Raw genomic sequence first — 71,653 nt, 5'->3', positions numbered from 1 at the left:
ATGCACCCAACCAGAATGCGCCTCAATTTATAAGAGAAACTCTAACAGACATGAGCAACTTTATTTCCTTCAGCTCCATAATAGTCAGAGATTTCAACGCTCCTTTGGCAGTGTTGGATAGATCCTCCAATAAGAAGCTGAGCAAAGAAATTTTAGATGTAAACCTAACCATCCAACATTTGGATTTAGCAGACATCTACAGAACATTTCATCCCAACAAAACTGAATACACATACTTCTCATCAGCCCATGGAACATACTCCAAAATTGATCACATCTTTGGTCGCACGTCTAACCTCAGTAAATTTAAAGAAATAGAAATTATTCCTTGCATCTTCTCAGACCACCATGGAATAAAAGTTGAACTCAGTAACAACAGGAATCTGCATACTCATACAAAAACATGGAAGTTAAATAACCTTATGCTGAATGACAGCTGGGTCAGAGATGAGATTAAGAAGGAAATTGCCAAGTTTTTGGAACAAAATGACAATGAAGACACGAATTATCAGAACCTCTGGGATACCGCAAAAGCAGTCCTAAGAGGGAAATTTATAGCACTGCAAGCCTTCCTTAGGAGAATGGAAAGAGAAGAAGTTAACAACTTAATGGGACATCTCAAGCAACTGGAAAAGGAAGAACATTCCAACCCCAAACCAAGAAGAAGAATAGAAATAACGTATATTAGAGAAGAATTAAATGGAATTGAAAACAAAAGAATTATACAACAGATCAATAAATCAAAAAGTTGGTTTTTTGAAAAGGTCAATAAAATAGATAAACCTTTGGCTAACCTAACCAGGAAAAAATGAGTAAAATCTCTAATCTCATCAATCAGAAACAACAAAGACGAAATAACAGCAGACTCATCAGAAATTCAAAAAATCCTTAATATTACAAGAAAATTTATTCTCAGAAATATGAAAATCTGAAGGACATTGACCAATACTTGGAAGCACGTCACCTTCCACGACTTAGCCAGAATCAAGTGGAAATTTTGAACAGCTTATATGAAGTTCTGAAATAGCCACGCAAAATCTCCCTAAAAAGAAAAGCCCAGGACCAGATGGCTTCATGTCAGAATTCTACCAAACCTTTAAAGAGGAACTAGTACCTATATTACTCAACCTGTTCCAAAATGTAGAAAAATAAGGAAGACTACCCAACACGTTCTATGAAGCAAACATCACCCTGATCCCCAAACCAGGAAAAGACCCAACAAGAAAAGAAAATTATAGGCCAATATCATTAATGAATATAGATGCAAAAATATTCAGCAAGATCCTAACAAACAGAATCCGGCAACACATCAAACAAATTATACATCATGACCAAGTCGGTTTTATCCCAGGGTCTCAAGGCTGGTTCAATATCCATAAATCTATAAGTATAATTCAGCACATAAGCAAATTAAAAAACAAAGACCATATGATTCTCTCAATTGATGCAGAAAAAGCTTTTGATAAGATACAGCATCCCTTCATGATCAGAACACTTAAGAAAATTGGTATAGAAGGGACATTTCTTAAACTGATAAAGGCCATCTACAGCAAACCCACAGCCAACATCGTACTGAATGGAGTTAAATTGAAATCATTTCCACTCAGATCAGGAACCAGACAAGGCTGCCCATTGTCTCCACTGCTTTTTAACATTGTAATGGAAGTTTTAGCTATCACAGTTAGGGAAGAGAAGGTGATTAAGGGTATCCATATAGGGTCAGAAGAGATCAAACTTTTGTTCTTCACAGATGATATGATTATATATCTGGAAAACACCAGGGATTCTACTACAAAACTCTTAGAAGTGATCAAGGAATACAGCAGCATCTCAGGTTACAAAATCAACATTCATAAATCGGTAGCCTTTATATATACAAATAATAGTCAAGCTGAAAAAACAGTTAAGGACTCTATTCCATTCACAGTAGTGCCAAAGAAGATGAAATATTTGGGAGTTTATCTAACAAAAGTTGTGAAAGATCTCTATAAAGAGAACTATGAAACTCTAAGAAAAGAAATAGCTGAAAATGTTAACAAATGGAAAAACATACCATGCTCATGGCTGGGAAGAATCAACATTGTTAAAATGTCTATATTATCCAAAGCAATATACAATTTTAATGCAATCCCTATGAAAGCTCCACTGTCATACTTTAAAGATCTTGAAAAAATAATACTTGGTTTTATATGGAATCAGAAAAAACCTCGAATAGCCAAGACATTACTCAGAAATAAAAACAAAGCAGGAGGAATCACACTACCAGACCTCAGACTATACTATAAATCGATAGTGATCAAAACAGCATGGTACTGGCACAAAAACAGAGAATTAGATGTCTGGAACAGAATAGAGAACCAAGAGATGAATCCAGCTACTTACCGTTATTTGATCTTTGACAAGCCAATTAAAAACATTCAGTGGGGAAAAGATTCCCTATTTAACAAATGGTGCTGGGTGAACTGGCTGGCAACCTGCAGAAGACTGAAACTGTACCCACACCTTTCACCATTAACTAAGATAGACTCTCACTGGATAAAAGATTTAAACTTAAGACATGAAACTATAAAAATACTAGAAGAGAGTGCAGGGAAAACCCTTGAAGAAATCGGTCTGGGCGAGTATCTTTTTTTTTTTGGCCGGGGCTGGGTTTGAACCCGCCACCTCCGGCATATGGGACCAGCGCCCTACTCCTTGAGCCACAGGCGCTGCCCATGGGCGAGTATCTTATGACGAGGACCCCCCGGGCAATTGAAGCAGCTTCAAAAATATACTAATGGGACCTGATCAAACTATAAAGCTTTTGCTCAGCCAAGAACACAGTAAGTAAAGCAAGCAAACAGCCCTCAGAATGGGAGAAGATATTTGCAGGTTATGTCTCTGACAAAGGTTTAATAACCAGAATCCACAGAGAACTCAAACGTAGAAGCAAGAAAAGAACAAATGATCTCATCGCAGGCTGGGCAAGGGACTTGAAGAGAAACGTCTCTGAAGAAGACAGGCGCACGGCCTACAGACATATGAAAAAATGCTCATCATCTTTAATCATCAGAGAAATGCAAATCAAAACTACTTTGAGATATCATCTAACTCCAGTAAGATTAGCCCATATCACAAAATCCCAAGACCAGAAATGTTGGCGTGGATGTGGAGAAAAGGGAACACTTTTGCACTGCTGGTGGGAATGCAAATTAATACATTCCTTTTGGAAAGAGATATGGAGAACACTCAGAGATCTAAAAATAGATCTGCCATTCAATCCTGTAATTCCCCTGCTGGGCATATACCCAGAAGACCAAAAAATCACATAATAACAAAGATATTTGTACCAGAATGTTTATTGCAGCCCAATTCATAATTGCTAAGTCATGGAAGAATCCCAGTGCCCATCGATCCACGAATGGATTAATAAATTGTGGTATATGTACACCATGGAATATTATGCAGCCTTAATGAAAGATGGAGACTTTACCTCTTTCATGTTTACATGGATGGAGCTGGAACATATTCTTCTTAGTAAAGTATCTCAAGAATGGATGAGAAAGTATCCAATGTACTCAGCCCTAATATGAAACTAATTTATGGCTTTCATATGAAAGCTATAACCCAGTTATATCCTAAGAATATGGGGAAAGGGCCAAGGAAGGGAAAGGGAGGAGGGAGGTTTTGGTAGAGGGAGGGTAATGGGTGGGGCCACATCTACGGTGCATCTTAGAATGGGTACAGGCGAAACTTACTAAGTGCAGAATACAAATGCCTACATACAGTAACTAAGAAAATGCCATGAAGGCTATGTTGAACAGTTTGATGAGAATATTTCAGATTGTATATGAAACCCACACATTGTACCCCTTGATTGCACTAATGTACGTAGCTATGACTTAACAATAAAAGTAAATAAATTAAAAAAATAAATAAAAAAAAGAAAGAAAGTGGGGCATGGTAGGACAAAGGGGGAACGTGGACAACCATACAATGGGTCTTGTAGGAAGCACTGAATATTTCTGAGTTTTTACCCCATTATTTCTAAAAGCAAAACAAAACATATTACCTATTTCTTTTACAATGACATAAACAAATTAGACATTTTATAAAAGTAAACATACTGTAAATGTTCCAGTCATTTCCATCTTCATTGAATCCAGCACAGCTCATCTTAAGAAAAAAAAAATTGATCCCATCATCTTCCAGATTCTCCTGTAGAGGTAAAATAATAATTTACATAGGTTCTTAGTTGGAATGGACCCTTCTTACAAAAGACAGATGAAGGAGAGAAAAACAAGCAAGACTTCCTTAATCTGTACATCCTATATACACATGGGAGACAGCCAGAATGGGTAGAGTAGCTCTCAAAGAGGCAGACTTTGAATACCAGCCTATAAAGCATCTTTGTCAAAGGACAGTAAACTTTTAGAGAAATAACAAGACAAAGGAAAAGGACTTTGAGTCTCTATGGACAGGCAAATAAATGGCGGACTGAGGCTAGAATGAAGGTAGCATGAAGCGTCTTAATGCAGTTTTTCCTAGTAACATCTCCAGGCAGATGAGGGTCTAATGCTGTCTTGACTGGCGAACTTGGTTCTTCCTTGTAGAGAGGGCAGCAGGACACCCTGGGTCTTGTGACTGTGTGCTGCTTTTAGGACAGTTAGGCTGACATGCTGATTTTGTAAGGACCTTTTCTTTGCTTACCTGTGGTGTTGGATATCATGAAAAGTATGCACGGACCTCTTTTTTGCTAATCAGTTTTCACTAGTGTTTGTGTATTTACTGTGTGGCCCAGGACAACTCTTATGTTCCAATGGGAAAAAAGAGAGAGAGAAAGGTTGGACACCTCTGTTTTAGGCAAACAGCAAGCAGAGAGAGCTTTCCTCCATCTGCTTAACTGTCTTCAGCCGTACAATCCTTTACATTTGAGGAGAGCATCTTCTGGTCCCCCACCCTGCCTTATTTTTCCCCTTTTCTCCACAGCTGACCTCTCACAGGGGTTGGTTGTATTCTCTCCACTTCCTCACCTCCATTCTTTTGCCCTCTGCAGTCTGGCTTCTATCTCTATCACCCCCAAAACTGCTCTTGACAAAGTTGTTGATGACCTATCTTTTGGCAAATCCAACAGACAGGTCTTACCCACTGTCCTCATTCTGCCCTCTCAGAAACAGTTGTGAGCCTCTGTCCCTCTTGCTTCCTCTTAGCTTCTGTGTCCCACAATGTCCTTGTTTTTCCTCCTACCTCTCAGTGTGGTTGGCTCTTCCTCCTCCGTGCAACCTCCAAAGGTATAGACTCTTCTCTCTTTCACTTCTATATCTCTCCACAGATGATTTCACCAATTCTCATGGTTGAACTTATGCATGTGCTGATAATGTCAAAATATCTCTTCCCATTTCAAATCAGTCCTCTCAGATCCAGACATGCTTGTCATCTCCACTTGGATGCATCACAAAATGAAATGTCTGCTCTCTCCACAAAACAACTTAGAGTCCGGCCACCACCAGTCTTACCCATCTTTGTAAATGACACCAGGTTTTTCATCTGTACCAAGCCAGAAACACACCTCAGTTCTTTTCTTTCTCTACCTGCATATCAAGTCCATCAATGAATCCTACAGATTCTACTCCAAAATGTCTCTTAAATCTGCTCAATTGGACAGGTGCAGTGGCTCACATCTGTAATCCTGGCACTCTGGGAGGCCAAGGCAGGAAGTTTGCTTGAGCTCAGGAGCTAGAGACTAGCCTGCCCACGTGTGAGACCCCATCTCTACTAAAAATAGAGAAACTACCTGGGTGTTGTGGTAGGTGCCTTTAGTCCCAGCCACTCCAGAGAATGAGGCAAGAGGATTGCTTAAGCCCAGGAGTTTGAGGTTGCTGTGATCTGTGACACCACAGCACTCTACCCAGGGTGACAGAGTAAGACTCTGTCTCAAAAATAAAATAAAATAAAATAAAAAAAAATAAAATAAAATAGAACTATCTGAGCATTATGGTGGGTGCCTAAAATCACAGCTAATTAGGAGGCAAAGGCAAGAGGATCACGTGAGCCCAAGAGTTTGAGGTTGTTGTGAGCTATGATGCCACAGAACTCAACCCAGGGTGACAGAGTGAGACTCTGTCCCCCCCCACTGAAAAAAAATCTTCTCAGTTATCTCCATTTCACTATTCGCCTCATCCAAGACTGTTCTTCCCATTTCCATCTTTTCTCCAGAGCAAGAATGATTATTATAAATGATTAAAATAAAAGTCAAAGTAAAATAAAAAAAAAATGTGTCAAACGGTCTATAAAACCAGTGTATGGTGCCCCATGATCGCATTAATGTACACAGCTATGATTTAATAAAAAAAATAATAAAAAGTACAGTTCACATTAACAGCAACAAAAAATAAAAAAGAAAGAAAGAAAAGAGGATATAGGGTGAGACTAAAAATAACACACAAAATGCATTCTCCTTGTCCTTCACTGTCAGATCTAAGAGCCCCACCTGGGGACTAGAAAGAACTCTAAAGGCAGCATCGGACATTTGCTGAACATCCCAGCAAGGAGGGAGGGTGCTCTGCCTTCCAGACACTTGTTATCTCATATGATGAGTACAACATCTGATGACAGTAGCGTTAGTCTCTCCATTTTGTGTTCAAGAACCCAAGGCTCATGGAGGTCAAGTGTCTGTTAAAGTTTGGATGTTTGTCCCCCAAATGCCTCTTGTTGAAATTTGATCTCCAGTGTTGGAGGTGGGTTGAGGTGGGAGGTGTTTGGGTCCTGGGGTGGATCCCTCCTGAATGGCTTAGTGTCTTCATCGTGGTCATAAGTGAGTTCTCACTCTACCAGTTCCCTCAAGAGCTGGTTGTGAAAAAGAACCTGGCACTTCCCATCTCTCTGGCTTCCTCTCTGGCTATGTGATCTCTGCACATTGGATCACCTTGCCCTGTCACCATGAGTGGAAACAGCCTGAGGCCCTCCACAGAAGCAGGTGTTGGCACCCCGCTTCCTGTACTGCTTTCAGAGCCATAAGCCAAATGAACCTCTTTTCTTTCTTTCTTTTTTTTTTGTTGTTGAGACAGAGTCTTATTATGTCACCCTTGGTAGAGTGCTGTTGGCATTACAGCTCACAGGAACCTCAAACTCTTGGGCTTAAGCGATTGTCTTGCCTCAGCCTCCCAAGTAGCTGGGACTACAGGCATCCACCACAATGCCTGGCTATTTTTTTGTTGCAGTTGTTTAGCTGGCCTGGGCTGGGTTTGAACCCGCCACCCTCAATGTATGTGGCTGGTGCTATGGGTGCTGAGCCTAAACCTCTTTTCTTTGTAGGTGACCTAGGCTCAGGTGCTGTTAGAGCAACACAGATAAAGCAGGATGGTGTCCAAGGTGAGTCAATGTCCCAAATGAGAATTCTCAGCCAGGTCTGAACTCTGCGGGTGCTTTATCTTCTACTTTGGGTTGTTATTACACAGAGAGTGAGAATCACAGAACCACAGAAAATTGAACCCAAGAGGACTACAGATTTCAGGGAGATTAAGAAACTGAGGGCAGGTGGGGGAGGGGGTGGGAGTGGAAGGAGAGGAGAGAGGTGGTGAAATGAGGCAACCAAGGGCTCACGGCCACTGTGGCCAAGTAGCCTCTGCCTCTAGTGACAGAGCAGACCCAGAGGTTAGAGAAGTGTCCTCTACTCTGTCCCCTGTCTGACTGCTGGGTGAGCAGTGTCAGGACCCGGGATCTTGTATGTCTGACAGTCCTCAGCTGATTCTGACCTACAGCCAGTGTGAGTGCCCCAAACCAGCAGAGAAAAGGTCATTGAAGACTGACAGCAACAGTGAGAATTATTTCTACTATCTCTTAATTAGGTATAAAATAAAATTAGGCATAAACCATTTATGCTTTTAGCTCTTATGCACCTATAAAGCTAAAATAATCTTTATAAATTGAGAGCAAAAGAAAGTACATGGGTAAAATTCTGAATAAACAACATTCTTTCGATGGGATTTATGATGAGGCTGTACTAGAAGTAAATCACTATTGCAGGCTTAATAATGGAAAGATACAGCCTCAGGTCTAGTTCTGTATCTATTTCTGTATTTTGATTTTACTAATACAGAGAAAGACTGTCTCTTCTCATTAGAATGAGGCATAAGTGGTAATATTTAATGTCAAAGCTATATTTGCGAATGGTGGACAATCAGCCACTATATGACCCAAATTTGGCCAATGAACAATTCCCAGATGTTAATTTTAATGAGGTGTTACTTGATAAATCTGTAGATTTATTCATATTCACTTAAAGATATGGTTAGCATTATAGCTGTATTAAAATCTACTTTAATGGGGTTTCTCTTCTCATTATTTTTAGAATGGGAAAAGAAAATATCTTTAAATGTATATTTACTATTCACTACTAATGAACGGCTAGAAACGGTTATGTATAGACAGGACACACATACTGTCTATTTCTGCAGCTAATTGGAGACTAACAACTACTTGCTGGTTGTTTGGAGTCTGTTTTGCTTCTATTGCTTTGTGCTGTGGGTGAACTCAGTTCTCCCCTTGATCCTTCTCTTTAAACTACATTTAAATCTGTGTATGTGAACTGCCTTTATAAAACACAAATGTCGAATCTTGTAATAGGCACTCAAATCTCACAGTAGGTGAGATTTTACAAAGGGGCGGCCAGGTAATGTAAAATAGTAATATTTTAGATTACCAGCAAATTGGAAGTGCAAACAGGCCAGTTGAGGCAGTTCATGCCTCCTTCTTCCTGGGAGGCTGAGGCAGGAGGATTGCTTGAGCCCAGGAGTCTGAGGTTCAGTGAGCTATGATGATGCCACTGCACTGTAGCCTGGACAACAGAGAGAGACCGTGTGTTGTTGAAAGAGAAAAAAGAAAGAAAGGAAGAGAAAGGAAGAAGGAAAATTGAAATAAAAAACCCCTCATACAGAGCTGATAGATCCCTGAGAATATGTCTGTAGACCCCGGTTTGAGAAATACTGGCTAGAAAATGAAACCACATGTCCCCTTAAGGAAGACACAGATGAAGGGAACTCTTTGTCATTTCTCCATATTCCTGAGAGACATGGAAACAGCCCAAGTGTCCATCGACTCGTGAATGGATTAACAAATTGTCGTATATGTACACCATGGAATACTATGCAGCCATGAAAAGGATGGAGACTTCACATATTTTATGTTTACCTGGATGGAGCTGGAACATATTCTTCCTAGTAAAGTATCTTAAGAATGAAAAAAAAAAGTATCCAATGTAATCCATACTACTATGAAATCAATATGTAATCACCTACACACTCATACAAATGGCAAAACATAACTATAGTCTAGAAAGTAGAAGGGAAGAGGAGAGAGAGGGGAGGGAAAGGGGCATATGGGAGGAGGGAAGGTATTTGGGGGGGACCTCATCTAATGTGCACGATGCAATGGTATATTTCTAAACTACTAAGAAATGAGTATAATTGTGGTGGATGTGTTACTTAGTTCAATGTAAACATTTCACAGTGTACATTGAAGCAGTACCCTGAACCCCATAAATGCATCAATGTACAAAGTTATGACTTAATAAAAAATAATTAAAAACAAAAACAAACTAACAAAACCGCCACAAATTCCTGCGAGAGCTCTAAAGGGAGGGGAGCAGCTAGGACCAGGCATTCCAGGCTGTTGGGAACCTGGGTACAGGCCAGCAATTGTTGAGAGACAACTCTGAGCCCATAGGTCAGCTGACATTTCTTTACTTCTTGCCCTAGAGACAAGGTAAAGGAGACAAAGGGAAGGGGACAGAGAGAATCACACACTTGCGTTGACAACAGTTAGATTAGGGGTAATTTTGGTTTTTATTTTTTTTGCAGTTTTTGAACCCGCCACCTCCGGTATATGGGGCTGGTGCCCTACTCCTTGAGCCACAGGTGCCACCCCAGATTAGAGGTAATTTTGGAAAGACCCAGTGTAGCAATTAAGAAGTAAAGAGCAACTAACCCAGTGACCTAAAGACAGAAGTCCTCAACCCAGTTGCCTACTAGAATCACCCAGGGAGCTTTTTACATGATGTAGGGTCCATCAAAGGAGGCCTGAATTAGTTGGTCTGGGTGTGAGCATCAGTGTTTGTAAAAGCCCCCCAGGGGATTCTAATGTGTAGCCAAGGTGGCCCATCACTATCCTAAAGGAAGCCTTCTCTATGGAATAATTACGTTTAAGACCACCTGCATTAATTTATTTAGTGGGGAGAAGGGAACCAACCCTTATTGAATGCACTGTGTTCTTTAAAAAGAAAAAAAATGAATAGGAATGGCAGCTATTGAAACTTTTTATATGGCAGGCCCTATGTTGGCCACTTTACATGTATTTAATTTCACAATATTTTTACAAAATGAATATTTTCTCCACTTTACAAATGAGGAAACAAAGGCTCAGTGAGACCAAGAAACTTGCCTTAAATTGCTCAGTGACAGATAAATATACAGAAAGTAATAACTCACCCAAGGTCAAACAGTGTGGGGATGGAATTTGAACCATGGCCTTCAGTTCCTCTGCTGTCCCTATGCTTCCCGATTAACACATTCAGCGCTACTTACTGAGTATGAGCCATAAGTGCATGCCTGACTCTGGTAGGCACTGGGGACTGAAGGATGATCAAGGCAAGCTTTCTGCTTTCTAATCTTACCAGAAAGACAACTAACTCTCAAACAATGTGATCGTTGCTATTAGGGTTGCCTTCGTTTGCCAAGGATGCTCCTGGTGTTAGCACTGAAAGGTCCCATGTTCTGGACGAACTGGGTAAACTGGGCCAGCTGATTACCTTGACTATCCTAGAGGACTGTGTGTGGGCTGGGGTGAGTCTGCATGGGGGGAGGTGAGAGGAGATCAGGAAAAGCGTTGTGAAGGACCTCAGGTCCTATTTTTAGAATGATTACAAATTCTTTAGTTTAGGCTGGGTGCCGGGGCTCACTAGGGGGCTCCTATAAATCCCAGCACTCTGGGGGCTCAGGTGGGAGGATTGCTTGAGCTCAGGAATTTGAGACCAAGAACCAGACCCCGTCTCTACCAAAAATAGAAAAAAATTAGCTGGGCATTGTGGTAGGGACCTGTAGTCCCATCTACTCAGGAGGCTGAGGCAATAGGATGGTTTGAACCCAGGAGTTTGAGGTTGCTGTGAGCTAGACTGAGGCCAGGGTAATCTAGCCTGTCTCAAGGAAAAAAAAAAAAAAAAAAAGTTCTTTAGGCAAAACGTGGAGGGAGGTGGGTTAGGGAAGAGCCCTGAAGAGCATTGGAAGAAGGGAACAGCTTAGGCAAGGGCTTGGAGGGAAGGGACAGGGAGGAGTTCAGTGAAGTTGGAGTTTGAGGTGCTGGGAGGTGGTGGAAGGTGAAGCTGGGACCATACTAAGGAATTTGGACTCTGGAGGCAAAGACTTTAAACCCCTCAAGGTTTTTAGCAAGGGAGTTGTATGCTTGATTTTGCATTTAAAATGATCACTCTGGTTATGACGGCAGGATGGGAATTCACTTGAGGGGAGGGCTCGGTATCTGGGAGAACAGTTGGATATTACACAGGTGACACATGGGGTCAGGAAAGAGTGTCAGTAATAATTATATCTGGTGTTTGTTGGTTACTTACCAACATGCAGGTGTTTTGTGCTAAGCTTTTACATTAAATTCTGTGAACAAACTCTTGAGTTAGCTGCTGTTTTTTATGTTGATGTTACAGATGAGGAAATTCAGACTTAGGCTAAGTTAATTTAGTTAAAGTTGCACCGAGAGTAAATGGCACAACCAAGATTTCCTCTCTTGCTTTCTAACCCTAAATATGTATGTTTTCTGATGTAAACTATGGCTGAGGGTCTTCATTCATTCAGTTGGGCAACATTAAGGGTTTACTGTGTGCTAGATACATTTCTGGTGGATGAAGGTACAGCAATGAGCAACACAGGTAAAATTCCTATCTTGATGGATATTATATTTGTGTGTGTGTGTATGTTAGGGAGCAAGTCGATACACTTTACTTTTTAGATTTGCACTCCATTTTGAGGGGAGAAGAAAGGGCTTAGTGATGTGGATGTGAAGAGAAAGAGGAGGGGGGGCGACCCTCTGGCTGCTGTTTCCATCAACTGGAGGACGTGGTGGTGGCCAACAGAGCCTGGGATCTTGGAAGGTAGAACAGGTTTGGGGGAGACCCGAGAAGCCCAGTGTTAGGCCTGTTGAGTGCCTGATGATGTGGTTGGGACCCCAGAGAGAGGGGCAGAGTCAGAAAAGGGCTGAGCAGGAAACACCAGAAACAGAGGGCAAAGAGTGAGAGGTGAAGATGGAAAACCTGAAGGGAGCAGAGAGCTCAGTGGCAGGAAGCCCCAGCCTCCTTGGACATCACCTGAAGGTTCAAGGAAAGAGCAGTGAAGAGAGATATTTGGGGGCCAAGCGGGGGATGCAAAGTTGAGGGGATGTTTTTCTCTCTTTTGAAACATTGAAACTCCAGGATGAGAAGTATCTATTAGAGTAGTGTTTCTCAACCTTTTTAAAAATCTCATGGCACAGTTGAACCTATAGTTAAACTTCCATGGCACACTTAAATTATGTTCATCAAAAAAAAAAAAAGTAAAAAAAAAAAGAATATACTTACTGTATTTTATTTTTTATTTTTTATTTATTTATTTATTTTTTATTAAATCATAACTGTATACATTGATATGATCATGGGGCATCATACACTCGCTTCATAAACCATTTGACACATTTTTATCACAGTGGTTAACATAGCCTTTCTGGTGTTATCTCAGTTACTGTGCCAAAACATTTACATTCTACATTTACCAAGTTTCGCAAATACCCCTGTAAGATGCACCACAGGTGTGATCCCACCGATCCCCCTCCCTCTACCCACCCCCCCTTCCCACTTCCCCCTATTGTTAAGTTGTAGCTGGGTTATAGCTTTCATGTGAGAGTCCCAAATTTGTTTCATAGTAGGGCTGTGTACATTGGGTACTTTTTCTTCCATTCTTGGGATACTTTACTAAGAAGAATATGTTCCAGCTCCATCCATGTAAACATGAAAGAGGTAAAGTCTCCACCTTTCTTTAAGGCTGCATAGTATTCCATGGTATACATATACCACAATTTATTAATCCATTCGTGGATAGATGGGCACTTGGGCTTTTTCCATGACTTAGCTATTATGAATTGGGCTGCAATAAACATTCTGGTACAAATATCTTTGTTATGTTGTGATTTTTGGTCTTCTGGGTATATGCCCAGCAGAGGGATTACAGGATTGAATGGCATATCTATTTTTAGATCTCTGAGTGTTCTCCATATATCTTTCCAAAAGGAATGTATTAATTTGCATTCCCACCAGCAGTGCAGAAGTGTTCCCTTTTCTCCGCATCCACGCCAACATCTCTGGTCTTGAGATTTTGTGATATAGGCTAGTCTCATTGAGTTAGATGATATCTCAAAGTAGTTTTGATTTGCATTTCTCTGATGATTAAAGATGATGGGCATTTTTTCATATGTCTGAAGGCCTTGCGCCTATCTTCTTCAGAGAAGTTTCTCTTCAAATCCCTTGCCCAGCCTGCGATGGGATCCCTTGTTTTTTTCTTGCTGATGCGTTTGAGTTCTCTGTGGATTCTGGTTATTAAACCTTTGTCAGAGATATACCCTGCAAATATCTTCTCCTATTCTGAGGGCTGTCTGCTTGCTCTGCTTTGTGCAGAAGCTTTTTAGTTTGATCAAGTCCCAGTAGTGTATTTTTGAAGCTGCTTCAATTGCCCGGGGAGTTCTCCTCATGAAATACTCACCCAGACCAATTTCTTCAAGGGTTTTCCCTGCATTCTCCTCTAGTATTTTTATAGTTTCATGTTTTAAGTTTAAATCTTTAATCCAATGAGAGTCTATCTTAGTTAATGGTGAAAGGTGTGGGTCCAATTTCAGTCTTCTGCAGGTTGCCAGCCAGTTCACCCAGCACCATTTGTTAAATAGGGAATCTTTTCCCCACTGAATGTTTTTAATTGGCTTGTCAAAAATCAAATAGCGGTAAGTAGCTGGATTCATCTCTTGGTTCTCCATTCTGTTCCAGATATCTACTTCTCTGTTTTTGTGCCAATACCATGCTGTTTTGATCACTATCGATTTGTAGTAAAGTCTGAGGTCTGGTAGTGTGATTCCTCCTGTTTTGTTTTTGTTTCTGAGTAATGTCTTGGCTATTTGAGGTTTTTTCTGATTCCATATAAAACGAAGTAATGTTTTTTCAAGATCTTTAAAATATGACAGTGGAGCTTTAATAGGGAGTGCATTGAAATTATATATTGCTTTGGGTAGTATGGACATTTTGATAATGTTGATTCTTCCAAGCCATGAGCATGGTATGTTTTTCCATTTGTTAACATTTTCAGCTATTTCTTTTCTTAGAGTTTCATAGTTCTCTTTATAGAGATCTTTCACGTCTTTTGTTAGGTAAATTCCCAAATATTTCATCTTCTTTGGCACTACTGTGAATGGGATAGAGTCCTTAACTGCTTTTTCAATTTGACTGTTGTTGGTGTATATAAAGGCTACCGATTTATGAATGTTGATTTTGTAACCTGAGACGCTGCTGTATTCCTTGATCACTTCTAGGAGTTTTGTAGTAGAGTCCCTAGTGTTTTCCAGATACACAATCATATCATCTGCGAAGAGCGAGAGTTTGATCTCTTCTGACCCTATATGGATACCCTTGATCGCCTTTTCTTCTTTTAGCCACCCTAATTGCGGTGGCTAAAACTTCCATTACAATGTTGAAAAGCAATGGAGACAATGGGCAGCCTTGTCTGGTTCCTGATCTGAGTGGAAATGATTTCAATTTAACTCCATTCAATATGATATTGGCTGTGGGTTTGCTGTAGATAGCCTCTATCAGTTTAAGAAAAGTCCCTTCTAGGCCAATTTTCTTGAGTGTTCTGATCATGAAGCGATGCTGGATATTATCAAAAGCTTTTTCTGCATCAATTGAGAGAATCATATGGTCTTTGTTTTTTAATTTGTTTATGTGCTGAATTACATTTATAGATTTACGTATATTGAACCAGCCTTGAGACCCTGGGATAAAACCAACTTGGTCATGATGTATAATTTGTTTGATGTGTTGCTGGATTCTGTTTGTTAGGATCTTGTTGAATATTTTTGCATCTATATTCATTAGTGATATTGGTCTATAATTTTCTTTTCTTGTTGGGTCTTTTCCTGGTTTGGGGATCAGGATGATGTTTGCTTCATAGAACGTGTTGGGTAGTCTTCCTTCTTTTTCTACATTTTGGAACAGGTTGAGTAATATAGGTACTAATTCCTCTTTAAAGGTTTGGTAGAATTCTGACGTGAAACCATCTGGTCCCGGGCTTTTCTTTTTAGGGAGGTTTTGTATAGTTGATGCTATTTCTGAACTTAATATGGGTCTATTCAACATTTCCACTTGATTCTGGTTAAGTCTTGGAAGGTGGTGCGCTTCCAAGTATCGGTCTATTTCCTTCAGATTTTCATATTTCTGAGAATAAAGTTTCTTGTAATATTCATTAAGGATTTTTTGGATTTCTGATGAGTCTGTGGTTATTTCGTCTTTGTTGTTTCTGATTGATGATATTAGAGATTTTACTCTTTTTTTCCTGATTAGGTTGGCCAGAGGTTTATCTATTTTATTGACCTTTTCAAAAAACCAGCTTTTTGATTTATTGATCTGTTGTATTATTCTTTTGTTTTCAATTTCATTTAATTCTGCTCTAATTTTGGTTATTTCTTTTCTTCTACTGGGTTTGGGGTTGGAATGTTCTTCCTTTTCCAGTTGCGTGAGATGTCCCATTAAGTTGTTAACTTCCTCTCTTTCTGTTCTCTTGAGGAAGGCTTGCAGTGCTATAAATTTCCCTCTTAGTACTGCCTTTGCAGTGTCCCAGAGGTTCTGATAGTTTGTGTCTTCATTGTCGTTTTGTGCCAAAAAATTGGCGATTTCTTTCTTAATCTCATCTCTGACTGAGCTATCATTCAGCATAAGGTTATTTAACTTCCCTGTTTTTGTATGGGTATGCAGATTCCTGTTGTTACTCAATTCAAGTTTTATTCCATGATGGTCCAAGAAGATGCATGGAATAATTTCTATTCCTTTAAATTTACTGAGGTTAGACTTGTGACCTAAAATGTGGTCAATTTTGGAGTAAGTTCCGTGGGCTGATGAGAAGTATGTGTATTCAGTTTTGTTGGGATGAAATGTTCTGTAGATGTCTGCTAAATCCAAATGTTGGATAGTTAGGTTTAAATCTAAGATTTCTTTGCTCAGCTTCTTTCTGGAGGATTGATCCAACACTGCCAAGGGAGTGTTGAAATCTCCGACGATTATGGAGCTGGAGGAAATCAAGTTGCTCATGTCTGTTAGAGTTTCTCTTATAAATTGAGGTGCATTCTGGTTGGGTGCATAGATATTAATAATTGAGATCTCATCATATTGAGTATTACCCTTAACAAATATGAAGTGACCATTCTTGTCCTTCCTTACTTTTGATGGTTTAAAGCCTACTGTATCTGCAAATAAAATTGCAACACCTGCTTTTTTCTGATTACCATTTGCCTGAAATATGGATGACCATCCTTTCACCCTGAGTCTGTATTTGTCTTTTAAGTTGAGATGTGACTCTTGTATGCAACAAATATCTGGCTTGAGTTTTTGTATCCAGTCAGCTAACCTATGTCTCTTTAGAGGACAGTTTAAGCCATTCACATTGATGGAGAGTATTGATAAGTCTGGTGGAATTTTGGGTATCGAGTTTTTCAAAGGTCCAGTGGACATTTTTAATCCTTTCGCCAGTGTGGAAGTTGGAGTTTGATCCGAAGTTTCTGAGTGAGTTTACTTTTGTGGTATAGGATTGGTTTGGTCATTGTGGAGGATAGGTCTGAGAACATCCTGAAGAGCTGGTTTACTTATGGCAAATTTTTTCAACATATGAATGTCATTGAAGTATTTAATTTCTCCATCATAGATGAAACTCAGTTTAGCTGGATACAAGATCCTGGGTTGAAAGTTTTTTTGCTTTAGGAGATTAAAAGTTGATGACCAGCCTCTTCTGGCTTGAAAAGTTTCAGCAGAGAGATCTGCAGTTATTCTAATATTCTTACCTTTGTACGTTATAGTTTTCTTTCGCCGGGCTGCTTTGAGAATCTTCTCTTTCATGTTAACTTTAGTGAAGCTAATTATGATATGTCTGGGGGATGACTTATTGGGGTTGAATCGTGCTGGGGTTCTGAAGCTGTCTGCTATCTGAATTTCAGATTCTCTAGGCATGTCTGGAAAATTTTCTTTCATAATTTCATGCAGAAGGGCCTCTGTGCCCTTGGAGGCGACTTCATCATTCTCAGAAATTCCTATAATCCTTATGTTGCTTTTTTTCGAATTATCTGAGAGTTCTCTGAGTGAGTGATCCGTTTTTGCTCTCCATTTCTCTTCCTCTTTGAGAGATTGGGAGCGTTCGAAGACTTTATCTTCAATGTCAGAAATCCTTTCTTCTGCTTGCTCCATTCTGTTACTGAGGGATTCTACTGTATTTTTCATATCTTTGAGGGCTGTAAGTTCTTGCTTCAGTGTGTCTAAGTCTTTGGTGGTTTTGTCTTTAAATTCGTTAAATTCTTGAGACAATTTTTGAATTTCTCCTCGAATTCCTAATTCCATTTTATTAATCTTGTCTGCAATCCAAATTCTGAATTCGATTTCTGACATCTCAGCCAGTTGTTTATGAATGGGATCTTCAATCACATCTGCCGTATCTTTTCTTGGGGGGGGTTGATCTATTCTGGTTATTCATGTTACCAGAGTTTTTCCGCTGATTCCGCCCCATGGTTATTTTACTCCCTTTGGTTTTTCCCCTGGGGTTTTATCGAGGGCCCGTACAGTGTTGTGGCCTGAGAAACTGGGGCCCTGTCTGGTGTGGTGGAGCAAAGTGGTTCTGTCTTGCTTTCAGCTGGTTTCTGTTCGATCCTATTGCAACTTCTACTCTGGCTTGAAGTCTCAGCTGTGTGGAAAAATCAGCAATTAAGTCACCCCGCCTGCCCACCTCTGGCCCCAGTTGGAAAAGGAGAATCAAACCTTCCTACAATCGCACACCCAGGGCACCACCTGAAAAGTCCTCAGTCTATTAGCCCAGTTCAAAAGGTCCAAATCAGCTGTCTCAATCGGCACTTGTCTTGGGTGGGAGAGTTGAAGAGGTCTCTGGGAACTGGATCACAGGGGCCTGGTGACTCCTCTGACACGGCTCACCCCAGTGCAGCGTGGAGTCAGGAGGAGCCACCCAGCAAACAGAGCAGTCTTGGAAGGTTGACGTCTCCTTCCCCACTTTGCCCCTCCGTCGGACCCAGTCACTGGTATCTCTGCAGATGGCTAACCCAGTTGCCTGCAGTGAACAGACACTCCAGGGGTTTGCACCTGCCTGAATGGCAAGGAAGTCTGCCAGGCCCCCGCAGACTGCCGCTATCTAGCAGGAGGAGATGGGGCCTGACATCTTTGAGTGTTTGATGCAGGTGATGGGAAGGAGGTGTTCACTCAGGCTTAGCCCCGTCCCTGATGGATGCTGCTAACAGAACAGAACAGAACAGAACAGACAACTTTGCGGGGTTCTGTCTCTGTTCCTGTCGAAATCGCCTGCAGAAGACGGGCTGTTTTGAGTTCAAACGTCTTTGCTGCTGGAGATTTGCGTTCGAACACCTCTCTGGGTCGGCCTCGCCCTGGAAGCTTCCCGGGTTTGTGAGCCGTGTCAGGAAATCCCCTGCTTACCGGTGGCCTCCTCTGGTTGCCCAGGGAGACAGGGGTTGTGGCCTCAGAATATCCAGAAGTGAGCGTTCTTTTGTTTGCGTCCTTGTGATCACAGCTTGCCTCAGCGGTGTTGATGTACGTTCTTCAACCTTCTCTCTTGGTGAGGCTCAAGTCCACCAGGACACCTACTAAATTTCTGTCCCTTAACTCTCCTTCTGGATGGGAGCCTCTGTTGAAAGCTGGCTTCAGTCCGCCATCTTGTCTCCCTCCCGTGTCTACTTACTGTATTTTGAACATCTTTTGAAAGTAATTTAATGATCTTCAAAAATTTTCGTGGCACAACTAAGATCCTCTCCTGGCACATCAGTTGAAAGTCACTGTATCAGAGGGGTGAAGATACAGCAGAAGGTGGAGGCAAGGTGTGGAGCAAAGCCTTTGAGGAGCTGGAGCAGGGGTGAACCCAAGAGTGACGGTGGGGCTGCTGGAAAGCATGCGCTTGGGACCTGCTGGGAGAGGGCAAGAAAAATGAATAGGAACACAGAGCAACTTCTTGGGAAGCTGTAAGAAGGGTCACCAGATAACAGTCACCTGTAAGGTGGGGGTTGGGCCAGGCTGCATCAGCAGAGGGGTGAAGGTTTAGGATCCACGGTGGGGACTAGGAGGAGCCACCCACCAGGGTCATCTTGAAGCTTATCTTTCCTGTGTCCTGATCCCTCAAAGTCCCCCTGTCCCCCTGGGAACTAAAACATGAATTGGTGCAAATGTGAGATGTCTTGTTCAGGCTTTCACTACGAAGCTGATGGCGTCACTTGTGGGAACCATGGTGAGAACAGGTATTGGTGGGGTGTTTCTGGACTTAGAGGTGACTCCCACTCAGAACTGTGAGCAGAGGCAACAGCTGGTGTGATTTTCAAACAGGTCTCCGTCCATCTCACCATCCTATGACGCAAGCAGCCATTGGGAGGGTGAACCTCACCCTCAGATTGTCCGGGGAGGGACATCAGTTCTGCCCAGCCTGGTCTTTGCCTCTCGACTGGAAGCCCTTTTGATGTGGGTGAGAAAAAATTCAGTGCTGCAAAAGGAGCTGTGGACAGATGGTTCACCCTTCGCTCAGAGTAGGGGGAGTCCTCCCCATGCAGGCACTTCAGGACTTTGTGTCCTATTGCAATCCCATAAAAAGTTTCTCCGTGGGTGGCACTGCCTGCTCCAGCACGGATTGGTGGGGAGGGCTCCATCAGCCAGCACTACGTCGTCACTGGCTGCCTGCGGGCCCTCCTAGGGGACACTTGAGAAACTTCCACAGAAATATTTCTCTTTGGCAACAGCCTGCCGTTTCCATGGTTTGACAATACTAACCAGACATAAAGTAGCCCAGCAAGGGACAGGCCAGCCCTGGGGGTCAAAGGCCCCATCTCACTCTCACGTTCAACCTTGGACAAGTTAGATAATCTCATTAGGTCTCCATTTCCTGATCTTCAAAGTGGAGCAACAATGTGAACCTCAGTTATCTTCTGGGATTGTGAGAACGGGTGTTAAAGAACTGTGCAAATTTTTGAGTTCTTTTGGTGAATAATTGTAAAGTCTTTTGGAAGATCTATTTTAGAAACGAATAATAAAACAGACCCTAAAATGTTCTGATATTAATTTTGCATAGGTTGAGCAAACTATTGTATACCATTCTTAGAGAACTATTACTAACCTGAATAAATAGTTCTCTTACCTGCTATTGACAGAACATTTTAAATCTATTTTTTTGAACAGGTAATAAACTCACATAGTTCAATATTCCAAATGCACAGCGTAGAGTTTCCATTTTCTTTCCTGCCCCTGCTCAGTGATCCAGTCTTTTTGCCTAGATAGACTAGTCCTGGTTTGTCTGGGACTTTATTGTTTACTACTGAAATTGCCTTGTCTCAAGAAATACCTCAGGCCCCAGCAAACTGGGATGGTTGGGAGTTTGTTAAGTGCTCCGAGATATTTGACAAGAGCTGAGGTGTGTTTTAAAAATCATCAGATTTAAAGAAATAAAGATCTTTCTCATAAAAACTAATGCATGGTATTGGGGGGAAAGAGGGAACTTATAATAAAATGGAAGCCCAAATATTATCTTCTAACATGATTGTTTTTCCATAATAATTCTCATCATTGTAATTTCCAGCTCCCCAACTGCGATCCCTATGCGAAGGAGAACTCTCCTTCAGGCTTGGCAAAAAGACTCCTGTAAACGTTAACAATCTGTGGCTCCGTTTGTCACAGCGAAAGTTGGCCATAAACTCCATTATCCCTTTGTTTATAATTTATGTTTGTGGAGCTAAAGAAAGCATTTGTGTACTTGGGTTTGGACTTCATAAATAAGCTTGTTTGCCAAGTTATCTTTTAGATTCCCCTGTGTGGATATAACTGATTTGGGAAAGCCCCATTTCAGAGAAAGCATAACATGGCCCTTATCGTGCATGAACTGAAAAAGAGATCGGAAGGCCTTTTCCAGGCTAAAAATAAACCTAGAACGAGGTGTATTTTAGCTTCAGGACTTTCACAAACTGTCTGGCAAACTAGCACGTTATTGTTTTATGAATAAGATGCTGACGTTCTTTTTAAATGGTCTGCCTTCAGGCTATTTCACTTTTGTGCAAAAAAGGATGAATTATTTATAAAAATAGGCATGAATATCATATGATAATACCCTCATTTCTGGCAGGGAGAAAAATGAGCTGCAGCTGGTTCTGTGTCAGCTCCACAGGCAAGGTGGCTGAGAGCAAGTGAGGGATGAGCCTCTGTCCTTTGATCCTTCTCGTGGGGCTGATTTCTGAGGAGCAGCACGTTCTCCTCCTGGGAGGAGGACAGGAGGATGTTCACTTCTCCTCTTCTCCCCATCCCTCACTCACTCATTCTCTCTCTCATCCTTCCTTTCTTTCCTCCTCCTCCTACTTTTTTTTTTTTGCAGTTTTTGGCCGGGGCTGGGTTTGAACCTGCCACCTCCGGTATATGGGGCCAGCGCCCTACTCCTTTGAGCCACAGGCGCTGCCCTCCTCCTCCTTCTTTTTTTGAGACAGGGTCTTTCTCTGTCACTGGGGCTAGAGTGTTGTAACGTCATCATAGCTCATAGCAACCTCAAATTCCAGGCTCCAGCGATCTTTCTGCTTCAGCCTCCCAAGTACCTGAAACTACAGGTTTGAGCCACCATGCCCAGCTAATTTTTCTATTTTTTGTAAAGACAGGTTTTTGCTTTTGCTCAGGCTGGTCTCCAACTCCTGAGCTCAAGAGCTCCTCCTGCCTTGGCCTCCCAGAGTGCTAAGAGTCCGGGTGAGAGCCTCCATGCTGGCCAGTCTAGACATTGTTTACTAGTTTTGCTCCTCAGCTACTGCCTTCTGGAAGTGTCTCAGACACAATAGCAGAAACTCCCTCCCTCAGCTGTTGGTGCCCCTTGAAGGTTGGAGAAATATGTTGCAGTTAAGTGTTTTCTGTCATTTCAATGATCCTTCTTCATTGCTCTGAGATCTTTTTAATAATTAACATTTCCTGAGCACTTGCCATTTCTTAGACATTTTGCTTAACATGTATTAAGTATTAACTCATTTAGTCCTGAAATACTCTCATGGGATGGGTCCTCTTATTATCCCTATTTTACAGAAGAGGAAACTGAGGCATAATAAGGTTTAAGCAAGGTTACACAGCAAATATACTGGAATTAAGTCACCTCCTTTGTATTTATCATACATATAAAACATATACATTATATATACGTGTGTACAATATGTATAAAATACATGTACATCTCTCTCTACTATCTACCTGTGTATCTATTGATCATCTGTTTCCTTCTACCACTTACCTCTAGTGTCTATCTTTATATCAATCCCTTTTTTTTGATTGGTTTGTTCCTTTTTTTAAAATTAAATCATAGCTGTGTACATTGATATGATCATGGGGCATCATTCACTAGCTTCACAGACCATTTACCAAGTTTCACATATACCCTTGTAAGATGCACCACTGGTATAATCCCACCAATCCCCTTCCCTCTACCCACATAACCCCTCCCTCCCCTCCCTTTCCCCCTTCCCCCAATTCTTAGGTTGTAACTTGGGCTATAGCTTTCACGTGAAAACCCTAAATTAGTTTCATAGTAGGGCTGAGTACATTGGGTACTTTTTCTTCCATTCTTGAGATACTTTACTAAGAAGACTATGTTCCAGCTCCATCCATGTAAACATAAAGGAGGTAAAGTCTCCATCTTTCTTTAAGGCTGCATAATATTCCACGGTGTACATATACCACAATATATTAATCCATTCGTGGATTGATGGGCACTTGGGCTTCTTCCATGACTTAGCAATTATGAATCGGGCTGCAATAAACATTCTGGTACAAATATCTTTGTTATGATGTGATTTTTGGTCTTCTGGGTATATGCCCAGTAGAGGGATTACAGGATTGAATGGCAGATCTATTTTTAGATCTCTAAGTGTTCTCCATATCTCTTTCCAAAAGGAATGTATTAATTTGCATTCCCACCAGCAGTGCAAAAGTGTTCCCTTTTCTCCACATCCGCGCCAACATCTCTGGTCTTGGGATTTTGTGATATAGGCTAGTCTCACTGGAGTTAGATGGTATCTCAAAGTAGTTTTGATTTGCATTTTTCTGATGATTGAAGATGATGAGCATTTTTTCATATGTCTGAAGTCCACGTGCCTGTCTTCTTCAGAGAAGTTTCTCTTCAAATCCCTTGCCCAGCCTGCGATGAGATCCCTTGTTCTATTCTTGCTAATGCGTTTGAGTTCTCTGTGGATTCTGGTTATTAAACCTTTGTCGGAGACATAACCTGCAAATATCTTCTCCCATTCTGAGGGCTGTTTGCTTGCTTTACTTACTGTGTTCTTGGCTGTACAGAAGCTTTTTAGTTTGATCAAGTCCCAGTAGTTTATTTTTGAAGCTGCTTCAATTGCCCGGGGGTCCTCCTCATAAAATACTCGCCCACACCGATTTCTTCCAGGGTTTTCCCTGCACTCTCCTCTAGTATTTTTATAGTTTCATGTCTTAAGTTTAAATCTTTGATCCAGTGAGAGTCTATCTTAGTTAATGGTGAAAGGTGTGGGTCCAGTTTCAGTCTTCTACAGGTTGCCAGCCAGTTCACCCAGCACCATTTGTTAAATAGGGAATCTTTTCCCCACTGAATGTTTTTAATTAGCTTGTCAAAGATTAAATAACGGTAAGTGGTTTGTTCTTTAGTATTGCTATGTAGTGTTCCATCAATCATATGCTATGATATATTTCCTCATTCTCCTGTTGTATCCATCCCTTTTTGATCAATATCTATCGATCCTTTTTGATCTGAATTATTTCTGAAGACTTTTTACATGTTTTTGAAGTAGCTATTTGCTATTTTTGGCCACCACACATCCAAATGTCCTTTTTATATCAGTGGACACCCCAGTGGTGTGAGCCTTGGTGCAGGAGGACTCCAGCTCCCCCATATGGAAGAAGCTATGCCCTCTCCCCATCCTGGAACGGATTGGATAATGCTAAGATTGACTCAGTCCAGACTATCAGAAGCTGCAGCCTAAGATTTTTAATTTCAAGTGAGCAGCACAATTCACAGGTAGTTCAAAGTCTCTCTTCCAGTGGCAGTGATGGTGATGATACTTATTGTCCAGTGGCAGAAGAGGCAGTGGTCACAAGGTGGTGGAGCCTCCAGAACATCAGCTGGACAGTGCTGCTTCCTCACCAGATCCTTTCTGGGGTCTGATTTTGGTTTGGTTCTGCAAGTGCAGCCAGACTCAGTTCCTTGTTTCCTGCCTGTGGGAATAGGAGTTATAGGACTACGGCCCCTGTGTCTTCCCCTTCCTTCTTTCCAACAGAACCTTCTCTTTCTTTTCAATTTTCCTCAGAGATCTGCCCTAATCCTAGTTTCAGAGCATGATATTCCCTTGCAGGGCTATAAATCAAGATGGACCAATCAGACTAAGGAGGGTTTCTACTCCACAGTTGGAAAAAAGCTTTTCTCTTGCCTGTTGCACGTGAACAAGAAGGCAAGCCATGCTGATTGCCACTGCAGCCACCTTGCGACTAGGAGGCCGCCCTTCAAAGGTTAAAGCAAGCACTGTGAGTAGAAGAGTGGACAGATGGAAAGATCCACCATACTAGACCTTGGGTACAACTGCTCAGTCAACCAGCCTGAAACCCCCTACCGGGGTGCTTCCTTTATGTGAGAGTTCATTCAAGTTGAGTGTTCTGTTTCTTACATCAGAAGAGTATCCTAAATCACATGCTTGTTTCTGCCTCCCCTCCATGTCCTGCTGGCTCCACCTCCCCACCTGTTTTTCTAAGGTCAACATCTCTCTCTCTCTCTCTCTCTTTTTTCCTTCCCATGAGATACTACATTAGTCCAAGGTGAGCATTTCTCAAATAGCTTTTGATCTTAGGAATCTTTTCCATTCTCAATTCATATTGAAGACCCCAAAGAGCTTTTGTTTATATGGGCTATACATAATGACATTTACTGCATTAGAAATTAAAGCGGACAAGTCTTGAAAATATTTTTAAATTTATTTAAAAATAAAAACAATGAATACTTTAACATGTTAACAACAATAACATATTTTTGTGAAAAGCAACTAATTTTCCAAAACAACAACAACAAAATTAGATAGAAACATGGCTTTGTTAACATTTTTTGTAACTCTCTTTAATGTTTGGCTTAATAGAAAACAGCTGGATTCTCTATCTATTTTTGTATTTTAATCTGGTGCAATTAGTTGTTTTGGTTGAAGAATATGCAGAAAATCTAGCCTCATCCAGATATCAGAAAAAGGAGGAAAATTTTAATAGCTTTCCCAGATAATTGTGGACATTCTTTTTTGATATTACACCAAAACTTTCAATAGTATTTTCTTAAAGATTAGTTACAAGGTGAAATATGAAACCATAGCAATTAATGTTTTATACTTCACTTCATCAAAATCTATTGGTCTATTCTGTATTTCGGGTAGATCTTTTACTTACATATTATTTCATAACATTGTACATTGGTTATGTGGCAAAACTTATGCAGATCTTCCAAATTTTGACATATTTCATCCTATAATATAAAAATCCCATATACTTGTTAATATTACCACCACACTCATCAGAAAAGTTTTGAGGTAGGGGAAGCTGTTAAGGTCATGGCAAAAAAGATCCTAATTGACAAGTTTTCTTAACAGTGCTGATTTTTGCTTGAAGGTTTGAATTTTGTCATTGACTACAATACTGTCAATTAGCATCCTTGACCTGACAGGCTCATTTGTTCATTTTTCAGAAAATGCTTGCCAAAGACCAAGTCTGAAGTTTGTCAGTCACTCTTTTGATTACAAACGGCTTTCTATGAAAAAAGTGGCTACCTCAGTTTGCAACTCTAAGAATTGCACAATTTGGTTCTGTGTGCAGAAGTGGTTTATTTATACTTCCCATTTCATCCCCATGATATTAAAAGAGTCAAGATTTAATAATTTCATAGTGAGGGCTGGGTGAGGTGGCTCATGCCTGTAATCCTAGCACTGTGGGAGGCTGAGGTGGGTGGATCACTTGAGTTCAGGAGTTTAAGACCAGCCTGAGTGAGAGCAAGACCCTGTCTCTACTAAAAATAGAAAAACCAGCCGGGCATTGTGGTGGGAGCCGTTAGTCCTCTCTACTCAGGAGGCAGAGGCAAGGGGATCCCTTGAGCCCAAGAGTTTGAGGTTGCTGTGAGCTGTGACACTGTGGCACTGTACCCAGGGCACAGCATGAGGCTCTGTCTCAAAAAAAGAAAATAAATTTCATGGCTAACCACAAGGGCATTCTAAAGTGAAACTGACTTTTCCCCCTATAATGCATGGTTGTGAAAACACAAATACTAGGAGTATATATTGCCCCGATTCCTGCTAAGGCACTATTAATGTGTACTATTGTTTTTGTACTATGCTTTTATCACTATTGCTTTTAGACTATGAGTGAAAACATCAACATAGTGAAAAAGGTAAATAACATTTACCTTAGGGTCATTATGGAATTAGTTTTCTTTTTCTTTTTTTTTTGTAGAGACAGAGTCTCACTTTACTGCCCTTCGTAGAGTGCCGTGGCATCGCACAGCTCACAGCAATCTCCAGCTCCTGGGCTTACATGATTCTCTTGCCTCAGCCTCCCAAGCAGCTGGGACTACAGGCACCCGCCACAATGCCCAGCTATTTTTTTTGTTGCAGTTTGGCCGGGGCTGGGCTTGAACCCGCCACCCTCGGCATATGGGACCGGTGCCCTACTCACTGAGCCACAGGCGCCGCCCGGAATTAGTTTTCTTTTTGAAGATTCCCTTAGGGAATCTCAGGGATCCCAGGGGCCCATAGACTATATTGTCAGAATTGCTTTAGCTTACCATTGATTCTGGAAGCAACCCAACATGCTCTCAATAAACTCCCCTTTCCCAAAATCAACCATAGTTGGTTTAGTTGCCTGTCACCAGTGTTCTATGTGAAATAGGTCATTGTTTATGGTTAATTGAATGAAAATGTTTAAGGAACTCTAGGTGAGGGCCATGTATAAGTAAGCAAATAACCAGAAAGAATTAAATATTACGAAGTTTCACTTTACTATAAAATTTTTCATTTGTGCTTTCTACATTCTTTTTTTTTGTAGAGACAGAGTCTCACTCTATCGCCCTGGATAGAGTGCCATGGCATCACACAACTCATAGCAACCTCCAACTCCTGGGCTTAGGTGACTCTCTTGCCTCAGCCTCCCAAGTAGCTGGGACTACAGGCACCCGCCACAACGCCCGGCTATTTTTTTGTTGCAGTTTGGCTGGGGCTGGGTTTGAACCTGCCACCCTTGGTATATGGGGCCAGTGCCCTACTCACTGAGCCACAGGTGCCACCCCGCTTTCTACATTCTTGATGTTAAGTCAATGTTAAACAATCAAACAAATCCACACCAGCCCATGAACTGTGGCAAGAGGAGTAAAAGGGCACTAATATTTTTTATCATGAATGTTCCTGGTGACCTGACTGAGCTTGGTATTATTGTCCTTATTTTAAATATTGAAAAACTGATATTCAGTGGTTAAGTCCTTGGCCAAGGCCACTTAGTGGTCAAATTTTTCATCTTGGCCAAGAGGCTCAAAACCCAGGACCTCTTTACTCCATCTTTACACAGGAATTCCTGCAAGTAATCTTACAAAAATAAGAGGTTTTGACTTCTAAGGTTTATGTCTTAGAGAACAGTGCTCCAAAATTGTGGACATCAGAGGTGGTTCTTTAAAAAATTTCTCTTATGTATTCTATCATAATGATATGATAATGCTGACTGTCTACTAAGGCAACATTTTTAAGACACCATGAGATGATATTTCAGAGTTTTAAGAGAACTAAATCATGTGACCTATCCATACCTCTCATCACTGGGGATGCTTGCATATTCAAAATGCATTTCAAATAGTTACCTTCTATGTGATGACTTCTGATAATCTGAGTGTTGTTTATCTCCCGCAAATCAAAATGTATCACATTGTGTGTAGCCGGCAGCTTCTAAGTAGCCCCCAAAGATACCTGCTTCCTGATGTTCACACCATTGTGTTATTTCATCCCCTTGTGTGTGGAGTAGGCTTGTGACTTGCTTCTAACCAATAGAATATGGCAAAAGCATGGGAATGTCACTTCTGTGATTAGATTTCATGGATAGTGACTTCTGTCTTGCTAACAGAATCTACCACCATCTTGACTTGCACACTTTGATGAATCAAATCCCTAAGTTGGAAAGGCCCACTTTCCCTAAGTGGCAAGGAACTTAGGGAACCCTCTGGCCAACTGCCACTGGGGACTTGAGGCTCCAGACTAACAGCCAGTATGGAAGCAGATCCTTCCCCAGAGGAGCTTGGTTGTGTCTTTGTGAGAGATCCCCAAAGCAGGGGACCCAGCTGAACTGGGCTCAGCTTCTGGACCCATAGACTATGAAATAACAAATGTGTGTTGTTAGGGCAGCGCCTGTGGCTCAAAGGGATAGGGCACCAGTCCCATATGCTGGAGGTAGTGGGTTCAAACCCAGCCTCGGCCAAAAACCACAGAAAACAAAAACAAATGTGTGTTGTTTTAAGCTGCTACATTTGGGGGGTAATTTGTTATGAAAAAATAGACAACTAATACACTGTATTATATTTATCTTTTTCTCTAGCAGGACGAGAAGTGAGCTGGTTAAGGTCACTGGGTCCTTGTAATGTGCGTTTATCTGTTTATCTACCAGTAGGAGAGCTTCCTGCCAGGATCCATCCTCAGGGTAAGAGGGGAACCCAGAGGCCCCAGGGGAAGCTCTAGTGCTCCATTAATTCCCACCTCTTGGCCTCCAATTAGAATCTCCATAATTTTCTTTTTCCACTTGAGGATCATTTAACTTACAAACCAGGGGCAGTAAGCCAGTTACTCCCTAGGGTCTGAAACTTCAGTCTGGCAGGGAGACACAACAGGTGCCCTTCCACAGCAAAGGTATGACTGCAGAAATTCACATCCCAATGCAGTTCATAAGCAGAGATGCAAAATGGGAAATTTGAAGCCATACGATAAGAAACTCCTTTTGAGAGAAGGAAACTGGGGTAACACAAACAATGCATAGATGTGAGGCAAGCACTTCAATCCGGAGGCTTCAGTTTTCCCATCTGTAAAGTGGGAATTTACCTCCAGATCCCATAGTCTTCGATTCTTGGACACAATCTGGGTTGCTGTGAGCTAGCTCTCCGGGTGCTAAATCAACTATGCAATGATAACACCTGTCTACAAAGGCGCTCGTAGAATTGAATGAAACAAATGTGTGACTTGTGCAGCACAGCGCCTGCCCAAGGGTGATCCTACTAGTTATTACTTGTACAGCGGGTCCCAGGGAACCGAGGCCACAGCGGGCGGAGCACAGCCCCGACCCGGGCCCGGTGGCCTGCCCCGCCCACGTGGGGCCGGGGCCCGTCGAATGACTCGGTGCAACGTGTTGGTGGCGGTGGCGCGGGCTCTTCCGGGCGCCGCAGCTTCCTGCCAAGCACCGCGCAGCCGCCTCTGCGGCACAGCCCCGGGTGCAGGCCTCCGCGCTGGTGCGGAACCCGGGGCTCAGCCGCGCGCTCCCTGCCCACCCCGCGCCATGCGTGCCGCGCCGCCGCCCGCGCCGCTCCTGCCTCTGCTGCTGCTCGCGCTCCTGGCCGCGCCCGCCGCCCGCGCCCGCACAGCCGAGTCCGCGCCAGCGCCGCAGCTCAAACCCGAGCGCGAGTCGCGGCCGCCACCTGGCCCGGGGCCCGGAAACTCCACCCGGACTGAGTCTGGGGCAGCGGGCGGTGGTGGAGGCAGCTCCAACAGCAGCGGGGACGCCTTGGTGACACGCATCTCCACCCTGCTCCGCGACCTGCCTACCCTGAAGGCGGCGGTGATCGTGGCTTGCGCCTTCAGCGCCCTCCTCATCGGCTGCCTGCTGCTGCGCGTCTTCAGGTGTGTCCCCTCTCCCGGCCTCTGCCTTCCCGTGCGGGCCGAGCGCACGGCTTCGCCAACCTGCTGTCACAGCGCGCCCAGCCCACCTGCGCGCACAGATGCTCTGGGTGCGGGGCTCTGCAGCAGCCTCGGCGCCTCGGTGCTCTCCAGCCAGCCCTGCCCGGGAGGGTGGCAGGGGCCCGCCGTGCGCTAGTCTGTTTTTTCCTGGTGTACTTAGGAATTTTCTCCCCTTTCTTTAACGATATGTATCATAAATACTTGATTTCATTTGTTAACTTTCTGCTAATGCTTAACACTAACAATAGCTCTGCGAATTCTTGAGGTCTTCCACAGAATTTATTTTTATAATCATTTCACAATGAGGAAAACATTTCAGAGAGGCAGGGTGGCCCCTTATCTAAGTAAACTAAGTGGTGGAGATAAGATTTGAACCCACCTCCATCTGACTTAAATCTTGTTACCTCTTTTCTGCTCTTTCATATGCAGCTCCCTCACACCTCACCTACTTTTTCCCCCCTGCTATTGAAAGAAGTTTCTAGCATGGAGGATGAGGGGATACCCCCAGGACAACTGCTGGAGCCATGCATTGCACCATATGTTAGATATGGGCTCTCCCAAGCTTGGTGACTCTGGGTGGCCTCTGTGACTTTTTATTAGTGGGGAAATGAAGATGGCTCTCCTAGGCTTCTGCCTAAGCTGCCCCAGTAAAAGTTTGCAGGGGCATGACCGATCTTGGAGAGATTTTTGTAGGTTGCTCAAGTTCAGGGAGAAAGTGTGTGGGAAATTAGGACGGATGCCTCAGGTCACTGGAGTGTTGAGGTGGACAGGCCTACAGGGTATGCGAGGATGTTTTCCCCAGTGCCTGGGAAATCCTGTTTTCGCAGGAAATGAACTCAACTTGCCCTGTTACTCAGCCCCACCAGCCTGCAGATCCAGGTGTGCGCTGGCTGCTCACTGCCCATTCCCCTGGCTTGCAAGTGTACACATGGTGCTTTGGTGTTTGCTCCTGAAGGCTGGGGCCAGGGTAGCATTTTTGGTGCAGGATCAGAAACTAGACCTGGGAAAGGCAGGGTTGGGAGCTATCTATGGAGATTTGCTGTTGTTTTGTGTGGCTTTGGGTTCAGGTGTTTCCTTCTGGGTTTGTAGGATTAGATGCTGGCGATCTGTGAAAATTGGGAAGGGGGAACTGTGGCCCCCACCGTCACTTTATCATTCCTCCCTGCCTTGGCTCAGGGCACATCATTTCTTACTCTGCTGGTCTCCTTCATGTTCTCCGGGTTGAAGTGTCCTCTGTTCACCCCACCCTTCACACTGCCCTCAATCCTCTGCTTACAAACTCCAGTGGCTGCTTGTGGCCACTATGGAGGCATGGTACCACCTAGATGTAGCATTGGGGGGTCTTTGCAAACTGGCCACAACCCACCTTGCAGCCACCAAGTAGCCCTCTGAGTCTTGAGTCTTGTCTCCACTCTTTCCCTATGGTCCGTGGTGCTGGCTTGTGCTTTCCTGCATCCGCTTCTGTTCTAGTTCCACATCTTTCCATACTGCTGCGGCCACCAAGGCCCAGCTCCCTCCTCCTGCCTCATTTGAATGAGGCCATCACTTTGCTTTCCCGGCCCCCCAGCCCTCTCCTAGTACAACCTTATCGCGCCAGGCTGGGTTGCCATGTTGAGTCTCCAGCTCTCCTATTCAGCAGAGTGGAGGGCAGGGATCATTCTTGGTGTTTCTGTACCCATTGTGGGCCTGGCTCCTGCAGAAGTGCCATCTTTATTTACTGACTGACTTCCGGATTGTTCAGTCGGAATGAACTTTAATTCCTAGAGCAGCTCTGAGCCTGGAGGTTTGAGACATTTAGCTCAAAATAGGCCATGGAGCCCACAGGCTGTGTACTTTATAAGAAGGTATTTGAACTATTTTGCCAGTCTGTTCTTTATTACCCAAGAGTGGAGGAGAAGAGAAAGCAGCATGCGGCCAGATGTGAGGGGTCTGAGCCTGTGTTTGAGTGGGTGAGCTGGTGCTGTGGCCTGGAAGGATGGGTCCTTGGTGCCTTGGGTATGGAGTGTTGAAAGACTGTGATGACTTCATAGGAGAAGCCGGTTATGGACATGATCTGCCCCCTCTTCTCAGGAAGGCAGTCTCTTTAGGGTGTGTCTCCAGGTGGACAGCTGCCACCCCAGGATCTGATAGAGATAGGACCTTGTAGCATTTTACATCCAGGAAGGGCCTTGATGGTACATATAGTCCTTTGCAGATGAGAAAGTTGCACCCCAGAGAGTGGATTAAGTCATTACTGATAGATTCTAGAACACTCTACAAGTCTGTGTGGCTAAGGCAGGGCTAGCACCCTATCTTGGCTGTTCTGTGGTTAGGACCATGGGCCTTCCTCCTTTCCATGTTTCCTTGGTTCATCAGGATGGCCGAACGCCTGCCATGCTGGCTGGGTATCCTTTCCTGCTCCCTCTAGCTCCTTAGTATGCAGGCACAAGTTCTGGCCATTCCATCACCTGGGTTTCCTGGAGATTGTCTTACCTCTGCCCATGCCACCTCCCTCCAGTGAAGCTTCCCCACCTGCCACTGTTTCTGCCTGCGTTACCTTGTCACTCCTGAATTGCAGTGCCATCTTTTAGGTTAAGGTTTCTACTCTCAGCCTCATCCCTGTCCAACCCGTCCTCCCTCTTCCGCTGGAATGCTGGTCTCATCCTCTCTCTCCCCTCCTTGCCAGTCCTCCTGTGTACAAGCTCCTTAGCATGTGGGCAAGCCTGGCTTTCCATGGCCAAAGCCCTGTTTCCCTTCTGAGTTCCCGTCTTGGCTTTGCCCGGTGCCCCTCTGCCTGCAGCTCCAGCCCTGCTGGACTTCCCAGGGGTCCTCCAGAGGTATTGTGTGGCCTGAGTGTCTTGTGCCACTCTGATCCTCTGCTCAGAGTCCCCTTGCCACCAAGACTACGTGGCTACATCATTGCTGCTTGAGCTCTTGGTACTACCTTCTCTGAGCCGCCTCCGTAGCCAGGCTTCTTATTCTCCCTAGAGCATGCTCCATTTTTGAATTTCCTCTTCAGAGTCAAGTGCAGCTGAACTTCTCCTTCTGCCTTAGGCTGAGGGCTCTCAAGAGTAGGGCTGGGCATTAATCTTATAAGTCTTGCTAACATCTAGTGTGGTTTCAGGCACAAGCTGGCATTTTAATAAAGATATTTTTAGCAAAAGAATGTTGAACTCCCAAATATTTTACATGCTGATGTCTCTTAAAGTGTACTCTGAGATGAGAAGCATGGCTGATGCTGGATACCTGTGAAGTAGGAATTTAGGTAATGGCCCTTCGTTTTCTTAATAATGTAGTAGAAAGAGTGAGGAGTTCTGAGTATTATTGCTCATAAAACAGCAGTCCTAGCCTATTTGTCTGTTTTCCCTGAAAGTGTCACCTTGCCAGAGAACAGAAAAAATATGGACCCAAGGAAACTGTTATAATTAGAAGCAAAGAATATAGTGAAAAATATGCATACCTTTAATGAAGCAATTCCATTCCTAAGGTGTACACATTTTTCTCTGCAATATATATTCTTTGCTTCTAATATTAATGATCAGGAGAAGAAGCCAAGAGGTGTGTACAGTGATATTCAGAGACATTCTGTTTGCTAGTAAAAAGTCTTAAATAAGCTAAGTATCCAACAACTGAGCATTGGTTAAATAAAATATGGTAATTCTTACAGTGAAATACTGTGCAGCTATTACAAATGGTGATGTTGATACAATACTTGCTATCTGTTGTTGAGTGGAACAGGTTACAAAACAGCATGTATAGTATAAGCTCATATAAGTTGTAAAAATGTAAATATAAATGTGCAAGTAAATCTATGTGTATGTGTGCATGTGTGAGAATGTGGGTGATTATAATTTATTTATTACTCACAGTATGTTTCCTTGTTGTCTGAATTCCTTTACGATCTAGCAATCTGTATTCATGATTTTTCTCCCTGTGTGTACACTCAGCTCCTCGCTACATCCTTGGATGTGTTTTCCTGAGGACCGCATGAGAGTATCTGGGGTGCACACCTATGTGTGGGATTTCTGGGTCGCAGGAGTGCTCATACTTGACCGGTGTAGTCATCCATCTGTATGATCTGAGGGGTCTCAGATCCTCACATCATAGCCAACACTTAGTATTATCCGACTTTCTAATGCTTTTCAATCAGATGGATATTATTTGATATCTCATTTCTTTGTTTTGCATTTCTTCATTTTTTTCTGAGGTTGAAATTTCCCCATCTGCAGAATCATTTCTGCTTCTTTCATGTATTTTATCATCAAGGAAAATCATTTTCAGATGAGAGACAAAATTGGAAGGAGGGAAAGGTGGGTTGGAGCAGGATGGGTACCCCGAAGTAGTGTGCGTGAGCCGTCATGCTGGCACACCCAGATATGGACCCTGTGTGTCTGCTGCTTGGCAGGTTTGCCAGTGCTGGAAGGGAATCAACATATAGGCTGTGTCTAGGAGGTAGAAAACTATGACTTCTGATTTTTGGATATTGGGCTATTGATAGGGTTGCATGGAGTCAAGGAAAACATGCATAAGCCCGTGACTGCTGGTATCACACTTTCACTTAGAATCCTTTACTCTTTTAGTTCTTGGAAGGAATCTGACTTTCTAATGTCTTATGAATAGGGTGGGGGAAAGTCAGGAAAACGCTAACACCTCCAAACCATGATGTTCCTTTCCTCCTGGGGCTCCTTCCCCAGTCTTGGCAAATCTCCCAGTTCTGTGACACTGACTCCACTTCTCCTAGGTTTGTGTTGGCTGCATGCCCAGCCACTTCTTATTTCAAAATCTCTGTAAAATCCTCTTACCTAAAAGGAGGGTCTGTTTTGGTGCTTCCCAAGAGATTGAGAAGATGATTTCTGGGTGACCTGATGTTGCCCAGCTGTCAGTGGAAAAGGCACACACCCTGAGGATGGGTGGAACCACAAAATCATGGTTGATTTTACTGAGCCAGGTCTTTGAAAAGGAACTGAAAGATTCCTACTTATCTTGGATTTCCCAAATTTTCTATAGTGTGTGTATTCACGTTTGTAATAAAAAAGTTATCTAAAAGAAAATACAGAGAACAATGGAGTTTTGGGTGGAGTCATGATTAGAAGGTCTAGTCCCTTTTTAAGGCTTTGAGAGAGGACGTAGGACTTCTTTACATCAGTAGGTCATTTCTGATTGTTTGGCTGAGGCTTTTATTGAGGGAGTAAACTATAGAAGTGACTTGTTTGATTTTACATGCCATGGTGAAGAATTGATAAACAAAGCTGATATAGCAAAAAAAAAAAAAAAAAAAAAATCCAGATATTTTTTAAAGAGAGCAGAGAGAATGTCCTTGATTCAATTCTCCAGAACATCATGGGATAGGAAAAGAATATGTTCCCTGATATGGTTCTTCACGGGGGAGGATTTTGCACCTTGGTGTCATCTGGAGACAGTTTTTTTTTTTTTGAGACAGAGTACTTTGTCACCCTCGGTCGAGTGCCGTGGTATCATAGCTCACAGCATCCTCAAACTCTTGGGCTGAAGTGATTCTCTTGCGTCAGCCTCCCGAGTAACTGGGACTACAGGCGGCTACCACAATGCCCTGCTATTTTTTTGTTGTAGTTGTCATTGTTTAGTAGGCCCCGGGCTAGGTTTGCACCTGCCAGCTATGTTGTATATGATCAGCGCTCCAACCACTGAGCTATGGGTGCTGAGTCTGGAGACTGTTTTGATTGTTAAGACCAGGAGGTGGAGGTTGGGGAGGTTGCTACTGACATTTAGTGAGTAGAAGCCAAGAGGCTGCTAAACATCCTACAATGCACAGAACGACCTTCCCACCCCCAGATTATCCATCCCCTAATGTCACGGGTACCAGGGTTGAGAAACTCTGAGAACCTTGGCTTTGAGGCCTGCTGGTTGTCTGATGGGAGCAGTTTACTGGACCTTTCTGGGTTTCTGTTTCCCATCATTAATTAGAGTACATGCTTCCAAGGGCTGCTGGGATGTTTAGAATGAGACTGTGTCAACTGAGTCCTTGGCTCCCCTTTAAAAGCAGCCAAGTGTCCTATTGTATTGAAAAATATGATCCTGAAAACTGGTGTAATTTACACCCAGTCTTTTGGTCTTGCTTCTGCCCATAAACGAGGATGCAGCCACAGGGCCAAAATAATCAGGCAGGTGCATCTGCTTCTGAGCCTCTTTCAGATGAAATTGCTGACCCTTTAGCCCAAGTGAGCCTGCCCAGTCCCCTGATGAAGGAGGCACTTCATGACTGCCCTTTTTAACAGGCCTGTGAAGACCTGGCACCTGTGACTAATTCCTTCCGTCAAATTGAAAAGGGAGGAAAATCCCTCTTTAATTTAACCCTGAGTCCTCTGAATTGTATGGCATTCTCCATAGACTCTCTTGCCCATGCCCCTTTTGTGTCTGGGGGCCTTTGCAAGTGCGGTTCATTTTTGAGACTCCAGGCACATCTAGGGGCAAACAGTGGGGTTGGGGACATCCAGTGTCAGGGTCTGCAGAGCATCCTGTAGGGAGAGTGTCAGGGGGAGGAAAACCCTCCCAAATTTAAGCCGAGATGTCTTCATGGCTTGTGTTGGGTACTTGTTTTATGGCTGATGTTTCGGGTGTAACAATGTTCTAGGGGAAGTTCTGGGACCATGAATTTAGGATTATGTTGTTCTGACTTCATTAAATAAATCTATACTTCATCTAAGGGTGAGCTTCCAAGAATCCAGACTTGGTATTTATTTATTTTCCTGGAGGTGCAGAGAGGAGTAAACGCATTCCCATTGGTAGGTGAGGTGTGGGGAGAGGGGTGAGGGCTATGGCAAAGAGCTCGGGCAGGGCTCTTCCAGAACTTGGAGTTCATGGTATCCTGTAGCCTCTCAGGCGTGGGGTTTCTTTGCAGTCAGAGCTCCTCTGACCTGCCTCCCCCAACTTTTTGTACCAATGAGGAAACTGAGGCCCAGAAGTGAGGAGGATTTCTTAAGGCCACTAAGTGAGTTTGCAGAGAAGGTGGGTCTCTAGCCCAGTTTGTTTGGATACTCAGTTTCGCCCCTCCTGAGCTTTCCAGAGGTGGTGGGCTGAGCTTTGGTGCTGTGCAGCTGGGTCTCCGCAACACCCTGCCCAGCACCCAGGAGGACATACCACTGAGTAGATAAGAGGGTTCTTTCTGTTGTGTTTAATGAGCACCAACTGTGAACATAGGGGTATTAGGGGACACACCAGAAGCCAAGGAGCAGCCAGGTCATCTAGTGAGATAGTCATGCAGTCCAACAGGGGAGCTAGAGGTTAAAAGCAACACTTGAGAGACTGAGAAAGGATGGGCACAGTGGCTTTGGTTGGGGACAGAATGGCCGGGAGGCGTTGTACTGGCAGAATGGGAGAAAGAAGAGTTTCTTCCAGGGTTGGATTGGTGAATCAGGTTTTGCTGTGGATAGGGGTTTGTGGAAATGATCACTTGGAAATTGTGATGGCTATAGTCATGATAGAAACTGACGTTTATTGAACCCTTACTGGGTACCAGGCTCCCTGATTAAGCATTTTATGTTTCCTCACTCCTATGAGCAGTGCACTATTGTGGGTCCCCATTTTACAGATGAGCAAACTGAGGCACAGAGTGATGAAGTGTCTTGCTTAAGGCCATGCTGCTGGGAAAGGGGCAGCGTCTCTTCCTAAGTGGCAGTGGGATTTTGGAAGACAGCTGTTCCAGCTGGAGCAGTGTGGGATTTGTTGTCAGAGGAGCAAATGGAGGATGCGAACACAGGAGTGAAATATTAATAATACAAGGGCTGCTTGAGAAATGCTGGCCCTCAGTAGTTGCCAAGTGAATAGATGAATAGTGAAGTGGCTGGAAAGGGGGCCCAGGATGGCAGGGAGACCTGCGGAAGGTACTGGAAGGATCATTTGGGAAGGCTGGAGGCCTGAGAGGATAAGAGGAAGAGGACAGTGTCAGGATGTCCCAGAGAAGGGGGGCTTGGTGAAGGGTCTGCCAGGCAGGGGCAGGGAGAAGCCTTGATGAGGAAGAGGAGGACGCACAGGTGAAACTTGGGTGGAGGGCTGGGAACGTCTGCTGAGAAGTAGCATTCCCGGAAGTTGGTGGTGATGAAGGCTGACATTCTCACGCCTCCTCAACCACGTGGCAGGGACAAGTGGACGCTAGAAGGACGACTTATGACATGTGTCCCAACGCACTGCGACCTCAGCGTTTCCAGGCTGTGGTTGGATCCCCTGGGTCCACCACAGAGTCCGCTTGGTCATCATGCTGCTGCCCTAGACCCAGAAAGCTGCTGCTGGCGGCTGCCTTCTCTGCTTGAAACCTCACTAAACCCTCCCCTGCCACCTATTAAGAAAACAAAGGGGACCCAACCCTTTGCAAACACTGCTGAGACCTGGAGGAACAGGTCTTGGGGCATTTGCTTTTGCTGTTTTTCATTTTGCTGTTCAAACAGGTACCACTGGGGTGTGCTGAGAGGAGAGAGAAACAGGGTGAGGAACAGACGGAGGCGAAACACTCTGCTGTTAGGAAGAAAAGCCCTAAGACTTGTCACTGAGCTCTTTGGGGTTGTCTGGCCCATGGTGGATAGTCCTCTCTGAAGTGTAAGTCCTTAGGGGTGTGCCGTACAGTGTGCTGGTGCCCGGGGCCAGTGTTGGGGGCCATGAGCAGCAGTCACTAAGGAGATGGTGCCCAGGTAGGGAGGGGACTTGGAGCAGCCAGATTATGCAAATAACAGCCAAGAGCCCTTCCCTGTGGCCAAACTGCTGGTGAACAGAGATGAGGAAGACCTGGCTGAATGTGCATATCATTACATCTCTCTCTCTGGGCTCATGATTTTCATGCTTCGTGCTTATGACCTCAAAAAGCACGGCCAGGGCACTAAGTTAGAGATTGCAAACTGATGGCCCTGGGGCCCAAAAATCTGGCTCACAGACACATTTTTTTTTTTTTTTTTAGACAAAGTCTCAAGCTGTCACCTTGGGTGGAGTGCTATGGCATCACTGCTCACAGCAACCTCCAACTTCTGGGCTTAAGTGATTCTCTTGCCTCAGCTCCCAAGTCGCTGGGACTACAGGTGCCCGCCACTAAGCCCGGCTGTTTTTTTGATTGTAGTTGTCATTGTGGTTTGGCAGGCCCGGCCCGAATGTGAACCTGCCAGCTTTGGTGTATGTGGCTGGAGTCTTAGCTACTTGAGCTACAGACACATTTTTTTGTTTGTTTATTTATTTGAGACAGAGTTTCACTCTGTTGTCCCAGGCCAGAGTGCTGTGGTGTTAGCTCACTGCAACCTGGATCCTCTTGCGTCAGCCTCCCAAGTAGGACTAGAGGCACCCACCACAATGCCTGGCTAATTTTTCTGTTTTTAAAATAGAGATGGGGGTCTCACTCTTGCTCATGCTAGTCTTGAACTCCTGAGCTCAAGGGATCCTCCTGCCTTTGCCTCCCAGAGTGCTAGGATTATAGGCATGAGCCACTGTGCCTGGTCTATTTATTTTTTTATTTGCCCAGTGTTTTTAAAAACTAAAATAGTCTCCGCGCCTATAGCTCAAGTGGCTAGTGAGCCAGTCACATACACCAGAGCTGGCGGGTTCAAATCCAGCCCCGGCCCGCCAAACAACAATGGCAACTGCAACAAAAAATAGCCAGGCATTCTGGCGGGTACTTGTAGTCCCAGCTACTTGGGAGCTGAGGCAAGAGAATCGCTTAAGCCCAGAAGTTGGAGGTTGCTGTGATCTGTAAAGCCATGGTACTCTACCCAGGGTGACAGCTTGAGACTCTGTCTCAAAAAACAAAAACAAAAAAACCAAACAAACCCTAAAGTAGTTGAGAATAAAGAACCTCTGTAGTTGACCACGTCTTCAAGTTGATTTAATTTTCGTAGGCTGGACATGCATGTATCAGTATAGCAGGCCTACTTCCTTATGTTGACCATCTCCATATGCTAACCAGTATGTTACAGTCCCTTAGGTGGTCAACTTACAGAGGTTCTACTGTACTTAAAAATTGGGAGACTTTGTGGGATGGTGCCTGTGGCTCAAGTAGTAGGGCACCGGCCTCATATACCAGAGGTGGCAGGTTCAAACCTGGCCCTGGCCAAAAACTGCAAACAATAAAATAAAAAAATTGGGAGACTTTGCATAAAAATCCAGATGTCATGTTTCTTGTGGCAAATTGCGTATTCCTAGAAGTGCAGGGCCTCTGTTCCAAGGGATAGTCAGGCAGGAGCTGGGCAGCTGCTGCCCCTTCTAGGGTGGCCGGGGCACTCTTTGTGTCTCTTTGCCTTGCAGACAGACTGTTGTCCACCATTTGTCATTGTCATTATTTCCCATGTTTATCTCAGGCAGGCATGCTGTACTGGTTTTCTGTGTCTACAGTAGGGCCCTGGGGCATTTGAGCTATTTACTGGGTGCATTGAGCCATTGTGCTTGACCGAGCACTGGGTGCTGGAACAGAGGGGCTGCGGTGGGGTGGGGCAGGATGAAAGGCTTGCCCAGAGGCACATAGACCAGGGAAACAGCAGTTGAGATCTGATTGCCAAACCCAAAGCTGAACCAGCCTGTCAGGGTTTAGTTATGTTTGTCTTTGTGGGGGAGGGGCCTAGTCCTGTCCTGCTGGCCTGGTGAGCTCTGGTGCTTGCTCTCCCAGTCCCATTGTTTAGATACATGGTGCCACAGCTGGGAAACCCGTTTCTGACCAGCTATGGAAAAGTCCTTTTGAGTAAACAAACCCTCTGGCTTCAGGATTATATTTCAGAGTAAAGTAATTTTTTTTTAATAATATTTTTATTTTTTATTAAATTATAGCTGTGTACATTGATATGATCATGGGGCATCATATACTAGTTTCATAGACTGGTTGACACATTTTCTTTTTTTATTGTCGGGGATTCATTGAGGGTACAATAAGCCAAGTTACACTGATTGCAATTGTTAGGTAAAGTCCCTCTTGCAATCATGTCTTGCCCCCATAAAGTGTGACACACACCAAGGCCCCACCCACCTCCCTCCTTCCCGCTTTCTGTTCCCCCCCCATAACCACAATTGTCATTAATTGTCCTCATATCAAAATTGAGTACATAGGATTCATACTTCTCCATTCTTGTGATGCTTTACTAAGAATAATGTCTTCCACGTCCATCCAGGTTAATACGAAGGATGTAAAGTCTCCATTTTTTTTAATGGCTGAATAGTATTCCATGGTATACATATACCACAGCTTGTTAATCCATTCCTGGGTTGGTGGGCATTTAGGCTGTTTCCACATTTTGGCGATTGTAAATTGAGCTGCAATAAACAGTCTAGTACAAGTGTCCTTATGATAAAAGGATTTCTTTCCTTCTGGGTAGATGCCCAGTAATGGGATTGCAGGATCAAATGGGAGGTCTAGCTTGAGTGCTTTGAGGTTTCTCCATACTTCCTTCCAGAAAGGTTGTACTAGTTTGCAGTCCCACCAGCAGTGTAAAGTATTCCCTTCTCTCCACATCCACGCCAGCATCTGCAGTTTTGAGATTTTGTGATGTGGGCCATTCTCACTGGGGTTAGATGCTATCTCAGGGTTGTTTTGATTTGCATTTCTCTAATATATAGAGATGATGAACATTTTTTCATGTGTTTGTTAGCCATTCGTCTGTCGTCTTTAGAGAAAGTTCTATTCATGTCTCTTGCCCATTGATATAAGGGATTGTTGGCTTTTTTCATGTGGACTAATTTGAGTTCTCTATAGATCCTAGTTATAAAGCTTTTGTCTGATTGAAAATATGCAAATATCCTTTCCCATTGTGTAGGTTGTCTCTTTGCTTTGGTTATTGTCTCCTTGGCTGTACAGAAGCTTTTCAGTTTAATGAAGTCCCATTTGTTTATTTTTGTTGTTGTTGCAATTGCCATGGCAGTCTTCTTCATGAAGTCTTTCCCCAGACCAATATCTTCCAGTGTTTTTCCTATGCTTTCTTTGAGGATTTTTATTGTTTCATGCCTTAAATTTAAGTCCTTTATCCATCTTGAATCAATTTTTGTGAGTGGGGAAAGGTGTGGGTCCAGTTTCAGTCTTTTACATGTAGACACCCAGTTCTCCCAACACCATTTATTGAATAGGGAGTCTTTCCCCCAAGGTATGTTCTTGTTTGGTTTATCAAAGATTAGGTAGTTGTAAAATGTTAGTTTCATTTCTTGGTTTTCAATTCGATTCCAAGTGTCTATGTCTCTGTTTTTGTGCCAGTACCATGCTGTCTTGAGCACTATGGCTTTGTAGTACAGACTAAAATCTGGTATGCTGATGCCCCCAGCTTTATTTTTGTTACAGAGAACTGCCTTAGCTATACAGGGTTTTTTCCGGTTCCATACAAAATGCAGAATCATTTTTTCCAAATCTTGAAAGTACGATGTTGGTATTTTGATAGGAATGGCATTGAATAGGTAGATTGCTTTTGGAAGTATAGACATTTTAACAATGTTGATTCTTCCCATCCATGAGCATGGTATGTTCCTCCATTTGTTAATATCCTCTGCTATTTCCTTTCTGAGGATTTCATAGTTTTCTTTACAGAGGTCCTTCACCTCCTTCGTTAGGTATACTCCTAGGTATTTCATTTTCTTTGAAAATGAAATGGTGAAGGGAGTTGTGTCCTTAATTAGCTTCTCATCTTGACTGTTATTGGTGTACACAAAGGCTACTGACTTGTGGACATTGATTTTATATCCTGAAATATTACTGTATTTTTTGATGACTTCTAGGAGTCTTGTGGTTGAGTCTTTGGGGTTCTCTAAGTATAAGATCATGTTGTCAGCAAAGAGGGAGAGTTTGACCTCCTCTGCTCCCATTTGGATTCCCTTTATTTCCTTGTCTTGCCTAATTGTATTGGCTAGGACTTCCAGCACTATGTTGAATAGTAAAGGTGACAGAGGACTACCTTGTCTGGTTCCAGTTCTAAGAGGAAAAGCTTTGAGTTTTACTCCATTCAGTAAAATATTGGCTGTGGGTTTGTCATAGATAGCTTCAATCAGTTTTAGAAATGTGCCACCTATGCCTATACTCTTCAGTGTTCTAATTAGAAAAGGATGCTGGATTTTATCAAATGCTTTTTCTGCATCTATTGAGAGGATCATGTGATCTTTATTTTTGCCTCTGTTAATATGGTGGATAACATTTATAGACTTGCGTATGTTAAACCAGCCTTGTATCCCTGGGATGAAGCCTACTTGATCATGATGAATGACTTTTTTGATGATAAGCTGTAATCTATTGGCTAGGATTTTGTTGAGAATTTTTGCGTCTATATTCATGAGTGAGATTGGTCTGAAATTCTCCTTTTTGTTTGGGTCTTTTCCTGGTTTTGGTATCAGGGTGATGTTTGCTTCATAGAATGTGTTGGGAAAGATTCCTTCTTCCTCAATTTTTTGGAATAATTTCTGCAGTACAGGAATAAGCTCTTCCTTGAAGGTTTGATAGAATTCTGGAGTGAAGCCATCTGGACCAGGGCATTTTTTGGTTGGAAGATTTTTTTTGTTTCTTTGATCTCAGTGCTTGAAATTGGTCTGTTCAGGAGCTCTATTTCTTCCTGGCTGAGTCTAGGGAGAGGGTGTAATTCCAAATATTGATCCATTTCTTTCACATTGTCAAATTTCTGGGCATAGAGTTTCTGGTAGTATTCAGAGATGATCTCTTGTATCTCTGTGGGATCAGTTGTTATTTCCCCTTTATCATTTCTGATTGAGGTTACTAGAGATTTTACTTTTCTATTCCTCATTAGTCTGGCCAATGGTTTATCTATTTTATTTATTTTTTCAAAAAACCAACTCCTTGTTTCATTAATTTTCTGAATGATTCTTTTGTTTTCAATTTCATTGAGCTCTGATTTGATTTTGGAGATTTCTTTTCTTCTACTGAGTTTAGGCTTAGATTGTTCTTCTTTTTCCAGTTGCATAAGATCTCTTGTGAGATTGTTGATGTGCTCTCTTTGTGTTTTTCGAATGTAGGCATCTAAAGCGATGAATTTTCCTCTCAAAACTGCTTTTGCAGTATCCCACAGGTTTTGGTAGCCTGTGTCTTCATTGTTGTTATGCTCAAGGAAGTTAATGATTTCCTGTTTTATTTCTTCCTGCACCCATCTGTTATTCAACAGAAGATTGTTTAATTTCCATGCCTTTGTGTTCGGTCGAGCATTTTTGTTAGAGTTGAGTTCCACCTTTAGTGCCTTATGGTCTGAGAAGATACAAGGTAAAATTTCAATTCTTTTGATTCTGTTGATATTAGTTTTGTGTCCCAGGATATGATCAATTTTGGAGAATGTTCCATGGGGTGATGAGAAGAATGTATATTCTTTATCTTTGGGATGGAGTGTTCTATATGCGTCTATCAAGCACAGTTGTTCTAGGGTCTCATTTAAATCTCTTATATCCTTGTTTAATTTCTGTTTAGAGGATCTGTCTAGCTCTGTAAGAGGAGTGTTAAGGTCCCCTGTTATTATGGTATTATCAGATATCATATTGCTCAGACTGAGTAAGGTTTGTTTCAAGAATCTGGGAGCATTTAAATTGGGTGCATAAATATTTAGAATTGAAATGTCTTCTTGTTGTATTTTTTCCTTGACCAATATAAAGTGACCATCTTTGTCTTTTTTTGACTTTAGTTGCTTTAAATCCACATGTATCTGAAAATAAGATTGCAACTCCTCTTTTCTTCTGAAATTCCATTTGCCTGAAAAATTGTCTTCCAACCCTTGACTCGGAGCTTTAATTTGTCTTTTGAAGCCAGGTGTGTTTCTTGCAGACAGCAGATGGATGGCTTGTGTTTTTTAATCCAGTCAACCAATCTATGTCTCTTCAGTGGGGAATTCAAGCTATTAACATTTATTGAGATAATTGATAAGTGTGGTAGTATTCTATTCGTCTTATTTGGTGAGAGTCCATTGCTTAGTTTTATCTTTTGCATCAGTGTGGAGGTTAGGTTCTGTCCTTTAATTTCTGAGTTCTTACTTTGCTGCTGATCCATTGTGGTGGTCAGTGTGCAGAACAGGTTGCAGTATTTCCTGTAGAGCTGGTCTTGTTGTGGCAAATTTCCTCAATGTTTGTATATCCGTAAATGATTTGATTTCTCCGTCAATTTTGAAGCTTAGCTTAGCAGGGTACAGGCTGGAAATTGTTCTGTTTAAGTAGATTAAAGGTAGATGACCATTGTCTTCTTGCTTGGAAAGTTTCATTAGAGAAGTCTGCGGTCACTCTGATGGATTTGCCCCTGTAGGTCAACTGGCGCTTACTCCTGGCAGCTTTCAGAATCTTTTCTTTTGTCTTGACTTTGGACAGGTTCATCACAATGTGTCTTGGAGAAGCTCGGTTAGAGTTGAGGTGACCTGGGGTCCGATAGCCCTCTGAAAGCAGTGTTTTCACTGGGAAATTTTCTTTTATAATATTCTCTAGTATGGCTTCCATTCCTCTGGGGCATTCTTCTTCCCCTTTCTGGAATTCCTATAACTCGTATGTTGGAACGCTTCATAAAGTCCCATAATTCCGACAGTGAACATTCTGCTTTCTCTCTCTTCTTTTCTGCCTCTTTTACTATCTGAGTTATCTCAAAAACTTAGTCTTCTACCTCTGAAATTCTTTCTTCTGCATGGTCTAACCTGTTGCTGATACTTTCCATTGCATCTTTAAGTTCCCTGATTGACTGTTTCATTTCCTTCAGCTCTGCTATGTCCTTTTTATATTCTTCATATCGTTCATCTCTTATTTGATTCTGTTTTTGAATTTCCTTTTGGTTAGTTTCCACTTTATTAGCAGTTTCCTTCATTGTTTCCATCATTTCTTTCATTGTTTTCAACATGTGTATTCTAAATTCCCTTTCTGTCATTCCTAACATTTCTGTACTGGTGGAATCCTCTGCAGTAGCTACCTCATGGTCCCTTGGTGGGGTTGTTCTAGACTGGTTCTTCATGTTGCCTGGAGTTTTCTGCTGATTCTTCCTCATGAGTGATTTCTTTTATCTGTTTCCTTGCCCTAATTTTCCTTTCACTTCCTCTTGCTCTTTAAGTTCTCGTGCCTGTGGACTAAGGGTTACAGGACCAGAAGGGTGAGAAGGTTGAAGAGCAAAAAAGGGGATGAAAGAAAGGAGGACCAAGTGATAAGAAAAAAAAAAAAGAAAAATAGAGAAAGGAGAGGGGGTGGGTAAAAGGAATATTGACAAAAAGAAGAGAGGCACAGAAAGAGGGAGACAGAGCAATATAGGTGTACAGTAGGGTACTTTGATACAACCTTAAAAAACAAACCACCTTCTGGGGGTGCCCAGTTGGGTGGTTCCCTTGAGGTCAGCAGCTCTTTGCTAACCTGATCAGACACAGTACCCCACCTCCACCAAGTAGAGAGGAAAGACAAAAATGCTATAAATCAAACCAAAACAAGCAAACAGAAAACTTTACGGGATAAAATTGGCTGGAAAAACCAAATAATCGCAGTAGAAACACTAACAAAAATGAAGTTCTAATTATTGAAATAGGCAGCAATGGGAAATTATAATTAAACTAGAAAAATTAAGAAAGAAAAAGGATCTGTATGGAAAAGGTTGAACTTACAAAACAAAACAACAATCAACAAGATCAAAATAAACAAAAAAAACAACCAAACCAAAAAAAAAACAAAACACACAACCAAAAACAAAACGGTATGTATATGTTATTGAATATTGTCTGGGCAACCCGTGGTCTTCTGGGGTATGAGATGTTAATCACAGTTCTGATATGACTAGAGGCTGCTAGTTTCTCAAACTCCAGCAGGTAGACACCCTAAATCTCTCTTCAGCCCACTTAAAAGGCACTTTGAGCTTGTTCACTTGCTGAGCAGAAGCTTTCTCAGGGAAGTGCTTGTCGCTGGAATCACTGCTGAAGTGGCTATCCACTTACCCTGTGTGCCAAAACTGGTCTCCCTCTGCCCCCGAGGGTTAGGGCTGCAAGGCGGCTCAGACCCTGCCCTGAGACTACTTGGTCGCTGGGTTACCAGCTCCCACCCAATTCCAGCTCTGCGACCCTGAGGGCGGAGCTTGCCGGGGCAGATCGCTCACAATTGCTGCCTGTGACCCAGAGCCAAACACTATTAGCTCCGTCTGGCTCAGCGGCTCAGACTGGGGCCCTAGACAAAGGCCAGAGTTCTCCGCACTCCCGCTCAGGCTCTCCCCAAGGCAGTTCAGCTGAGTGCCAAGTCCAAAGACACCAAAACAGTTCACAGGTAAGGCCTTTCTGGTTTGCAGTCTCGCTGCTACTGAACTTACAGTTGCGGGTGGGTTTAGACGGCTTGAACACACGCGACCACTTGCCGGTTTTCCACTGTTTTAGTCCTCCTCTTGGGGTCCAGAAGTCTCTCGCTGACTCCCTGTATCCTCTCAGGGGTGATGATAGGCAGATCCCACCAGCCAGAGATGCCTGGAGTCCTATCTTCCCAGACTCACGGTGCCCAGATGCAAGGAAGCTGTTACTCGGCTGCCATCTTGCTCCGCCTCCGAGAAGAAAATATCTTCCAAAAGTGGTCTGTTATTATCTTTCTGGCCAGTTGCTTCTTTTGGCCAGATTATTAGCATCTTCTCAGATCAAAGAAGGAAAAAGCTGGTTGACACATTTTCATCACACTGTTTAAGATAGCCTTCCCGGCAATTTCTTAGTTATTGTGCTAAGACATTTACATTCCACATTTACTAAGTTTCACATATACCCTTGTAAGATGCACCGCAAGTGTATTCTCACCAATCCCCCTCCTCCCTCCCCTCCCTTCCCCCTTTCCCCCTATTCTTAGGTTGTAGCTGGGTTATAGCTTTCATGTGAAAACCCTAAATTAGTTTCATAGTAGGGCTGAGTATATTGGATACTTTTTCATCCATTCTTGAGATACTTTACTAAGAAGAATATGTTCCAGCTCCATCCATGTAAACATGAAAGAGGTAAAGTCTCCATCTTTCTTTAAGGCTGCATAATATTCCATGGTGTACATATAACACAATTTATTAATCCATTCGTGGATCAATGGGCACTTGGGCTTCTTCCATGACTTAGCAATTATGAATTGGGCTGCAATAAACATTCTGGTACAAATATCTTTGTTATGATGTGATTTTTGTTCTTCTGGGTATATGCCCAGTAGAGGGATTACAGGATTGAATGGCAGATCTATTTTTAGATCTCTAAGTGTTCTCCATATCTCTTTCCAAAAGGAATGAATTAATTTGCATTCCCACCAGCAGTGCAAAAGTGTTCCCTTTTCTCCACATCCGCGCCAACATCTCTGGTCTTGGGATTTTGTGATATAGGCTAGTCTCACTGGAATTAGATGATATCTCAAAGTAGTTTTGATTTGCATTTCTCTGGTGATTAAAGATGATGAGCATTTTTTCATATGTTTGAAGGCCGCGCGCCTGTCTTCTTCAGAGAAGTTTCTCTTCAAATCCCTTGCTCAGCCTGCGATGGGATCCCTTATTCTTTTCTTGCTAATGCATTTGAGTTCTCTGTGGATTCTGGTTATTAAACCTTGGTCAGAGACATAATCTGCAAATATATTCTCTAAGATAGACTCTTACTGGATTAAAGATTTAAACTTAAGACATGAAACTATAAAAATACTAGAGGAGAGTGCAGGAAGAACCCTTGAAGAAATCGGTCTGGGCAAGTATTTTATGAGGAGGACTGCCCAGGCAATTGAAACAGCTTCAAAAATACACTACTGGGACTTGGTCAAACTGAAAAGCTTCTGCACAGCCAAGAACACAGTAAGTAAAGCAAGCAGACAGAGTGAAGTAATTTTGAGCAACTCTCTCTCTCTCAGTCATTAGAAATGTGTGTTTTGGTTTGAATGGAAAGGTGCTTTGTCCCTTCTAGAAATTTCTCTGGCCTTGCCTATCCTGTGGAGACAATGTGGGCATTCACTTAAAAGTGCCCTTTGCCGTCTCTTGGTTGAGGCTACCTGGTTTGTGGTTCTCTATTCCAGAAAAGGAAAGTCTGAGCACGGTGGCCGTGCTGTGTTTTTTCCTTTCTTAGTTTCCCGATTCTCCTTCTTGGACCGGAAGTGCTACACTTGATGGTTGTTGCGGGCTCCTTGCTTCCCTGTCTCCCCACACCATCCCCACATGCAGTTGAGGGGACAACTGTGTAGGCAGGAATGCTGGCTTGTGAACCCGGGTCTAACTCCAGACCTAGGCTTTTTCTAGAACCAGGTATATTGCCCTCAAGGCATATAAGGTGAGGGCTCTGTCCATAGGGCTGACAACTGCCCATAAGGAGACTCAGGTGACATCAGATTCCCCATGGTAGTGTGTTCTGTTTGCTTTTTCCTCAGGCCCCATGCTCAGAAGCAGTCTTGTGTGGTGGGGTCTTGGCAAGCCTGCTCACAGGCTTAGGTAGCCCTAAGCAAAAGATCTCATGCTCCTGGCACTGAGGCATTTTATACATGCGGTTCTTTGAGGCTAAGAGTCCTAGGGAGCTCTAGGGAAGACACACAAAGGACTGATACTTCAGTTTGAGTCCAAAGGCAGGAAAAAACCTCACGTCCCAGCCTGAAGGCAATTAGACAGAAAGAGTTCTCCCTTTTCCTTAAGGGAGGCTCAGGCTTCTTGGTCCATTGGCTGAAGCCTACCCACGTTAGGGAGAGTCATCTACTTGACTCACAGTCCTCACATTCAACTGTTAATCTCATCCATATACACCCTCACAGAGTAAGGTGAGATCCAGTCAAGTTGACCCATAATGTTGACCGTCACACCATTGGTGTAGTTGTGTGGTTTAAATTCAATTCCTGAGGTTGTGTGGTTGGAGAGGTTGGTATGAAAGTGTTTAAGGCCATAGTGTTCTTGGGTTAGGTGTTTAAGGGCCTTATGTTAGTCCAATAGGCTAGTTTTCTCATCATAAGACTCTATAAACAATCTATAAGATTACAGAGAAGGAAGGAAATAGGTAATGGGCTTCCACTCCCATGAGTGGAATGAGCTTCAGCCAGAGCTCTGGAGCCTTCTCCCAGGGTCGGCAGGCCAGTGCTGCCCTGGAGCCAATAACTAACAAAGTATCAAGTTAGTCAAGGGTGCTATGAGGTTTGCAAATCAGATATTACATTTTCTAGGCTTCAAGATACCTGAAAAAGAGTCACCACCAGGTCTGTGATTCCTCAGCCTGGAACCCTCTGGGTGTCAGTCTTTCTGAGGGCCCGGAGGGGCCTTTCCCAGGCCCTCAGGTTCACAGGACATCTCCTTTTCTAACATTTGGGTGTGTGTTGGAAATGGACAGCCTAGTTGTGTCCCTTTGTAAAGCCAGGAGTTCCCTCCAAATAGCTGCGAATCATCTGGCTGGAGATTTAGGGGTGTCTTCCTGGGAGAGGTGTGGTGTGTGGCTCTGTGTAGATTGGGGTTCAACCTTCATCTCAGAGGCTTGAGGATGGGTGTTTTTTCTTGTGGCTTTGTCTTGGATTGCTTGTGGCATTTGGAACCATTTCTGGTCTTGAATTTCCCCCATCTGGTACTACAGATGGAACCGGTCAGGGATTAGAAATCATCTAGGGCAGAATGCAGGGATTTACTTTACTTCTTTAGGGGGAGGTGGGAAGAAGATTCGGTTGATGGAGAGAATGTGGGACCAACAGTATTTATAAGGTGAGCATTTATAGTCCCACACAAAGCCTGCTTCCAAAATACCCTAGTTCCAGGGCTGCTGTGGGGTGACTGGTCATGCCCCTTTGTTTTGCCCTCTGACCACCAGGTTTGGCATCTGCACCATGCTTCCTCCAGAATCCAGCCTCTGTGTGCGTGCGTGCGTGAGTGTGTGTGTATGTGTATGTGTGTGTATGTACCTGTGATGAAAGCAGGGAGGAAAATTTGCTTTGTGATAAGGCTTGGAGATCATCAGACTTTATATCTGTTTTCTCATTCTCTCCTCATCTTTTACCTCTTTTCTCTGCCCGAGGAACCACAAGGAATAGTACTGTGGGTCAAATAAGTTGTTTTTAGTATAAACGATCTGACACTATGGTAAGTCATATTTTTGGTAAATCATACTAGGTAAGACAAGAGCAAATTATGATGGCTAAGACATGTTTAGAAAGCCCGAAAGTGAAGTTCTGTTTTCATTCATTGTGCAAACTTACTAAAGAGTTTCTTGGGGCTGAGGACAGAGATCTCATGGTGTCTTTGATGTAGTCTCCATTTGAGATCAGCTTACTGTCTGTAGGAAGAATGTGTGGAGAATTTGACTCTTCAATGCCCCATTTATGACTTTTTGGGTTGGCTGGTTTCCCAAAGACAGTATCAAATATTCTTTAAAAGGAGGGACACCAGAGAATACAAAGCAATTAGGAAAACGTTCAAGACAGTGGAGGAAGAGAAGCAAAGAGCATCAGTCATTATCGTAACAGTGTTATTCCCTAGTGGCGTCATAAACTTTCCAGCCTTGTCCTGCTCAGTATCACAGCCCTCACACAGTCTTATGCTGGAGAGGGAGTGGCCTGTCTCAGCATTTTTTCTGTGGGCCATGGTGATTCTCCACTACCCCAGAGGCAAAAATGTAGTGTTCTGACCATTTTCCTCATCACAGAAACAAAACTGACTCATTTTCACGAGGTCTTGTCATGGGAGAAAGGATGTAGTATGTTGAACATCTATTTATTATCACTACTAACAGCAGCATCTGCCGAGAGCCTCCTGTGTGCAAGCTCGTTAGGTCCATCGCCTCACGTATCTTCCCTACCTGTGAGCAAGGCTTTTCCTGTCCACTTTCATTTAGGAGGAGGCAGAGGCTCAGGGAGATTAACCGACCTTCCCCTGATCACACACGTAGAAAGTGCCCAGGCTCTGACCCAGATGCCCCTTGGATGCCCCATAGGGTGGTGCTTTCACCTGCTGGGCTGTGATACATCTGTCTTCATTGAACATCTGGATCTTTTGTTCCTTGTGGATTTTATTTTTCGTAGGAATTTTGCCTTTTAAAAATATTGGTATTGGCTGGGTGTGGTAGCTCACATCTATAATTCTAGCACTTTGGGAGGCCCAGGTGGGTGGATTGCTTAGGAGTTCAAGACCAGCCTGAGCAAGAGTGAGACCTCATCTCTATTAAGAATAGAAAAACTAGCTGGGTGTAGTGGTGGGTGCCTGTCGTCCCAGCTACTTAAGAGGCAGGAGGATTTCTCAGGAGTTCAAGACTAACCTGAGCAAGAGCGAGACCCCATCATCACTAAGAATAGAAAACTAGCCAGGTGTTGTGGTGGGCTTTTGTAGGCCTAGCTACTTGGGAGGCTGAGGCAGGAGGATCGCTTGAGCCCAAGAGTTTGAATTGCTGTGAGCTATGACGCTCTGCGACACTCTACCCAGTGTGACAGAGTAAGACTGTCTGAAAAAGAAAAAAAAAGAATATTGCTGTCATGTATTGTTTATCTTGATTATCGAGTTTTTGTTGGTGCTCAGAGCAGGTACCTCTGTTTTATGAATGAGGACTGTAAGGGGTGAGCAAGGACTTGGCTGTAAGTGGGACAGCCAGGGTATTTACCAGGTCTCCTGGGAGCAGCCAGGCTGGAGGCAGCAGTGTGGTTTCCTTCCATGAGGATCACTGTGCTCTTAGATGGGAGGGGAGGAGAGTGATCTCACTGAGCCTCAGCCACCAAGCAGTACCGGGTCCTCTGAGTCTTCTTTCTCTTTCTCTTCAAACTGTGTTCTCATGACTGTGCTCCTCCTCTTCCAGGTCTGGAAAGAGGCTAAAGAAGACCCGCAAGTATGACATCATCACCACCCCAGCCGAGAGGGTGGAAATGGCCCCGCTGAATGAAGAGGACGATGAGGATGAGGACTCCACAGTGTTTGATATCAAATACAGGTGCGGGGTGCACGCAGAGGCTTCCTCCTGGTTTCCGGACCTTGGGTTGGTGGGAGGGTTTGTTCACTTTTGGAAGCGCCTCTATGCCAGGTGTGGAGTCCTTGTGTTCTTGGTCTTTGGTTTCGTGTTGGGCCTTGGGGCATTCTGCATATGGAGGGACCTGCTCTGAGCCCTTTACAGAACACATAGCACCTGGAAATCTGGCAGAGAAATGCTGGCAGAGACATGTATGTTCTCTACTTTTCTCAGATGAGAAGAGGGGTGTTGAACTTCAGAAAATGAGCCAGTCATTTGCAGGCTTTGGGGGGTCTGCCTGGCGCAGCAGCAAGCGCACACATACTGTGCACCCAAAAGAAACTTCTCTTTCAGCCTCATTTATATACACAGCCAAGGACCTGGGTGGGTGGGGTTCCTGCTTGGATGCAATTGCCCATTAGCTCTGAAGACAGGTGTGTTTCCTAAAGGTGGTCTCTAGGAAAGTCAGAGTGACTTTGTGACTTCGGGAGTTGTAGTGTGTGTGGGTCTTCAGATCCTTTTGGGATGGACTTTGAAAATGTGAGATTCTCAGAGGAAGAGCTGGAGTGAGCATAGCTTTGAGATGAGGGCTTGAAGGCTGAGGCAGAGGGGAGTCTCTTGGCTAAGGTCCTGGTAGCAGTGAAAGTGAAACCAAAACGAGGACCCCAGTCTGAGTTCCCGTTGTTTTGTGGCTAAGCTCGTGCATGGCTGGGAAGGCATGCCTTCTCCACTTGCCCTGATGGATTCTGCAGCACAGCTGGGGCTGGCCTTGCCCTTGGGTCCTTCCGCATACATCAGTTTTCACAATTAACAAAACAACATTTGGGATTTTGATTGGAACCACATTGCCTCGTAGATCAGTTCTTTCTTTCTTTCTTTCTTTTTTTTTTTTTTGTTTGTTTGAGGCAGAGTCTCACTCTGTAACCCTGAGTAGAGTGCTGTGGGGTCACATAGCTCGCAGCAAACCTCAAACTCTTGGGCTCAAGCAATCCACTTGCCCCAGCCTCCTAAGTAGTTGGGACGATAGGCACCTGCCTCTACACCTGGCTAGTGTTTCTATTCTTTGTAGAGATAGGGTTTCACTCTGGCTCAGGCTGGTCTCAAACTCCTGAGTTCAAGCAGTCTCCCCACCTCCGCCTCCCAGAATGCTAGGATTACAGGTGTGAGCCACTGCACCCAGCCTGTAGATCAATTCTTAATACTGATTATTTTTGCTTTTTCTACCTTTTCTTGATCAGTCTTCCTGGGAGTTTATCAGCACACTTGGAGAACCAACTCTTGGCTTATTTGATCCTGTCTGTTATTATTTTCAGTTTTTACTTGATTTCTGCTTCCCCTCCTTAAGCTTTGTTTGGGCATGTTTTGTTCTTTCTGTCTAAACTTCCTCCATCGAATAGTTTGCTGATTCATTTTCAGCCTTCCCTTTATAAACATTTATCTGCCTCCCACAGACTTTCACTGTCATTGTTGGGCACTGCCCTGTCTCCCTGTGTATTCTGGGGAGCTGAACTTCAAGGAGCTCCCTTTAGAAGCGTGTGCTGTTTTATGATGGAAATAAAATCAGATGTGTGTGAACACAGGGAGAGTCACTGACATAAGGCGTCTCCCTTCCTCGGGGCCTAAAGGCAGCCGACCCCTTAGGAAAATTGAGTAGGAATAGCTCTCCTTGTGACAGATGTAATGTGTGTTATGGAAATCAGATAAGAAGCAGGAAGAGTGGCCTATTATCTTGCTACTAAACATCAACCACTAGAGTGTGTGTGAGTATGTATCTGTGGAACTTTCATTTTATAGCAGTGGGGGCTGTGTTACACATGCTGGTTTGGAATGTGTTCCCTCCAGAACAATGTCTGACCTTGACCTTTTCAGGTCAATAAGTATGAAAGAACCAAAAACTTAAGACCAATTTTATGTTCTGTTTAGTGTTCTTGTGAACTTCTCCATCTCCACATTGCTCATTTGTTCACAGGTATTTGTCTTTTCTATTTGAACATAACACGACCCAATTTTTTTGATCTGTTTTAGAAAACAGACTACATTTAAATCGGATGAGGCTGAGTCATGACTTTGGGTTATTTTATGATTGAGTGGAAAGAGGAAAATCATGTTTTTGGTGCCAGGGCTGTAAGGCGGTAACCTGCCTGTTATTATTACACATGTAAGTCTCTGATAACATCTTGTGACTTCCAGCCTGTACCTATCAGCCAGGTAGGAAACGCTGAGGAGGAAGGCAGGCAGGGTAGCAGATAGGGCCTCTAGGCCAGTGGGGAGAGGGACAGGGGAGTCTGTAGAAATGAGTTTCCAATTCTAATTCTGTTTTTAAAAAGGCTAATTAGAAGGGAGAAAGGATTGCTAAATGGAGCACAGAGAACCCTGGGGTTTTGAAGTAGTTCCATCTTTCAAGAGGTGTTTGGATTCGTTTGTGTGTGCTGTGAGCTTGGTTGGCCTAATGTGCGACTGCATGGATGCTCTGGGCCTCTGCGCGTCCCTGGTTTACTATAGGAGACTTTGTTCCACACTCTAGGTGTCCCCTGGGATGAGGCAGATGCTGGCACCTCCTCCAGCTTGTGTGGCAGGTGGCCGGCAGCTGTGATAAGCACAGCCCAAAGGGGAGAAGATGCTGCTGCTCCTGCCAGCCCTGCTTCCTTGCCAAAGGGGAAGGCCTCTGCGCCCCACTTCTTATGCGTGGAGAAGATGTGGCCCCAAAGGGGTGTGGCCATGCATTCTGGAAACACCTGCCTCCCGCCCTCTTGTGGATAGGACTTCCTGCGGGAATGTAATTAAAAACTGATGAGGTTTCCACTGCAGCACTCAGCCCTGTGCCTGGCATCTTGTCTTGGGGACAAAGGGCATTCTATGTAGGTTGTAGTAAGAGGCACCGGCGGCGCCCTCTTGGCATTTGCTAAGTGCACTCAGGGCAGTAACTTCTTGGGGTTGCTTCTATTTACTAAGCACCCCTGAATGGCTGGGCTCAGAAGGCTCTTACCTCCCCTCTATACTTCCTCTAGCAAGTGGACAGTTGTGGGGTGAGTGTGGGAATGTAAACGATAGGTGCCGTGAGCTTCTGAGGCTGGAAGAAACCAGAACAGAGCTGGTGACCTGCAGGCTTCCCCATGAGTGTCAGGGCACCTGCTTGGACCGGACCCGGCATCAGAAGCCATCCCCATGCCAGTTCGACTATAGATGTGCCAGCTGTCTTCCTTGTGGAGTGCAGAGCTCATGTCAAACATGGGCATCTCATGGCGCATTTTGTTCCTTTGGAAAGCAGTATTGGCAGTCAGTGGGCAGTCGTCAGGCAAGGTGTCGTGCTCCAAGCCTGGGCGCCTTGACACCCGCCGGGTTTTAAGTCTGTCAGGATGGAGCCTACCTATGTGCCATTGCTGTGGGAATTTGTGTGGCAACGAAAATTTCCTTCTAAGTGAATCTGACTTACTTAGTTTCCAGTGTAAGGCACAAACAAACAAAACGCCTCACTTCAAAAAAAAAAAAAGAAAGAACCCCCCCCACACAAATAATCCTAAGTGTCAGCACTTTTGCAAAAGCGAGGCACATTTCTTCCTATATTCTTTTCCTGTGTGTCCTGGGATGTAAGGAGTAGAGCTGGTGGGGGCTCTCCTGACATGTGCTGGGGGGGTCCTCATGCCTGTCCGTCTCAGGTGTACTCACAGATGGAGCCTGGCTTCTTCCCTCTGGCTTCTCTGTCATTCATTCCTGAGGTCGCTGTGCCCTCTTCCTGGGGTGTCCTTGCCTGCTGCACTGAGAGGTCAGTTCCTGCGGTGCTGGACGCCACTGACAGATGCCGAGGCAGGTGCTCCTGTGTTGAGGACTGTTTCACCTGCCAGGCAAGCTTCTTATAAAACGCAGGACTGGTAGCAGTTGGGGCGTGTTGGTCCCCTTCTCTTACAACCCAGCAATCTTTGTGTGTGACAGTTGGAAATCTGGACGAGCCTAGGTCATGGCAGGCAGATACGTCTTCAGTTCTTCCGGAGATTTGACAGGGGAGTGGGAACGGTCAGCACTGATGGTCTTTATGGCCGTTGGGGGATGTGTAGGGGCCTGATAGAGGCCTCTCAGAGTCGCGGCTCACCACTCTTGCCATATGTCTAGCTTGCGCACCTGTGTCCAGAGCAGGAGATGGCCAGGAACTCGGCCACTTCTAGGACTACCTGGCAAGGGCCCTAACAGAGGGAAGAACAGGATGCTGTGGGCAGCCAGGTGGGGGCAGGAAGTTCTTCCCAGCGTAAGTGAAGTTTGAGAGGACCAGGAAGTGAGCCCCAGGTGTCTTGGTGGTCAGAGAGGCATGAGGGTGTTTCAGGGAGTTTCAGGGAGAAGTCATAGCAGACATGGGAAGCTTCACCCAGGTAGCAATACTGGGTGGGCTGCAGCCTCGAGCTTCTGCCCCCCCAGGATCATTCTGGGGACCCAAAGCTTCAGGCCTCGAAGTGGCCTCAGGAAACAGTCAGGTGACATTGAGAGAGCCAGGACCTCAGAGCTAGCCTCTACTACAGAAGCCTGTCCCCATGTCATTGTTCCTGGGTACCAGTCACCCCATGGAGCCTGTAGACCCAACTAGTGACACCAAGACCGCTCAGACTTGGGATGTGGCCAAACAGAGAGCCCGGGGCCCTGGGCCTGAACTCAGTGGATGCTGTTTGTGTATGTGTGTGTGTGTGCACGTGTGCAGACTGCTCCCCACGGAGGTGTGTGAAAGATCTGTCATTTCCATTCTCCCAGTAGCAGCCTTGGAGAGATAGTGCCCCTGCAGAAGGGGCCTGGGGCATTACGAGGTGCTCAGCGGGGCTCCCTCTGTGCCCCATTGTTTTCCATCCCCTGTGTGCACACACACGAGTGTTTCTTCTTAAAAGCACAGGGTTGTAAATGGCGACCCACGGGATGGGACAAGGGTAGAGAGCCAGGTAAGTGATCCTCCAGAAGATGCAGTGTCACCAGAGGTGAATTTTCCATGAACTCGTGGGACAGGCCTTATATCTCTGCTGATGCTGTGGGCAGCTCCTTGCCAACTCTGCAGGTCTGTGTCTTCCTGTTCTGTTCTGGTGTAGCTGCACATCAGGTCTCTTCCCTATAGTCTGGTTCTTGGTTTGGACTTTGAAAGCTTCACCACTCCTTCCTCGTCCCCTTCCCCTTACCTTCATCCTTGGCGTTGAACTTGTAGCGGGATGCGCGGGGCAGCCTGATGGAGTCTTAACATTTGGGGTCCCTGCCCCTCTGTCAGTGTGGTGGGGGAAAATGCTCAGACTCCCAGATGATGGCCAGCGGTGGGTGACTAGCCTCACCCCCTCTTTCAGAAGTGGGGCTGTGGGTGCTGTGAGGAAGCCATCGTGTACAACCTGGCTGCTGGTGAGTTATTCTTTCCTTCCTTTAGAATGTCGAATAGGGGACCTTAGTGCCTAATATGAGGATAGCCTTATTGATTTTTCTTTAAACAACTATTTGGGAAAAAGTTTCAATCAGTGTGAAAATACAAATAGTGCAGGGAACACCCTCGTACCCGTTTACCCAGATTTTCCTGTTGACATTTTGCTCCACTCGCCTTAGGGTTGCTGTGTGTGTGTCTGTGTGTGCTGATTCTTTTTGAGCCATTGGAGGGCAAGTTACATATATCATGGCCTAAAAGTCTTAAGTATCTATTTCTTAAAAATAGGATGTTTACATCTTTTAGTAAATAGCTACCAGATATAATATTTATATTTGGGGTCATGTAATATTATGAAAAAAAGTTACTTAGTTCTATTCAAACCTCATTATTTTCCCATTTATGATTATAACATGTCCATAACTGAACATGAATAGACAACAGTGGCAGCTTTAACTGGCCAGATTTTCCTTCCTTTGCCAAGTCGCTTCTGGGGTGTCTAACTTGTGTGGGCTGCATGCTGATTTTGTGAGGACTTGTTCTGTTTATCTGTGGTGTCAGATATCATGAAAAGTATGCATGAACCTTTTGTTTTTTTGCTCATTAGCTTTTGTTAGTGCTTGTGTATTTAATGTGTGGCCCGAGACAACTCTTACTCTTTCAATGTGCTGCAGAGAAATAAAATGGACACCTCTTCACGATGCCTTGCATAGAATCAGTTTTTAAACTTTCATGCATTGCACGCATACTTCTCATCCCCCTGCTGGCGTTTAAAGGTGAGCAAGCTCAGACGTGGATTTTCCCTGCCTGAGCTCCCAGCCTGAGCAAGAGAGACAGACACTAATTGCATAAGCCGGGGGTCAGCAAACTATGACCTGTGGGCCAAATCTAGCCCACTGCATGTTTTCAGATGGCTCATTAGGCGCCAGGAATGATTTTTACATTTTAATGGTTGAAAAAGAATAGACAGAAGAATGCAATTTTATGGTGTGAAAAAGACATATGCAATTCACATTTCAGTGTCCACAAATAAAGTTTTATTGGAAAGCGGCCACACTCAAGCATTTCTGTACTGTCTGTGGCTGCTTCTCCACCGTGACAGCAGGATTGAGGAGTTGCCACGGAGACGGCAGGACCTGCAAAGTTTAAAATAGTTACTTCTGGACGTTTATAAGAAAGCTTTTCTGATCACCTGGTGTAAACACCTGTACTAGTGCTGAGAAGGGGATATATAAAGAGAAAATAGGCTGTGTATGAGGGGGTCGCGGTGGGGGGCTGGGGGAAGCAAGGGCTCATTCGGAAGAGTGGGGTGTGGTTTCTAAACGGCATGCTCAAAGGTCCTGTGACTGGGCCATGCTGGGTTTTCAAGGGCTGAAAAGACCAGCGATGGAGATGTTAGATGGGGCCCTGACGGAAGGCGCTGACTCCTGTTCTTCCCTTCCTTTTAGGTAAAACCTGCCTTCCAGCGTGTTGGCATCCTGTGGAAAGTTGGCCAGCTGCAGCCTGGGGTGTGAAGGATCTGGAAGCTCTCTCACATCCGAGGTGTTGAAACCAAAACACACGTTATTTATACAACTCTGGCTCCATGCTGCGTGTTGGACATCTGGTCAGAATGTCACCATCAAGCTTGTTTCCAAATCACTACATGAGAGTCATTTCTGTCCACCCTGGGGGTGCCCCTTTAAAGTGTCACCCTTTCTTCTTCCCCTGTTGACAGGTTTTCTTGTCTTGCTAAGCAGTGAAGGGTAGACACCTGTTGATTTAAGACAAAATGTTTTTAATGCAACTGCTGACAGTAGTAAGAGAGAGCAGGAGGAACAAGAATTTAAAAACGCCTGAAGGATCTCCAGCCGTGCCTTTAAGGTTTCTGAAATTCTTCCTCCTGGATCTATGTGTTAGAGCTCGTCTGTCCCCGTTATGTCTTTTTAGCCTGGCTAGGTCCTCCTGGTCTTATTTTGGTGATGTCCGTGTTAAAGTTCAAAGTCGAAGTTCTCAGAGCTAGTCAGCCCCTTCCAGAACTGGACAAGGTATGGATCCTTTTCGTTCCTTTTTTTTTTTCCCCCTTTGTAAAGGGTTCAGCAGAAATAGGCATGGCTAGTTCACAAAGAATTTCCAGTATCAGGGAAAAACGTGTGTGTGACTGTGTGTGTGTGTCCCGGTGTGCATGCATAAGCGTGTGTACCTAGGAAATAGTTTCTCCTTCTCTGAAGGGAAAGGAAAGCTCCAGGCAGCTTTTGGTCAGTAACATCATCCTTTGTGCTTTTTTGGTGTTTCTCTGCTCTGTCGAAGTTCTGTATTATTTGTTCTAGAAATTTAATTTAAAACAACAAAAACCGTGATAATTTAAATGAGTGATGATTTGGTTGGCTGAAAAAAAAAAAAAAAGCACACAATCAGAAACAGTATTTAAAGTTAGTCAAGGCTGGGCCCAGGGGGCCTCTACAGGAACGCTCCTCCCATGGGTGTGGGGTCGGGGTCCGGGCACACAGTGCTCTCTCTTACTAGCTGCCCATCTCTGAGAAGTGAGGGCTCATCTATGGTGTTACCCAGAGGTCCTTTGGCTTCTGGAAACTTCTCAGGTTGATAGAGGCCTCCCGTTCAGCTGTGCTCCCAGGGCTGAGATTATTTGCTGTAATGAAAATGCATGCCTGTGCTTCTGCTGAAGTTTATTAGCAGTGCCTTTGACCCTGGGAGTCTCTTTTCTAGCAAGGTGTCTTTTATTTTTTTATCCTCCCCCTTTCCTTTCTGACATTGCTCCGGGGGTTGTGTATCTGCCTGTTTGCCAGCCTGCTCTGTGGTTTTGGATGAAAACTCCAGCCTTTCCAGACTTACCTCCATTTTCTGGTTCTTTAGTTTCCCGAGAATAGTAGGGATGTATGAAGAGGCTGCCTGGGTGGCAGGGCTCCCCTGGTTTCCAAGACTTTCCTGGGCATGGGTGCTCTGTGGCCCTCGCCTGTGAGGAAGGCAGCTAGCGTCTGCAGGACAGAGGGAACTCTTGGGAAGGCCGCCGCAGGCAGCAGTGTGCAGCCCTGTCACGGGGCCGCAGGGAGCGCTGGCTGCCCCTCTGCTGCCCTGTGCTTCACCTTCTCTGATGACATTCTCCGTTTCCCCCTTCCGTTTGCCAGAGGGCTGGGAATGGAAACAGAACTGCAGCTCCGGCTGCTGTAATTCCCCACCTCTAAGCCCTCTCGGCCACAGTGGTGACTCAGGGCAGCCTGGCCACCCAGCAGCTGTGCGCCCTCTCAACCTTTGAACTGGAACTGCTGGCTTGTGCTTGTTTTGTGACAACTGCAGCTGAGTCCTAGAGAAAAGCCGGATTCTTCTGCCTGCTGTGTAAATACCGGGGCTCTGCCTGCTAGGTGCTCACTGGCCACCGGTCCTGGCAGAAGCAGCCACCGCTGAGAACGACCTCCCATATCCTTGGAAGAACTTCGGTTCTACAGCCTCTCCAATAAAAACCTTTTAGACCCAAACCACACGTGTGCACTGGGTGTGGATGTTTTCTGTTGTGGAGGCAGCCAGGTGCCTTTGTGATGCTGTCAGCAACATGGGCACAGGCTGTGGAGGATGGTGGGAGACCCATGGGGGGTGTGAGGGTCCTGCTGATTCAGAAAAAGGCTTGAAAATGAGATGGTGGTGGTGGTGGGGGAATGCTATTTTTACAAATGCATTTGTAGGCTCACTTATGTCCTGAAGCTGGCTCTTGGATTAGGAGATACTGAGCCCCAGTTGTTTTTGGAGAACCTTGGGGGCATCTCCAGAGAACACTGAACCAATCATGTCAAAAATGGCCGTGTTGTGTCCCATCTGGCCTGGTTTACCCTTTCTATGAGTGCCAGCACCAAAGAGGCTTCCTGTCCTCTTAGTCCTCTCAGAAGGTGTGTCATCCACCTGCCGCCATCCTGTCAGGTTGGTCTATTCAGATGAGCCACCCGAGGGGCTCCTCGTGGAAGACGGTCTTGTGACTTGTCTTTCACCTGTGAGGATTTCATTGGGCTCCATCCCCACCAGGCCCCCTACTGTGCAGAGGAAGCCTGTCTTCCCCGGTGTGCTACAGGGCAGTTGCAGGAGGCCACCACGTGAAGGATGGTCTGTACTCTCAGGGCCCTTCCCTTTGCTGCATGCATTCATTATTTTAAAAGCACCAATTATGTGGTTAGTTTCAGACTATGTGGGGGTGGGGGAGGGACCAGGTGTCACTGCAAAATGCTTTGTAAGGCTATGGGCACGTTATCCCCAAAGGGGCACTGATGAAGCCATAAGTTTAGCTCTTGTCCCATAGCTGTCCCCTTCAGCGAGATTCTTTGGTTTGGGTATCATTTTAATAACCCCCAAGGGCAGGTTCCAGAGGGAAGGGAGAGCATGGGATGCACCAGTGCCCCAAATGTGCTGCTGAGACCTGGCAGCTGAAGGCATTTAAAGAGATTGCCCCTTGGCGTTGCCACTTCCTGAAGAGGGGGAGAAGGGGGACAGTGACTGCCAGCTCCCCAGCTGCCCGGCACCCCCTGCACCCTCCTCCTGTAGCAGCACCCTACATTTGCAGGTCCAGAGGTTCATCATAGTTGCCCTGGGCTTCTAAGCATGCTTAGGTGAGGTCTTTTCTTCTGCAAATAAAAAGTCTAACCTTTTGAGGGTAAGGGGTGATTTCCAGGGACCTGGCGGCAACTGTCCTAGCACCATCAGTGCAGGAGAGGGGTCTGCTTCATGAGGCCCCGGGCTGCCCCTGTTGACAGGTGGGGCTGTTATTCACCTTCAGCCTGGCAGTGGCAGAATTTCTTGTGGTTTTTATTGACCAGAGCATTTAAGAACACTTGATTTGGACTCAGTGTACACAGCATACAACTTGAGAAAACAGCATTTGTTTTCCATTTCCATCATTGATGGGAACCAAATAGACGCAACCGTTCTGGGTGGTTGTCATGAGTTTTTGGTTCAGAAAGTACCTGGGTGTGACTCTCCTGGTAAAGTGCCTCAAAATTTGCAGTCATTTCTTGTTAACTTTAGTTAGTTGGCCCACCAGCAAGCTCTGTGTTTCCAGATATAGATTTTTTTGATGAGCTAAGTTGATGGGAATGCAACAACTCTTGTGTGCCTGTTGGCAAAGCAGGTGGCCCAGGGTCTTCGGTTTCAGGAGTTCAGTGGTGATCCACTGAACTGGGGTGTTGTGAGCAGGTGTTCTGCTGTGAGTAGCTAAGCATGCTGTGAATGGACTATCTCAGAGTTTGCAAGAAAACCAGCAGGGCGGTGCTGAGTGTGGTGGGACGAAGGATTGGAATGCAGACAGACCCACTTGCCATTCCTGGCCTTGTTGCTTGTTCACAAGCCATGTGACCTTGGCCTCGTTTTCTCCATCTGTACTGGGGGGGAGAGCACACTTACTTCTTTGGTTATTGTGATCACTAAAAGTACACAATTTAGCAAAGTACTTGCTACAGGTACCTGGTACAGGGGGCACCAGGAATGGTCACCTGTCACCACCATCGCCTCCATCGTTAATCTTGGAGTTTTTCCTGTGTGTCCGGCGACTTTGCACACCCTTTCTTGCTCAATCCTTAGGAGTGTCTTTTAGGGAGGATTGATTCCTAAATGGACTTGGGAGTTCTGTGGTCAATTCTACAGGTCCAGGGCCATTCCCACTCCCTGGCTCTCCATAGGAAAACAGATATCCTATCTCCTCTAAACACTTTAATCTCCTCTGAGCCCCTCCAACAATGTGGTAAGGTTGGTCATGGTTGTTATTTTGTACACACAGGAATGGGTCTAAGGTCAGTCACTGCAGTGGGGCACATGGTTTATAAAGAGGTTGGTCTTGGTCCACCAGTCTCTTGCCCTCTTCAGCACTGTTCCATGAAAGGAAGCAGTAGAGGACCAAAAGAGACAAAAAGAGCTCACACTTGGTATAACATAAAAAGTGTGAGCTCTGAACCAAAGAGACTTAAGGTCCTATGTTCCAAGAGGCAGCCACTCTGGCCATGGCCCTTCTGATGGGGAAAGGAGTCTGCAGGGCAAAGGGGATGTGCCCCCTGGATCCCGGGCGCTTACCTTTCTAGAATTCTCTATCCAGATGCCCCTTAGCTGGCTTCCAGGACCTGTGCTGGATTTATCTTCCCATCTGCCCCAGGACCACTTGTGTGCCCATGCCTAGGCTTGGACTGGGACGCATGGATGGAGCTCAGATATGCAGGTGGGGGTGTCCACATACAGGCAGGAGCCCCTCATAATGCAGACCAGGTGGGGATGGCAGAGAAGTGAAATGGGCTCTAGTCTGGGGGCCTCCATGGAATCTTGACCTGGGCCCAGCAGATGATGGCAGCAGATCAGTTAACTGGGGCCTGACTTGCACTGTGCATTTGGGTTCCATTTTTAGCTCTGATCTCATCACCGTAGAGCCCAATCTTGGTGGCTGTGATGATATGACTGACCATTCACTGACTTGGAGTCTGGTTCGGGGGGGATTTTCCATGTCTCCTCTTTTTCCTTATCAAGATGTAGAGAGATGTGTGGAGGTTGCCATTATTCCAAGATCACATTATTTTACTTTGTAGTGATTCTGTTCCCCACACTGTAAGATTTCGAGACTGTTTCCTGATTCAGCTGGCCTTGACAAACCGATGTTCTCTCTTTCTCTCTTAATTCCCTCAAGGTCTTGGTAAATGTCGGTGTACTTTTCTCTCCTTTAGTTTGAATCACCATCCATGGAAAATAATTACTGGAAATGTTCTGGAATAGAAGATGAAGAACAATGGAGTCATGTATGCAGCACATAAAGTAACTAATGACATGGAATGAATAATCTCCTTTTCATTGGAAATCCACCCCAGGGGCACGCTGGCCTGCCTGGTGAATCAGTCTTCCCTTGCCCACTGTTCACCCTACACTGGTGGGGGGAGTTCCTTTTGCCCAGATACTGAAATTCTCAGCTTCCCATCGGGTGAGAAGTGCAGGTGTTCAGGGAGCTACAAGGTGCGATGCTGAGCCTGCACAGGTGGGTGAGACAGGCAGGCTCCTGACTTGCAGGCTGTTAAGAGCAGCAGGGAGATGAGGTTTGCACACAGAGCTGCATTGTTGCTGCCATCTGCCTTACAAAAGCATCTGCATCCCAGCATCCAAGAGCATCAGCTACTATTTATCAAGCTTTTAATACGTTGCTGGCATTGTGTTAAGTAGTTTATGTGCACTGTAAAGAGACTCATTTATGATGTAAAGATGAACTTAGCCTCTGAAGCCGGACTTCCCTGGGCTCAGAATCCTGGTTCTGACATTTACCACTTGTATAACCTCGGGCGCATCTGTGATTCCCTCTCCTTATCTGCAAGAGGAGAATAGATGCAGTACCCACCTCTTCAGGGTATTGTGAATTTACAGCAACACCAGGCATGCACATAGCATTAATGTGGTTAATGTGTCAGGCAACACTACCAGGTAGGTTCTGTGTTATCATTTCTTCTTTCAAAGTAGGGCACTAAGGCTCGGGTAATGAACTTGCCCAGATTTATTGCTAGATGTAGTCTGCCTGCTACCAGAGGCCTGGGTGCTGTACACAGTGCTGAGTTGCTACCCAGTGCTGGGACTGAGTCCAAGGTCAGGGCCAGGTCTGCAGATGGGCAGGTGCTGATTCCATCCAGGTCTCTCTGGCTCTGGGCCCTGCTTAAGCTGCAGAGTGCTGTGGTTCTCCAGAGGTGCAGAGAGTGGTGCTGGGCAGTAGGGGTTCCTTGAGGCTATAATCTTTCCTTGGGGCAAGAACTTGGTAATGACTGGTCTTGTGTGGAGTCCATGGATGTGGTCCCTGAACAGGAAGAGGGGCATATGGAGGTGGAGAGGCGGTTCCAGTAAGGTCTTCTGCTTTGCTGATAATCCAGCTCCTCCTTTTTTTCTTTATTGTTGAGGATTCATTGAGGGTACAGAGAACCAGGTTACACTGATTGCATTTGTTAGGTAAAGTCCCTCTTATAATTGTGCCCTGCCTCCAAGAGGTGTGTCACACACCGTGACCTCCCACCTCCCCCCTTCTTCCCTCTCTCCGTTCCTCCCTTCCCCCCCCAGCATATACTAGGTCATCAATTGTCCTCACATTAGAATTGAGTACATTGGATTCCTGCTTCTCCATTCTTGTGATGCTTTACTAAGAAGAATGTGTTTCAACTCCATCCAGGTTAATACAAAAGATGTAAAGCCTCCACCTTTTTTAGTGGCTGAATAGTATTCTATGGTATACATATACCACAGCTTGTTAATCCATTCCACAGTTTGACGATCGTAAATTGAGCTGGGATGAACAGTCTAATGCAAATATCCTTAGGATAAAATGATTTTTTTTTCTTCTGGGTAGATGCCCAATAATGGGATTGCAGGATCAAATGGGAGGTCTAGCTTGAGTTCTTTGAGGTTTCTCCATACTTCCTTCCAAAAAGGTTGTATTAGTTTGCAGTCCCACCAGCAGTGTAAAAGTGTTTCCTTCTTTCCTTAAAAAAACTCAAATTAATCAACATAAAACAAGCCAACAATCCCTTATATCAATGGGCAAGAGAGACAAATAGAACTTTCTCTAAAGAAGACAGACGAATGGCAAACAAACATATGAAAAAATGCTCATTGTCCCTAATTATCAGAGAAATGCAAATCAAAACCACCCTGAGATATCACCTGACTCCAGCAAGAATGGCCCACATCACAAAATCTCAAAGCTGCAGATGCTGGCATGGATGTGGAATATCCATTTCTTAAAGCAGAATGAGTTCAGCATGACGAAGCCAAATCTAGCTGGAAGGAATATTGTACCCAGGCAGGGCGTCTTTCTTCCTCGGTCATTCCCCTCTTTTCATCCTTATATGGGCACTTTTGAGGGGCTAAATTTCTGTCGTCCTGAGGTTCACCATCTATGCCCCAGTGTTACTGGTCCTTTTCCCTAAGTGGAGCACTTGTTCCTTAAATGTGGGGGTCTTGCTTAGATTTGTGGGGTACCCTGATTCTAAATACTTCCACCTTTAGAAGCATTTAGGAACTTGCCCGATCACGTATCCCTGGGCTGGTTCTAGAAGACTTGACCATTAGCACAGGCGTAATCTACCTCCAGAGTCTTCTTGATTCAGTAGTCAAAAACCAGACTTGAAATTACAAGAAAACATTCACACTGACAAAACTTTGATAAATAATTTATTATAAAAGTAGTCTTTTTACTGGTGAAATTTTGGAAGTCACATAAAAATACGAAATAAGTTGGATAGTAAGAACCCTTACTAGTGTTTTGGTGTGTTTCCCTTTGAGCTCCCTCCCTCCCTCCTCCGCTCCCTCTCCTTCCTGTCCATCCCTCCATTCACTCATCATTTGTAAACATGTATTGAACACCCACTTGTGCCAGGCGTTGTGCTAGTTAGAAGGCTAAGAACTTGAGTCTGGGGGAGGACCAGACACATCACTGCCAGGGATGACAGAGAATAATGTGCTGTGGCAGGGATGGGGGTGCCTCAGATGCCTGACAAGAGAGGGCTCAGCTCTGCATGGAAAATGAGGGACCCCTGGACTTCATGGGTGTGCCTTGCCACATTTTCTTGCTACAAAATCTGGCCACTCTGGCCTAATCTTTACACTTAATGCTGTGAGCATTTCCCCATAGCCATAAATACTTTAAAAAGTCACTTGGGGGATAACCCCCTAACTGTCCTTTATAGGACTGCACTGCTGAGTGACTTGTCTGTAACACCTATCGCCAAAAGCTATAGGCATGAGCTGCTCAGCAGCAAGTACAAAGAGAGGCCCCGGGGTTTGGACCTAGCTCCCAGGAGGAGCTCAGATGCTGGTCCATCTTCTTTGTTCCCCCTCCTTCCCCTTTCGATATTCCATCACGTCAGAAACTTAGAGGAGGATGATCGTGCCTGAGCACCGAGCTCAGCTTGCCCAGATCCATCACTATCTCTGCTTGGGCAGTGAGCAGCCGCTCCCTACCAGCCCAGCAGTTAGGGCCAGACTGTGTGCGGTTCTGACCCTGTTCTCCGCCTCCCGGGCAGAGAGAGTCACAGTGACGGTCCTCATGCCAGTCCTCAGAGCGCACAGAGGGTAGCTGCTGCCCATATGGAAGGAGCTGTCATGTGACAGGCTCTGTCGTGGGCAGAGTGAGAGGGCACCCTTCGCCAAAATCAACCCTACCCCCCACCCTCCGGCTTCCCCCAACCAACACAGGTGTCTCAGCCACTAAAAGGCTTCCTGACCTTGGACACTGTTTCCATGGTAGCTGTTGGGTGAAATCTGGATTCATTTTTTATTTGCTCCCAGGTGTCCCAGTCCTACTGCTTTGAGATGTTGCCGCTGTCATAGGCTAAATTTGACATCAGAGTTGTGTATTAAAAGCTTCTGCATCATTTTTTCCCCTAAGGTACTAACGGCTACCCATGGGCTGAGATCCTAGAGCCTGGAAAGGTTCAACTTGAGGTCTGTCCCCAAGGACCGGGTGGTGCTGGGTATAATGCCTCTGTGGAATGGACCGGGGTTTTCACCCAGGAGTGGTCTTTGGAGATCGTGGAGTGCAGGGTCTTCATTCTACACTCGGGCTCCCAGCGTTTAAGTGAATTCCAACTGTTTTCTGCACAGCAGGGAAGGCCCCTCTGACCTTCAGAGACTGGGCCAAAGTCCCGGGAGTCCTAAGCAAGACTCCGTGGGAGGCTGGTGGCTTCCCTGCCTCCGCCTGCTCTTTACCCACCTCTGCTGCGTGGGTTCCTTGCTGACACAGAGGAGGATGTGTGTGGTGTGTTGTGTGGGCACACTCACTCACGTCCAGATCCAGACTGTGAAGGGGGCAGCCGCTGCATGGGGGGCAGAGGACGGATTCACGCCAGAGACTTTTGAAGGGGAGCACCATGAGCTCAGTGACCAAGGGACCCAGGAGTCTGAAATCCTTAAACTTCACCCTGTAGAATGACCAGGAGGCACTGGGCAGGGTGGCAACCTCAACCGATGGTCAGGCCAAACGTGGCTTCTGCTGTATGGGTGGAGGGGTTGCAGGTGCACGGATCTCCATCTGGAGACCCCGCCAGAGCTTACTCAGGCTGGAGAGGGCGTCGCCAGTGGAGGGCTGTCCTGTGAGGGGTGGCTGGGTGGGACAAGCCCAGGTCATGGCACCAGGGGCTACATGAGGACCACCGTGAGGCCCGCTGAGGCCAACACCACATAGCAAGTGAGAACATACCCCTGGAGCCTGGACAGGGTGCCCCACGTTCTGGCTCGGCAGGTCTGCAGCCTGGGATTCTGCGTTTCCAGCAGGCGCCCCCGGGAGATGCCATGTTGCTGGCTCAGGGCACTCGTTTTGGGGAGGGAGATTTTTAGGTTGCTTTTTTTCTACACCCTACTCCAAGCTTCTGAATTCTAGCCCTGGAGGTGTGGGCCACAGTCCCCCTGTTATCCTTGGCCCCAGATCTGTTCTGCAGCACCTCTCAGGTACGGTGACACCTCCTGTATTAAAATCATGGTGATTACCCCAGAGCTCCGAGGCCAGGGGCCTAGATGAAGGTATCACCCACCATGGAGGGGAACGGGCACTTGGGTGGGCTGGCAGAGTCCTCCCCATGCCCATGAGAGCCACCCCATTTGGAGGAACAGGATTTCCAGGATGACAGGTGCCAGAAGATGGTCCTAACGGTGGTGCAAGGGTCACCTCATCTGATAGTGTGGTAGGTCACAGACCCACGCAGACACCTGGCTAGGTCTTTCTGATAAGCAGGAAAGACTTCAAAGAGTACTGCAGCATGCCCTTTCATTCTCAGCAATGTACAGGAGAGAAAATCTGATTCTGAAAGTGAGGGTCTGCTGACTGGCCCATTGGGCACTGCAGGCCAGATTGTCAAAGAAAGAGGAAGTGTGGTGGTGGCATCCTGCTCACCAAGTGTGACCGGGGCTAGTTCCAGGGAAAACAGGCACCTGCTGGGTTTCCCAGCAGTCAGTGCAGTGTGGAAAGACCAGAGCCCAGGAGGAGGCCAACATGAAAACAGACTTTGCAAGGATCTATGGCTCGTGTGTGAGATGGAAGTTCCATTTTGGGCTAGAGAACGATGAGGCATGGTGTTATTATCGGCCAAATAATCACCGTCTGTATGGGGGAATGATAACTGGCCTATATGAAAGCAGAAAAGGAAACCCAAGGAAGAAATAGATGCAGCAGAGAGAAAAGAAAGTACTCGTAAATCCGCGAGTATAGTATCTACAAAGTGACATGTCCAGACTTTGCAAGGGGAGGCAGAGTTGTGAGCCTGGTGAGTAAGGCGGTAGCCCTGGAGGCGGCACATTTAAGATGCTGTGGGGAATTGCAGACTTTTGCCCATAGGACCCTGCAAATGTATAAGGGTTGCTTTGTCTAAATGGTATGAGAGAAAAGGTAGATGGATGGGTGGCAACTGCCTGTGTCGTGAGGATAGCAGTGGTCTGACCCCCAGGGAAAGCTGGCCGAGAGGACGGTGGCTGCTGAGAGCCATGGGTGCCAGGCCACTCTCAAGTGCTGCAGTCAGGACGTGGGAATGGCTGCCATGGGGGTGTTTTGGGGGCATCCCATTCCTCTGTCCGGCGAGACACAGATACCTCTGTTAGTCCAAAGCAAGAAGGTGCGGAGCCCCTGTACACTTGAAAGGACAGAGGAGGAGAGGAAGTTTGCACTTGAGAAAAGCTGCGTGAAAGTCCGCAAGTCCTCCGCTTCCCTTTCCCCAGAGGCGCTCCTCTGATGAGTCCCTTCCCAGCTGACATGTCCCAGGCCCCTCTGCCTCTCCACAGGGTTCCTGGCCACCACCTCTCCCCTGGGCCCCTTGTCATCCACAACATCTTGGACATGGGAGGCGTCATCCTCACCGTCTTTGCTTTTAGTGCCTCACTTGTCCTTCTCTCTTCCCCCTCACCAGTGGCTCACCCTCCCCAGTGACTCCTCCTCCTGTCCTGGGAAGACCATCAGGGACTCCCCATTGCCAACAGATTAAAAGTCCAAACTCTTTAACTTAGCTTAGCTTGGAGCCTCTCTGGAGCCTGCTCCAGGCCACTCCTCCCACTGGCTTCCTAACGCATCCCTTTCGTTTCTGGCCAGCTCATTTTCTCAGTTATTCCTGAACAGGCCACAGGTGTCCCTCCCCTTAGCCCCTGACCCCTGGACCCTTCCAGCCCAGGTCCAGTTCAATTTCCAATCAAGTTCCAGTTCCATTTCGAATCAAGTTGCACTTTTAAGTGGCGAAGTTCCAGTTTAAGTTATCCTTTTAAGGGGCGATGTCCCCCACAGGCCTCCTCA

At 44.9% G+C, this 71,653-nt stretch overlaps 1 protein-coding gene across 1 annotated transcript; it reads left to right on the top strand.

The window, feature by feature from the left end:
* Positions 1-29,745: 29,745 nt before the first annotated feature.
* FAM174B (family with sequence similarity 174 member B) lies at positions 29,746-60,516 on the top strand. The gene is made up of 3 exons (XM_053581753.1): positions 29,746-30,195; positions 52,881-53,012; positions 59,850-60,516. The coding sequence occupies exons 1-3, from the start codon at positions 29,855-29,857 to the stop codon at positions 59,851-59,853; spliced, it is 477 nt and encodes a 158-aa protein (XP_053437728.1). The 5' UTR covers positions 29,746-29,854; the 3' UTR covers positions 59,854-60,516.
* The last annotated feature ends 11,137 nt before the right edge of the window (positions 60,517-71,653 follow it).

Source organism: Nycticebus coucang, chromosome 2, assembly GCF_027406575.1.
Source record: "Nycticebus coucang isolate mNycCou1 chromosome 2, mNycCou1.pri, whole genome shotgun sequence".
NCBI lineage: Eukaryota > Metazoa > Chordata > Mammalia > Primates > Lorisidae > Nycticebus > Nycticebus coucang.
Note: the sequence above shows the minus strand (reverse complement) of the source record. Positions and strands in the feature narration are given on the sequence as shown.

What these genes read in the sequence shown, in the direction of transcription:
- FAM174B (XM_053581753.1), top strand. Translation starts at nt 29,855, where the DNA reads ATGCGTGCCGCGCCGCCGCCCGCGCCGCTCCTGCCTCTGCTGCTGCTC. An exon ending in CTGCTGCTGCGCGTCTTCAG is followed by an intron (nt 30,196 to 52,880) that starts GTGTGTCCCCTC and finishes CTCCTCTTCCAG; the next exon opens with GTCTGGAAAGAGGCTAAAGA.